Genomic DNA, 61,125 nt, shown 5'->3' with positions numbered 1-61,125 from the left:
ATTACCTAAGGGGAAATTACTAAAAAGAAAAAAGTTAATTAATTATTAAAAAATACTATTTTTTAACAAATTAAAAAAAAAAACGATTTTACATGCAGAACCCGTTCGGCGTTTTTTGAAATCGCTGGACCGTCCAGCGTTTTGGCCTCTCCCACGTGTTTGTTGACCGAGATTGCGAGTATTGTGGAAAAGAAACACCTTGTTTACAATTTTGTAAAATTTCAAATCTTGTCTTCGAAACTCAAAACAATTATTAAATTGACAATCCAATACCATAGTGTTATAGATTATGGAAAAACTAAAATTGAATAAGTAAGAAAATAAAAAATGATTTTTGATCTTTATCCAAATTATAAAATGGACAGTTACTGAATTCTCATGAACTCACAATTTTAAAATTAAAATGTAATAATAAATTTTTTTTTTTTTTAATTTCATAGAATTTTGTCCTCAGTATTCTTGAGGCATCAATCATATTTTTGGATGTCAAAAGTGTGTTTAACGACCCTTAGTAAGTTTTCAAATCTTATTAAGTTAGTTAGGATAACTCCTCTTTTCCATTCACAAATATAAAAGAGCCTGGCAAATTGGAAACAGTGTGCTGTATTACTGTTCTATAGCATGGATTCTTATAAAATGAATGAGTTACCATGATTAGATAAGAAGGAGAAAAAGTGGACTTAAAAAAAAATTAAATAAAATTTGACTCGACCCTAATAAATAATTCGAATCAGAATGATTGGATTAATTTTAGTGACCACAAAATGATTAGAATACGGTGGTAATGTGTAGATCAATTCAAGTTCAGACCTGGGAGGCATACAATTAAGTTAGATCGAAAATTTTCATAAAAGTCTTGTAAAATATGCAAATGATGTTTTTGTTTTCTAATCAAAACCCATTATCTTCAATTTCCATGAAAACCTTGTTTTGTTCATATGACTTGGAGTCCAAATAAAATAAAATATTTAGGGTGAATAACAAAAATGTTATTATAAAGCACAAAGTGGTTTATAAATAATTAATTCATTTGTTGATTCTTTAATATTTTTGACTAATTCCTTGTTTTGAGAAAGAATAATTGAATGAGATTAGGATTATGGTATCACCATCATAATGTGTGGCAATACCTTGCAATCGCTCTGACTAATGTTGGTGATTAACATTACGAACACTTGTCAAACATTTCGAAATTTTATTTATTTCATGTATAATCTTGAAAAACACTTTTCTTAAGAATGTCAGCAAATAGTAGTAGTCTACATGATCAAATAGAGATTGAAAGGTCAAAGAAACCACGTAGCAAGGATTAATTGAAGATAAAATTGAAACACATGTCCCTGCATATCATCTGGTATTATTAATTACAATGATGCAAGAACAGTAGTTAGCAAGAAGTAAGTTAGGAACTAGAAGCACGATTGTGAATACATGGAAAAAAAATACTATTAGGGCAGAAACATATTATAGAAAACCTCGCAACCAAGAAATAAAAGCAAGTGACAAGGAGAACAAGAGTCACCATTGCAATATTTGACTTGAACGTTAGAATACTTGTCTTTTTTTTTTTTTTAAACTCGACATTGATATGAAAGTAGCTAACTCAATGCCAGTCTCTCAAGACTATTTTGACTAAGGAAATGTTGTGATCACATATCATGTGGCATCCAAACATCTATATAATAAAACACGACTGCAAGACCTACTTGTAATAATAAACGTCCATCAACTATAGTTTTGTAAGAGGACAAAGGTCTCATCCACTTGTAATTTTTGATCTTTCATTTTCACTCTCTCTAATTTTATTAAAATTCTATTTAACCCATTTTATTTTTTATTTTTTACCTTTTAACCTCATTTTTTTTAAGTAATATCCCTCTGACTATATTTTTATTTACTTTTACAAAAGGGTTGCTGTAGGCACATGGAACTCTAGTTATCCGCTATCACACAATTGCACAAAAAGTCACAAAATTTTAAACTTAAAAAAAAAATGATCTTATAGTTGGAATTTTAAATTTTAATTTTGAAGTTCCTTGGTAACCATCCATTTTCAAAATCTTTAATTATACTTCAAATAAAATTGATTTTTTTATTTTAAATCCGATCTACATTATAATACGAGAGATTTACCCAACAGACCCAATTGTTGCACTTTTACTACAAAAACTCCCATAGAGTTCTGATAACTCCAAGGGAACCTTGCTTTATGAAGTTCGTTACCCATCAAATCTCATTTTATTAAGTTCGTTACCCAACAAACCCTGGAGTAGGATCAATGTCATAAATTTCTAATTTTTTGTAGTTAATTTGTTGCTTAACATGCCTTGGAGTGGATTCTTACCACATTAATTTGTGGAGTTCAAAAACATGATCCGATGTACAAGTTCATAAAGGACAAAATTCTAAGAACTTAAAATAAAATATTTGAAAAATATATATAATTTTCACTGTTAAATTTTAATTTAAAATAAAAATATATATAATATTTTGAACCTTGGAGTGGGATTCACGTCATAAATTTATAATTTTTTGTAATTAATTTGTCACTTAACATGTCTTGGAGTGGATACTAACCACATTAATTTGTGGAGTTCAAAAACATGATCCGACGTACAAGTTCATAAAGGATAAAATTCTAAGAACTTAAAATAAAATATTTGAAATATATATATAATTTTCACTGTTAAATTTTAATTTAAAATAAAAATATATATAATGTTTTGAACCCTGGAGTGGGATTCATGTCACAAATTTATAATTTTTTGTTGTTAATTTGTCACTTAACATGTCTTGGAGTGGATACTACCCACATTAATTTGTGGAGTTCAAAAACATGATGTGATGTATAAGTTCAGAAATGACAAAATTCCAAGAATTTAAAAAAAAAATAATAATAATAATAATTTTTATCGTTAAATTTTAATTTTAAATTTGAGAGTTCATGACATCCATTTTCAACATCTACTATCAATATCAAAAAGATTTTTTTTTGTTGTATAATATGAGTTTTTACATGCGATCTAGAAGTATGTGTCATTGGATTACTAATTTGATTATCCACGTGAGTCCAATGACTCTTAGTAAGATTTGAAATCTTACTTAAAAATTCACGACTGATTCATAAAGTAAGATTTGTGTAAGTAACAAATTTGATAAAATAAAGAGTTTCTCTAATAAAATTGGAACAAATAAATCAGCCCCGATAAATCGCTCTTACAAAATATATTTGTGACGTTCGTTTTTACGAATCCAAAAATCCATCTGACCCAAATGACTTAGGGTATGTTTGATTGCACGTGGAAAATAGGGTGGAAAATCAATTTCCATGGAAAATGACATTTTTCAAATGTTTGATTGCACATGGAAATAGAAATTCATTTTCCACCCCATTCAAAAAGTCCACTAAATCATGAATTTCACTTTCCCACTCATATGGGTGGGAAAATGAAATCCACCCATATTTTCCATCCTCAATTCTTCCCTACCACCACCACCACTACAACCACCACCACCACCATTACACTAACCTCGTCGTTATCGTCATCGCCGTCATCACCATCGTCGCCGCCGTCGACTCCATTGCCGACCACCTTCTCTCTCTTTCATCTTCTTTTTCTTCTTCTCCATCCCTCACCTCCCCCGCCACCACCACCACCACGTTCTCCCCTCATCTTCCTCACTTACCTCCGTCGTCGTCACCGTCGCCGCCGTCACCACCTTCGTTGCTACCGTCGCCACATCCTCCCCCCTCCCTCTTTCTCGTCAACTTCTTCTTCCTCTCCCTCTCCTCTCATCTTCTTCCTTCTTCTCCTCTTCTTCTTTTTTTCATGATTTTATCAAAGTGAAATCAAACAATGAAATTTGATTTTCCAACCCTACCTATTTTTCACAACTAATTTTTCGTGAATTTCAAATTCCATAGAAAGTGACTTTCCATACAATCAAACATACCCTTAATTGATTTAAAATCTTACTAGGTTTTGAGTAGGTCAAGTTGGTGGTGGGACCCATGTTCCAGCGAACTCGTTTCAGCTTGGTACTTGTTATTAGGGGTGCAACTTAATTCGGTTCAAACCGAGAACCGAACCAATCCAAGAATTTTGGATTGGGTTGGTTCGGTTTTACGTAAATGCGGTTCGGTTTCGGGTTAAAAAAAATAAGAACCGATGAATCCGGTTCGATTTTCGGTTCGTGGTTGATAAATAACCGAACCAAACCGAAACCGATTCTATTTATAAAAATAAAATGTTTTTTTTTTTATTTTTTCAAAACGAAACCCTCGTTTCACTCTTCGTCTCTCTCTTTCTCTCGTCTCTGCAACCCTCCACGTCTCTGCAACCACTACTGCAACCCTCATCGTCTCTCACTTTGTCTCTCTCTCTCGTCTATACGGCTGCCACCGACTCCAACCTGCGGCTGCCTCTCTCTCTTTCTCGCGACGTCTCTGCGGCTGCAACAGTGCGACCTGCGACCTACGACTGGCTGCCACCGACTGCAACCTGCGGCTGCAACTGGCTGCCACCGGCTCATCCCTCTCTCTCTCTCTCTCTGCGGCCAGCGACATACGACCTGCGATTTTTATTTGAAATGTGATCGAACAGATGATGCTCAAGTGTTTGATAGAATGCCTGAAAGAAATGTCATGTGTTGGACTTCTATAATTGCTGGTTACACGTAGTCAGGTTAGTATTTCTAACCCATGGAACCGAACCAAATCAAACCGAATTCAAGTCGGTTTGGGTTGATTCGGTTTTAGACTAATTTGGTTTGGTTCTGGTTCATATATAATGGAACCGACCAAGATCGGTTCGATTCTGATTTTACTCTAAACCGAACCAACCCGAACCGAGTTGCACCCCTAGTTGTTATGTATGCGAACATGCGTTTCACACTTACACTACCGTCGTGTTACACACGTCAACACGTGTATACCACACACTAAAGCAGGTCTCACTTTAAAGCATCCATTGCACGTGGCAGTACTAGTGTGCCGTTTGGGTGAAGGTTGAGTGGCACGATACGTAATTAAATTGAATATGAGGGGATTTTAGAACACTGGGGAAAACTGTGGAACCAAACCAAAGGGCAGATGAGACGATGGGCGGAGACGTGACAATGGTCGCCGTGTTCAATCCTTACCTAACACAGAGGAGTTGCTGTCAGCTAACATTGGATGTTAAACCAGATTATCATGCCTATATTAAAAATAAGAGAGCTGCTATTGGCACCCAATCTTTTATTTATTACACCCTAATAAAAATAAAGAAACTAAGTGAATGACATTGATTCATTAAAATTGGGGTGTGAATAGAAGTTCTCTCATTTTTTTTATTAGATTACCATTTTTTTGAGGTTTAGGATTTTATATGAACCTAATCAAAATTGCAAACAACTACTGAAATTCCTTTAATGAGTGTTATAATGTTGAGATTGTAAGTCAAGTCGAACCTTTGTAATGTTTGAAGTGTGGGTTTTAAACTTTAATAAGTGAATCTCCAAATCGTGCACTGAATATGTCACAATTCTGATTTCAATACAAGGTTCATTTTAATTCTCAAAACCTGTATGCGGTGCATTGTTCACATTTTACGCGTCTAAGAACTCGTAATTTTATTTTTGATGTTGTGTATCTTTTTAAAAAATATAAAATTTATTTGCAAAGTAAAATGAAATTAGGATTATTCGACGAGACCAAACTGTCCAAAATTATCTCATTCAGGCTAATCCAAACTCAACCCAATTTTAGAAGATCAAGCTCTGGTTGAGATCGGATTAGTGATCTTAGGCCCGGTGGTCAAGTTCAGTTGAGTTCGATTTGAGGGTTCTATTACTTGGGTTGAGCTTGAGTTTTAACCTCCAACCTGCCTAGGTTGCAACCCCATGATACATTGATGAGGGTTGAGAGAAAGGAAGTGTTTTGATTTGATGCAATAGAGAGGAGATACCTCCGGATTCAATTAACGGGAAATGATCGTAGTGTTGCTTATACATAGGGGATCGAAATATTGGTTTTTGTTATTAAAAAAAAAAAACTGGCATTTATTATAATAGACATCAGCATTTACAATAATCGATCTCTAAAGTAATTTTTTCAAAACTAATTTTTGTAAACACCGTTGTTTAAACTTTTACAGTTTTACCTCTTTCAAGAGAATTTAAACGTCTGTCTTTATAAAAATTGACCTCTATTATTTTTTAATTTGCGTGGTCTATTTGTTTTCCATGTAATATTGACTAAATAAACATTTAGAATGAAACTAAATTATTTACCATATATCCTTTAAAAAATAATGGGATGACGGCCGGTTTAATCTCATATCTACAGTGGGAAAAAACTTTGAAGCAGACAGGCCCCTTCAAAATTTTGAAGAAACCCTTTCTATTGGATTATACATGGCATTTTCAAGAGGTAATCCAAATGTTGGTGAAAATGTTGGGTGTAAAAAATTCAAAATGCCACGTGTCTTGTAACGAAGGGGTTCCTTCAAGATTTTGAAGCAACAGACTCGATATTGGTACTTGTGGTCTTCACCAACTCACCAAATTAGCACATTTGAACTCTACGCTTGATTTATCCTAATAAAGTAAATACAATAAAATGATCATTTATTTATTTTTTTAAAGAATAATGCTGAAGTGATCTCAAGCTGGCACCTCATATCATACTTCATGGCATCGTTAGATGCTGTCCATCACTCTAGCATGACTCTTTTTAAAAAATATTTTTTATGAAGTCTGATTTTTTACGAACTTAGATTAATAAGAAAGATAAGGATTAAGAAAAAAATAAACAACAAAGAATGGAAAAAACAAGATGCATCACACTCAGATAAATTTTACGTGATTCCCCTAAAATCAAGGTATGTTTAAGGATCACATCGATTCTACTACGAAGATAAAACTCGCAATTAAAGATTAAACCCTTTTCACCAAATAAAGAAATATATATCCCAATAAACGAAACTAGGGTTTTACATACTATCACTTTGTCAAATGATGAACTATACTCCTTCTTGACCGCAAACCATAATAATAACTACAAACTAAAATTCGAAGCCCATATGTACTACTACAAACAAAATGTTATGTCCTAACTTATAAAATTAATTAACAAAATTTAATGTGACAAAACTATTGCATATTGTACCATCTAATGCGACATTATTCTTGTCATTAGTAGTAATAATATTTTTGTTTCCTTTTCCTTTTTTTTATTACAAAAGCATGATGGGCTTAGCATGGTTGATAACATTATAGTTTTTAACAATCAAACTAAATATTGATTAAAAACAAAGGAATATTTAAAATAAATACATTACCACTCAAGTTTACAACCTCCTTACTTTGCCCAAGTATGTATGTTACATCATTACCCTCATAAATTGAGAGATTAGGAAGTACTAGCATGACTATTTTAAACAATTTAGGATTCAGGTAAGACTTCAACAATTTAGTTGGTATGAATTTTGATTTTGACATGCCCACAAATCTTGCAAGAGCTTTCCCTAAAAACTCCAATTAATACCCATTATCCTGTAGAAATCCTCCTGTGTTTTTATGGTGAATTGCCAATCCAATATTAAATACATGGTGATTGGGCTCCGTAGAAGAGTTCAATCAACATTAATACTAAGGAAAACGTGTTTTTCATATTGTACATCCTAAAATTCAAATTCTTCACCTTGTACTTCTATCCGATTAGTGAAGCCAAGATGTTCCATCTTATTTGAGTCATTTTCTAAGTTTTTTTTGTTAGAAATCCTCTTGTTCTGGATACGATGCATTGTTATAAAGTGTGATGTGAGCACCATATTATCTCATAAAGATTGGGATTTGTATATATAGCTACATTAGATATAAACTCATGTTGGACTAACTTTAAAATTGACATTGATTAACACTTTCCTGATTAGGAGGTGCACAAGGAATCATGTATGCTTTTCACCTGTATCTTGATGAAAAGCATATATGATTTCGTACAAACATCCACATCAGTAAAGTGTGAATCGATGTTATTTTTAAAGTTTTTTTTTTCAGTATTTCCCTTAAATAGGCGAATGACTTTGAAGAGTTTTTTCGATGAATTTATAGTCAGCCTCGTGCATTAGCTGCCAGACCAGGCTTAGTGCCACTTTATTGGCTCTGAAAAATCTACAAAAATTTTCAAAATTCTCAGAGTATCCCCAATCCTGAGTTTCTAAACCACCACCACCCCACCCCACTCCCCTCCCCTCCTCTAACACACACACACACACACACACACAAAGTAAGGCTTCTCTAGTTTAGTCACCCTCCCAGCCTTACGAAGGCTTACTGGTCGCACATGGATATACATGTTAGCTAATAACACCAAATCCCTCTAAATTTCATGGTCTATATATCATATTATATGATTATATAAACAGCCACCGAACTCCAAAATTTAAATTGAAATCCAACTGTGAAAAATTGTCCCATTTTTCACCTTTAACATTCTTAAAATTTTGTGATCTACGACCCCTATCACATCCAAACATATTTTTTGGATGCCACGAAAAGGTATCTCTGGGAGCATAAGTTTACTCCAAAATCAAATACAAACGTCCAGTCAAAAGTGTTATTTCATTCCATTCACATGTAATATGTCAAGCAAAAGTACAAGAGTCAAGCCAGCTATCCATAAAATTCATCTGAGTATAGTTTAATACCAAAAAAAAAAAAAAAAAAGAAGATACAAAAATGGTCGTTGTCTTAAGGCTTTTGTGGCATCCGTGACCTCAGCTCATCATTCTCTCGTTGCACCTGAGCCATCTTTGCCTCCTACATTACGCAGAGACATTGTAAGCCCAAGCATAAAAAGAAAATGAGAAAAAAGAAAGAATCTAAGAGTACAAGTACTTACCCACTCCCCTCGCTCTCCTTGGTGCTGCAAAGGAAAACAGGAAGCGAGTTCAGATAATATAACAGAAACAATTAAGCTAGTATGCATGAGGTAACTGACTCATCCTTACCTCAAAATAATGGCGTTGGTACATCCTCTTCATGGAAAAGGTGAGCTCAGCCAATTTCCTATAGTTGTTGATTGGCACCTAAAAGTGAGGAAAGCAATCAGACAAATACTCGTAAGAGTAATAAATAAAAGAGAATGGTTGACGCACTTACGTTCTCCACCCCCGGAAAGACTAGCTCTGGCATGTCTGGGGCATGTGGGATTGGTACCATCTCCACTGTACCGTCCCTCCTTGAGAAAGGAATCCTCCACTCAGTAATATCTCCCAAGAGCTCGCTATATGATTTGGGCTCGTCTCCTGTAACCTGGAAGGGAAGACCAAAATTAGGTCACCATGAGAAAAAGTGACAGGACCAAGAAAGCCACATCACATACCTAGGACTACTCATCCGCTCGAAAGAAACATCAGCTCCTGTGCCTTGTAGGCATGAGCAGAGAAAGCCGCAATCCACTCACCACATTAGCCTTGGTAGAAATCGAACTACAAGAGAAAAAAAGTCCTTTTTTCTACAAAACAAATACCTAAAACAGTAGTCCACCCTTTTCTGTCTGAGAGGGGAACCAACAACTGGACATTCTATTGTTTTGTTTTTCACTTACAAGGATCTTCTTGGCGCTTCCAGAGAAGATTACTCAAGATTGAAATAAGATACCAAAGTCTCCATTACGTTATACAAGAACAATCTGGGGTCTAATTCCTAAACCTGTAATCACTATCACCAGAGTAAAATCTTCAGCTAAGTCAACTGATGCAAAACAAATAAATCAACAAAATAACTCACTACCAGTCCAACCTTTGTGACCACATTCCCACCCATTTCAGGAATTCTGCATCTCATGCCCATCCATCACAATCCAATCCATTAACATTCTCCATGTTTTTTCACAATTACAGATCTATTATTTTGAGCCTGAACCTTCCCATCCCTTTGTCTTGTTTGTCTTCGTAACTCTCAACCTTCCATAACAAGAAATAGTATTCCACTTAGGCCTAATGCTTCCTTTGTCATCACCAACCATCTTCTCCTTCTTCTTGTCTCCTCTCCATCCAATCCATTGCCAAAGGTCACGGAAGTCACCTCAGCCCCTTAACCTTAACCACCAGGTATTTCCTCCTCATTAATTTGACTACATCTCCTCTGACCAACATAGACCTACAGTTCAGATGAGCAATGCAGCTCACAAAAGGCTTTTCCAGGCACAACCATGGCTGAGCATCACCAATTACTGCCACTCTCCCATCTTGTGCATCGTAATTCTATAGAAACATCTGACATGGATGTAATCTTCGTGCTAACACGTTTTACCATTAGACCAATGCTTCCTTTGTCACCACTCATCACCAACCATCTTCTCTCCTTTTCCTTCCCTTTTAATTCAACTACATCTCCTCCTAAGGACATGGAGCTTACAGTTCAGATAACCAATGCTGCTCACAAAAGGCTTTGCCAAGCACATCCATGTTGTGTAAATGTCTTCTATTTTGTTTGGGGTTCGCTGAGTTGCGAGGGTGCAGGGGGTGTAATATTTTCTTAAGGGTTTTCTATTTTGTGGAGAGAGACATTTTCTCTGCTCCCGATTTTCGCTAGAGATTTCTAGGGCTGTAAAACTTGAAAGAAAATAGTGATTGGATTTTTTATCTGATCCGTGGACATAGGCACACTGCCGAATCACGTAAATCCTTGTGTTTTGTGTGAGATTTTCAGTTTTCTTTGCTAATTCGTTTTTCGCAATCCATAGCTAAGCAAAACCAATCATTCCCACTGTCCTATCTTGTGCATCTCAATTTTATAGAAACAGCTGATGAGGATGTAATCTTTTGCTAGATATTTTGCCAATTCTAGAAATCCAGTCTTAAATCACAAAGAACAAGAACTTGATTACCAATCAACAATTTCAAAATGACTCGTAAAATAGGGGTTTTGAACTAAGGGTATGTTTGATTGCACATGGAAAATAGGGTGGAAAATCAATTTCCATGGAAAATGACATTTTTCAAGTGTTTGATTGCACATGGAAATGGAATTCATTTTCCACCCCATTCAAAAAGTCCACTAAATCATGGATTTCACTTTCCCACCCATATGGGTGGGAAAATGAAATCCACCCATATTTTCCATCATCAATTCTTCCCTACCACCACCACCACCACTACCACCACCACCATCACCATTACACTAACCTCGTCGTCGTCGTCGTCACCATCGCCGTCGCCATCGGCTCCGTCTCCGACCACCTTCTATCTCTTTTCTTCTTTTTCTTCTTCTCCTTCTTCTCCATCCCTCACCTCATCCACCACCACTACCACCACGTTCTCCCCCCATCTTCCTCACTTACCTCCGTCGCCACCGTCACCGTCGTCGTTGTCGTGGCCGCCACCGCCGTCGTCGTCACCGCCACCGTTGCCGCCGTCGTGGCAGCCACCATTGTCGCCACATCCTCCCCCCTCCCTCTTCCTCGTCATCTTCTTCTTCCTCTCCCCCTCCTATCATCTTCTTCCTCCTTCTCCTCTTCTTCTTTTTTCTCATATTTTTTCATGATTTTATCCATGTGAAATCAAACAATGGAATTTGATTTTCCAACCCTACCTATTTTCCACAACTAATTTTCCATGGATTTCAAATTCCATGGAAAGTGACTTTCCATGCAATCAAACATACCCTAAGGGAGTTCAATTGGTACTGGAGCAGATAATTGTAGGAAACGAAAAAAGAAAGGCATAATTAGAAAAATTACAGATTTGAAAAACTCACCAAAGATCTTATCTTTGAGATTCCATTCACCTCTCCATATCCAGACTCCTTCCTATTTTTCCAAGAATTTCTCTGACTTTCGTCGAATTCAAACAACGATTTACTTAAATTTGCATGTTTTTCAACTCTATTTTTCCCAATTTCGCCAGTATTACTCTTATTCCCTTCGTCACCAGATCTCTCGACACCACATCGAACTTTAGGTTTACGTCCTCTTTTCTTCTGAGTTCTAACCATCCTTCCTTCGTCGCACACGTCGTCATCATCATCTTCTTCTTCTTTTTCTTCATCAAGATTCTTCCTTCTCTTGAAACCATCTTCAGCTCTCAAACGAAGGATCTCTTCGTCCGCGATTTTTCCAGAAATTTTCATCTGTTCTGCTCTTTTTTTCTGCTTAATCCTCTGGTTTTGTAGTTCTCTCTGCAACTGATGCTTTTCGCATAAAGATCTTCCTGGCATCGCCATCTCATTGCACCGCCATGGAGACCTTCCCGTACGCTTGCAACGCTGATCCGAACTGGAATCCATCATAAAGTTTAACAAAAACCTGCAAATCTGTCCAAATTTATCGAAAATCAACTCAATTTTTTGTGAAAACTACCTCATTTTGGGGATTAGAAGCTGGAAAGTCAAGATTTTTTAGGAAAATTTTCTAGGTAGTAAAGGAGAATCCAGAAAATCCAATCTTTTTAGTACGAATTTAAAAGAGAACTTAAAAATACAAATACAAATCGTCAGTTCCGATGTCGTAACCCGTGGCAGGTGGCGATAATTATTACGAAAAAAGAAGAAGAATGGACGACTGAGATTGGATTAAAAAGGACATTTTAGGTTTCTTAGTTAGTGAATCTTTAAGATTAGGACATTTTAAGAGAGCTGTTATTACCACACCAAAATTTACTAATACCACAACAATTTCTATGTAAATAATAATTGAATACAGTAAATGTGGCGTTAGTAAAAGGTGCCGTGGCAATAGTAACTCTCTATTTTAACTGAAGAGAGCGTCAATACTCGGCACATGTAGCAGGGACTAAGAATCATATATCGTTTCCTCGGGATACACATTGTACAAAACCCACCACCTATAAAATAGGTGATATTAGGTTTACCCCCTTGCAAAAATGCAAGATTAGGCTTATCCCTTGACTTTTTTTTTCTTTCTTTTTTCAAAATACTCTTTAAATTAATAAACCAAAACTAGAAAAATATTAAAATTTCACCGTTAAATTATAGAGAAAACGCAACATTGACTCATGGTCAAGGGGAGTAAACCTAATCTTGAATTTTACAAGAGGGTAAATTTAATATCACCAATTTTACAAAGGGTATTTTTAAAATATCATATAATATTCATATCAGAGTGTTTTGTTTGGATTTTAGAATTGTTCGTAATCCAATGCTTCTTTGGGCCGTTATCTTTTGGCATCTCCAATGGACTCTCAAATTATGAATTGCCTCCCATAAATGGTCTTTAATTCATGTGCTTATGAACTCTAAAAAATTGAATATGTTATATTTGACATTGTTTTTAAAATGAGTCGTGCTAGAGTAACCTCAAGTTGGAATCTCATGTCACACTTCTTGACATGAAAGTAGATATGAATCATAAATACTTTTTCACTTGTAAAGAATCTATGGTTTCCATACACTTTTCATGTCAAAGAAGTGTGCTATGAGGTTTCAACCTAAGGTCACTTCAACGTTGTTATTTTAAAATATCTCAAACTAGTTAAAATGTCTTTTGGGGTGGGAAAAAAATTATTTCAAATTATAATTTTACCAAATTGTCATCCAAAACATAATAATGATTTTTTTTTTTTTAGACAAAGCATGTGAGAGGTAAGTGTCAAACATGATCTTTTTTTCACTTTATTATTTCAAAAAAAAAAATTTGAAAAAGACATTTACAACATTGCCATTGGAGATGCACTTGTTTTTCACTTGACTTTTTCATAATCAAAAATAAAAAGGCAGGTTTTTATTTATTTTAAAAACAATTTAAAAAAAATTAATAATTAATAAAAAGAAAGATAAAAATGTTTACTTAAGAACTTGTTATTTAGCATGCAAAGATAGGACTCCGACTTTGAAGTGGCTAGGACACTTCAAAAGTTTAGAGGAACCCTCCTTGTAACATGACATGTAGTTTTTGTGTGTATTTCATACCCCTAATTTTCTTGAATATTTAAGATACCTTCTTGAAGGTGATCTAAAGGAGAGAGTTCCACCGAAGTTTTGAAGTAGGGTAAGCCCTTCAAAGTTCAAAGTTTTCTTCAAAATGTAAGAATAGATTAAAAAGTTTCCAACTCACTAATTTGGGCCTACTTAGAGAGTAACAATGTCTAATTTATCTATGAAAAATAATAAATAAAAATAACAAGTTTACTAATTTATAATCATTTTTTCAAAGAGGACGGGAATTGGACCCATCTAATTTGATGAAAAGATAAAACAAATGGTTCCCAATGATTTCGAAAAGTGTATGATTTTTATTTTATTTTAATAAACTAAAAATCAGCCCGATGAGCTTGACACATGCACATTAGGGTTAGGTTTGACTGTTCGAGCTTAGTCGACTTATGTCTGATAGAGGTATAGGGTAGGTCTAAGCTACAATCTGCTTCCTTAGGGTTCAACCAAGTCTGACCAAAATCCACCCATAGCCATTCTAATTTGGAATACTTATGAAGCGAGAGTTATAACTTTTTTATTAAATAAGAGTTCATAGTTCGCCATTGAGTTCAATATAAGAAAATAAATGATGGTCATGATAACATGATAATGATGACGGCGATTATTATGATTCAATTATATATTGTTTATAGAAATCCAACTCGACTTCTACCAAACATCTTTTATTCCCAAATAATACATAGAGAAATCATATATTTATATTTGTTTATTTTGATCTAGTTCTTACTTTTACTTTATTATTATTATTATTATTTGCTTTCTTATTGAATCTCTTTGAAGCTAAGCAAACTTGTATATTTCACATAAGCAGGGACGGAGACAGCGAGGCGTAATGATGGATACTAATGAGAGATTATTAATGATACACGTGTCATTTATAGCAAGGATTGTGGGTTGGGCTGTCCACAGGGCTTTGCACAATAGATGGCCCATCTTCAGACAGGTTATGAAAAGGCTTATTGATGCAGGCCTATGGGTTTTGGTGAATATTTGAGATACCTCTGCACAGACAGTTACCCTTGACTATGGGAATTTGTGGGAGAGTAATAGAATGACCAAAATAGCCTTACCTTTAGTTTCTTGAAGAAAAAAAAAAAAAAAAACCCATATTTGAGATATCCTTGTATTTTCAACTAAGGACAATACCTCATTTGCCCTCACTCCCTCACCTCCCTCCAATTTTTTGAAGATGACATTGCTCCTTGACTTGGGACTTCAATCATAGACTAATTGAAAATGACCTAAATACCCTTTTCTTCAACCTCACTACAAGAAAATCCTAGCTTTGCCCTTGATCATGATAATACATCTTCCAAAAATAAGACATGGTTGTTAAATTTTGTATTTATTGGGATCATATGTTTTTTTCCATGAGTTATTGGATCCTGACCCATTCTTTCATATTTTAAATAATAGATTACATTTTTATCCAACATGATTTTGACAAATTAAACCGAGGGATGGAGATTAGGGTTGATAGTGGGGGAAAAGTATTTAAGTGGTAGAAATCGATCGATGAGGAATCATGGGATTTGGCAAGAGGTTGAAGATTAAGGTATTTCAGGCATTTTTGTTTATTTATCAGAGTGGAGTATCGTCAAGGGGGTTTGTCATGAAATAAGAAAGGAAGGGGTATCTCAAATATTCACCAAAAATTGCATGGCTATGCCTAAATTTTCCTATATTACTCTTCTATTAGATTTTTATATTTTCACATCTAAACTTGAAATATTAAGGATCCCTACCGGTACGGTTGTATCTCAAAACTAACTTAGAGCACTATTTATTAAATAAATGAAACAAAATATTATTTTTTTAATTTCATCTTCAAAATGGTTCCATGGTCTAGTGGTTAGGACACTGGAGTCTGAATCCAGTAACCCGAGTTCAAGTCTCGGTGGAACCTTTGTTCTCTTAATTAAACATTTTGTTAGAGCATAAATTTAAATATTCTATATCTTTTGTTGTTAATGTCCTAAAAAAAAAATTCTATTTAAAGAAATAACTCATAATTTCTTGTTCAATTAGAGGGATCCATTTGTTTTAAAATTTTGCGAGTTTGCGAGTCTGACTTGGCTTGGATGACCTGACCTTGGGCATGGAATGTTCGACCACCCAAGTCGGGTTGTTTGGGATAATTCATTCCTCATTAATACTAGGTAATTTAGTATTGATAAAGGTTTATATAAAAAATAATTGGCATGTGACAGAACTTAAAATTGACAATTATTTATCCTAAAAATTTATTTCAAAATTTTATAGGCCTAAAATTATAAGTAAATTTAAAGAATAAGAAGACTAACTAAAATAATCATTTTTGTTATTAATATTAATTTTTAACAAAAGAAAAATATTTTAATTTTTAATATAATCATTGTATGAGAATATAGAATTACACTTAAACAAAAACATTAATAACAAAATAATTATTTATTTAAAGAAAAATAATCACACGTTATTTTTTATATATAAATAAACAAAAGAATACATATTGAAGTACTTTTAAATTATAATCATATTAAGTTTGGGTTTGGACAAATTGGGTTGGCCAATGCTTATGCCTGAACTCAACCCGATTTGAGTCTAGCATTTTTTTGTTGTCGTCCGACCCGAGGTTGAACCCAAGCTAACTATGTCTAGACCTGACCCAATGTTGGGTTCAAGTTTAACCTGCCCAAGTTGCAGCCCTATTATGAATTGGGGTTCACATTGGCTTGCCAGATCTTTGAAAAACCTCAAATAAGTAAATCGGCTTTAAACCGGTTGGATTTAATCCCAAAAATAAATTTCATGTTCTAACAGAAGGGATTAAATCTCAAATAGGTTAGGATTTAATCCCAAAAAATTAAATTGCAACTCGGTAAGATTCTACCGTATCCACCTAAAAGGACTTGGTAGGAATTTTCTGATTGACAAATTCGTTACTGTTTTAGCAAATGAAGCTTTGCTAAATTTTTTTCCACTACCGAGATTTTCTAACTACTACAACATTAGGAGTTGATGTTTCCAAGATCAATCCTAACCTATTTTAGAAGTTCTAAGGGTATTGCTTCTTGTACCATGAAATCCTAATTGAAACTTATGTAGGTTCAAAGAAGAAGGAAAATGAGAAAGTGAGAGATTCGAATGACAGAGAAGAAGAAGAAGGAGGAGGAGGAGAAGGATTCTGAAAGGGAAATTGAGATTCGGTGGGAATGGTGGGTGAAAACAGTGAAGTGGGTGAACGAGCAAAAAAGTGGGTGTAGATAGCCGTTGTTTAATCCTATCACATGTAGTATAGGACCACTTAGCTAAGCGGTAAGACCTTGGGTTCAAACCTAGTGAACCCTTTTAATGCTAACCACTAACCCACCAAAATAGTAAAAAAGTAAATAAATAAATAAATAAAATTTAGGAACGTGGGGTGGCCCATCCATCATTTTTTTCGTTTTCTTCGATTCTTTTGAGGTTAGAGATACCTCAGAACACCTTTGGATATTAAAAAAAAAAAAAAAAAAAAAAAAAAAAGGAAAAAAAGAACAACATTCTAACCTCCTTTTTCTGTTCAAAGTGTCCATAAAGCAAATAATGAAATCTAGCTTCTTTTAAACAGTAAAAGTTAGTTAACCATCTACATATAACTTGGGTTTGACCCAACCAATTAAATCAGGACCCTATAATTGATGGACTACATCATCATCGTAAACCGGACCTTACAATCGAAATGATTGGACAATCGTAATAGCTAATCCGAAAGTGGCCCACCTATCAATTGGCAGTGTTAGTGTTATATTTACACACTTCAAGGTAACTAAATTCATCTTAACAGAAGAAAAATTGAATCCAAAACTGCACTACCTTTCATGAAAATCCTTTAAACCCAATGCCTGTCGTGGTCCCGATATGGATCCCAGCTTGCCAACCTCAAAAGAATTCTGATACCCATAGGACCACACACATGACACACCTGAAAAAAGTTCACAAGAGAACAGATGGGGTCCAATTCTAGGATTTGAGGAATTGAGATGAGTGATTCAAAGAGAAGAATCTAACTAATTCCAAGGCCACGGATCAGGTTCGGTGGAACGGGTCCATACTAGCTTTAGACCTGTCCCTTTCATTCAGACCACACGAAGCGTTCCAAACATCCATGAAAAGAGATAGAAGGGCATTTGACATGGTCCCATATATTTCTTGGGAGTCATTATGGACCTTAAAAGGGACAAAATGGCTGTGGAGGATGTGAGGTGATGATTAAACTAGATCTTAGTTGAGATCCTAATATTAGAAATCTGGATCTGCAGCCAGCGTCGATTGTTTTTAAAGGTGTGTGAGATTTACATCTCGAGATACGGGACAAGGTTTACTAAACACTCAAGAGGCATGAGGAAGAAACATAAAAACATCTGAAGAGTGGGTGAATCATACAAGGTGTACGAAATGCTCGAATTGAGGTGTGAATGAGGCATATGATATTATTCAGAACGAAATGAATATTAAGAAAACAGGGGCAATCAAACCAAGAAACAAATCGAAAAAAAAATAAAAAAACAAAAAAAACAAACACAAATCACACACAGGGAGTTCCCTCAAGATTGAGGTACGCCCACAGATCACACTGATTCTACCATGAAGAGAAAACTCACAATTACGGATTACACTCTTTCACCAAAAAGAGAAATACATACCCTAGGAAAACATAACTAGGGTTTTACATAATACTAGTGAAATTATGATAATACCCTTAGATCGATCGACGTCTCCTATTTGTTCAATGATGAATAGTACTCCTTGCTGACCAGTACCATCAGGCTCCACAAACAATAATAATAAGAACTTTTAAAAAAAATTATGAAATAAGGAAAATGATAGTTGGGCAAAAATGAATGGAGGAATGTGCTTAACTCAGCCGACCTCAAATTTTTGGGATAAGGCATTGTTAATGATTATGTTTCACAATGTTGCCATTCTCCCAACTCCCGAGATGCTTCAATAGTTCGATACTTGAACAAATCCAAGAGTTCCAACCTACCAAATGGAATCAACTTCACCAAATCCATTAATCTACCCAACCTTCCTTCTCCCCCTAATTTCACATTTCGAAAGGTCCTAGGCAATTAAAAATAGTAAATACAAACAATCTTCTCAGGAACAAATTTGAAGACAAACAAACAAACAAAAGAACCGCAGATTAACTAAAGAAACATTGAAAACCAACCTCCTAAGCTTATACTCAATAAACAGTATCAGAGAGATGGTTAACTTACAGTTGGCGAGGATATGTATATTTGTATATCTCCGAAGAAACAACTGCACCACTCGGTCAATCTATGTGTGTAATATTCTAAATTCTGCCTATCATCCAAGTTCAGTATAGTCATCTGCAATATATATCGGTAAAAAGCCTCCAACGATTCTCCAATCTATGAATTAAATGTAAGAAACTATATGGGATCTTTCTTGATACCTAAAGAACCAAGGACAACGGCTACAACGTGCTGGATTCCCGAGAAAATGCAGCGATCAACTTGTCCTTCGTCAGCTGCTCGGATCCTTCAGACTTGACCACGAATGTGTGCAACACAGTATCATTGCTTGCAGAGATCTTTGACTCCACCATAGTGATCTTTGCCTCTTTGAATGCTTGGATGACTCTTGATACGGGGTGAGTCTCCAATGAGCAACTCACCCGTACAATAACCTCATCGTGAACCGCTTGAACGTCGATGTCTGGGTCACGATTTCTATTCTCTGCAGCCGAATTGGACTCGGAAACTACTACATCTTTTGATAGATTCCCAAACTTCTCTCTCTCAGACTCCATATCCTTGAGTTTCTTCTGAAGCTCAGTGATGTAAGTGATAGCATCTCCCAACAAGGACGCTTTATCCATTTTGGAGATGTTAGGCACGACAGCTCTCAATGCATAAAACCTCTGATTAAGCTTCTCTCGGCGCTGCCGCTCTGCCTCAACATGGTTGAGTGGCTCATCTCTTCCATTTGCGGGCTTCCGACCTCGTTTTCTTGGCCTCCGCTCATCAGTAAGGCCCATCTGGCCTTCCTTGCAAGATGCGTCAATGTCAGAGTTCTCCAATTCAACATTACTAGGCCCGGTAACCATGGGAGCCCTTGAAGTTGCTCCACCACTGAAATCAATCTGCCTTGGTGTCTGCTTCGTTGGCTGAAATTGATTCATCCGAGGCTCCTCCCCAACCTGGTTATATTGAGAACCATAAACCTCGGTATTTAACCCGAGTTTTACATTATGGATATGGGGCCAATTCATACTATGAAGACCCTTTCGAGTGTTTGGAAAGTGAAGCCTATTCCCATTAGAGTAGTTGTCCCATGACAAGTCCTCCACCTTGACGATAACGGGCTTCTCATTAGGCTTATTAGAGTAACCTTGGTTCATATTGTGCCCGAAAAACTTGGGATATTCGCCATTTTCATCTTTCTTCTCATTCATTAGAGGTACAAATGCTATCGGCTTCACCGGGATGGGTGAGGCATCAGTGGAGAATGTGGACCTTATGGTCTGCAACAGCTCTAGATTCTCGGGTATCAATCTCACGGATCCTAATTCAACCACACCGGAAGAGGTGGGGACGAGAACAATAGTTTGAACCCCGGCGGACCTTGCAAGGAACGATCGAACACAGTATTCGGATGGCGATTTCAAGGTGTCTTTGAACCATAAGTATTTCCCTAATTGCAAAGCCTTACCAGGGGCACCTTCGCCCCTTGGGAATGAAAAGTACATCGATGCAAGGAAGAACATTTCCATATCTGTGACTCTGTCCAACCCAAGTGCATAATTCTCCTCTTCGGATCCCCCGAAGAACATGTGGAGCTTCTCAAGCACTTTCTTCCTCATCTTCTGCAAGGTTTCGTCTTCGAATCGAAGATTTAGCAATTGGGTTACTTCAGATTCTTCTCCTTTTGGTTCTCTACAACACCCATCTCCCCAACCAAGAACAAAATTTCCAATCTTAGACCTTGAAATCTGCCAAAAGATTGCATAATTCCAACTAAAATTCGAAGAATTTGGCATCTCGACGAGCTCCAAGAGCTTGTTTTGGAGGTTTTCATCGTTCTGCACGGCCGATAACAAGCCTTCCGAAGAATCGGTGATCTTCATCAAGTAATCGAAAGCTTGAGCACCCAAAACTGCCATAACCATGGATTTATCCACGTCATTACAAAACCCACCATCCATTCCCAACTCAATCTTCATCTCCAACTCAACAAAAGAGCCAAAACAGAGAACCCCACTAAATACAACCTTAAAATTTCAAATTCAAATCAACCAAAACCCAAACCCCAGATGAAATTTATTTAAGAAAAACACTTTAATCAATCCTACCCATCAACAAAAATCTAACCCAGATCTTAAAACCAATATATTTACCCAAAATCCACCCCCCCCAAAAAAAAAACAACAAAAATAAAAAATCTTACATTTTTGTGTAGGGTTCCTCTGTTCCTCTCCCTTCTCTCATGCCCATTGTTTCAAATCTTACAAGTTACAACCTTTCATTCCCAAATTATGCAAAAAAAAACCCAGAAAAAAATGAAAAAAAAAAAAAAACTCAAATTCAAAATATGACCTATGAAGAACACACACACCCTACAGAACTGGCGAGATTCAAATATCAATCATCTCTTTCAACTTTAAACAAGTCAAAATCGGGAACGAAATCTAAAATCCTCTCTCGTGCTCTTTCTTCAAGTGTTCTTTGCTTCATCTGTGGAGAGAGAGAGAGGGGGTTTATTTCTGAGTTTTCGCTCAAATTCTAACCAGATATTGAGACCATGATTGAGTTAAAATCTAACCATGGTTAGCTTTCATGGGATTGTGGCGTTGGTGTTTAAGGAAGTCGGCGAAGATTTTGCTGTTGTTTGGGTAACATTAAATAGGATTTTTTGGTTGTTTCAAGTACACATCCGATATTGCTGTTTACATTAAACGACTTGACGAAGCCAAACCGTCAAGCACTTTTTTATCTTTTCATTTTTCAAAAAGAGGACAACAACACTTCAGTTATAAATTTCTGTGAAAGTAGGGGTATTTTTGTCTTCTTATCTTCACCATGAAATAGTCATAATGGAGACCTAACATGATATACAGTGGGCCCCACGTTGTGGACAACGAGTGACATCAGGTGACAACTTTTTGGGCCCACTGTTCATTTGAGCTTTCGGTTCGTGTTTTATTGGCCGACCTAAGATTTAAATTCGGTATCATTCCCTTCCTCTAATTTTCCTAAAATAAAAGTCGTGATTCTAAAATTTTCACTCCCCCTGTACTCAGCTGAGGTGGCAGGAATATAGAATCAAATCATAGATCTTTTCTTCGGGATACACAAACAAAGAACAACGATTCTCTACTTTTACCACGTCAATCGAGTGAAAATTTTCAAGTAAAAAATCATTAGCGAATTCATAATTAATAGATATACTAACACTTGCAATACATCAAAAATTCAATCATCGATTCTCCCCACAAACAAACATAATAATGACGAGGGAGGGGATTATAACTAGTAAGCCAGTATGTCGAGAAACAATCTATGACCAATTTTCCCACCACGTGGCGTGCTCGTCACTCGCCAATGCTAATTAGGGTAGAACTTGTCTTCATTTATTCGTGTCAGATTCAAAGAGTCAACCGAACCAACATATTTAATTTATAATTTTTATTTTTTGATATGTATCAAAATATTTCACGGGCATTTCAAATCGTAATAAAATATTATTAGGCATTCATTAAAACTGAGATGATTTATAAGAAGATAATTCATTTGATGAATTGGCCATGAGAAATATTTTGGATGTGAGATATGATTGATTCTCATTGATTGATGGCCTAGATCTCTTAACACAATTGCCTTTTTCTATAGTGCCACACACTCTAAAATTCCCTTAATATTCCATTTAACCCATTTTGTCATAAAAATTACTGAATTTTGTTTCAAAATAAAAAAAAATATGCTTATTCTTCGGGAACCATTTCAGGTAGAGAAACATTTTTCTTACTTAGCTAAATTCTAAGCCTTACTAAGGGTGTTTTGCTCAAATGGGTTACCGCATCAACAATTTAGCACCACAACCCTCTGGGTTTCTTTAAAAAATTCAGATAAAAAAAAAGATTTTCCTTTGAATTTGATCCAAAATTTTGAAAATGAACGATCATTAAACTTTCACATAACTCATAAATTTAAAATTTAAATTCAATGGTGAAAAATAAAAAAATGTAGGAATTTTTTTTTCAAAGTTTATACAATTTTTCCTCTACAGTCCTGAAGGAGTGTATCTTTTTTTTTTTGACGCCACAAGATGAGCCCAAGGACTTTTAGTGACAATGAAATCTTACTAACTTAGTAAGGCTAGTCGGTCTCTTTCTTCTATCACGCTCTAGGCATGTTCGGTAACGGTGGAAATTTTACACGCTAATTAGCATGCACGTAGAAGGTTATCCTGCATGATCTACACGTGTCAGTATTAAGTATCACCTCGATATTAACGGCTACGATCAGTTAAAGCTTGTGAGAAGCACACGTGAAGCAGGGGGTGGTGGAGACGAACGTGAACGTCATTTAATGTTTTCCCCTTTAAATTCGTTAAAACGTATTTTGCATTTTGTTGATTTAGAAAGGGAATAGATTCTGTACTCCACGGAGTTGGATGGATAACTAAGCTCACGTTCTACTTTAATTGCTATGCACACACCAAAGACAATTTGCTACCAACCAACCTTACATCAAATTATGAAATTTTAAACGATTTTTCTTTCAAATGACTACGTGGTTAGGTGATTTCTACAACTAATCATCATATTCATATTTGAAAATCAAGATTTTGAGGTTAAACCAACCTAACTATCATTTAATGTGCATGAACCCCACCATTATTTCCTTTACTCGAAGAGATCTAATTCCGATATTCGTTTATCCATGATTGAATTCTAATTTTGTATCCCTATCGAAAACATAATGTGATTGTCTCATTGTTGGTCAACCTATTTTAATTTTAAAACTAATTGAAATCATAATTGATATAAGCACGAGGTGATTCATGTTAAAACGCATGATCTTGATTGTATAAACATGAGAACCAATGATTGGAATTTCTTTGTATCCCAATAACTCACATCTTTGGGATCACTCATCCTAATGATAAATTCTAGTTGTTGGATTTCTTGTTTATATGATTGGGATCATGTGTGTTTTTCATGAATTGTTGGAGCTTGACTTATGTAATACTCTTTGGGTCATTTTTTTTCGCTTTGGTTGTGTGTTTGAAATTTAGTGGCTTCTTAGTTTACTTTGTTACATATTAGAAAATTTTCATGGGATCAACGCGCATGACCTTAGTAACTAATCACATCCCAAAAGAATGTGAGGAAATCCTATGAATTCATATATATATATATATATATATATATATATATATATATATATATAGGTGGTGTTCGGAGACCCTAAAGAGAACTAAACATTGTGCCAAACATTTTTTTTCAATATATGGGTTATAAGTTTTGGTGAAATTATAAAATTTCTGTGACGAGGAGATCATTCTCACTAAAAATCAGCCTATTCTAAAATTTCTAACTCCATCAAAAGTGATTTACAAAAATCAGGCGGTCCACAATTTTTTAACTTGTAAACTAGGTTTAAAAGTTTTGGAATGAGTTAAGTTTTGGTGAAGATGATCTCTTCACCATAGAGATTATCCAAAAAAAAAAAAAAAACAAACAAACAATCCATTCTAAAACTTCTAACTCCTATCTTGAAAGATGTTTGATTCTCTTTAGACCCTCCAAAAGCTTCCATATATATAGTTCATTTTGAAACTTTTATACCCGACTTACAAGTTGAAGAATCGTGGATTGTCAGTTATTGTAAACCACTTTTGGTGTGGTAAAAAGTTTCAAAATGGGTTAATTTTTTGTGAGGGTGATCTTTTCACCATGGAGACCATCTTCACAAAAAACCAATCTAGTTCAAACGCTTTCATATATATATATATATATATGGGGAGAGATCCTCGGACATATTCAAAAATAGACTTAAAAACAATGAATTTCAAGCGTTGGATGAAATGGATTTGAACGGTTGAATTTTGTTTTAAATGAAAAAAATTACAATACACGTGTATCCCACATGAACTTTAAAGATTTTAAAATTTTTGTACATATCTCTATAAAAACAAATTTTATTTTCAAATCAACTTATCCTATCGCATCAAATCAAAACATATTTCTTTTCTAATTCCATCTTTTATCTCACTCCGGAGTTACATCAATCTTAAATCATTTTTTTCTTTTTCTTTCTTTTAGGCTTCTCTTTGCATAAATAAAGAGAGAGAGAGAGAGAAGAGGGAGAAAAAAAAAAAAAGAGAAAACGATTTAGGGTTGATGTAACTTCAAAGTAAGATAAAAGATAGAATTAGAAAAGAAATCTATTTTGATTTGATGCGATGGGTTGATTTGATTTTTTTTTTTTTTTAGGGAGGTATGTATAAAATTTTAAAAATCTTTAAAATTCACATGGGATACAATTGGTATTGCAATTTTTTTCATTTAAAACAAAATCCAATCGTTCAAATCCATTTCATCCAACATTTGAAATTCATTATTTTTAAATCTGTTTTTGTTATAACAATCTTTTTATTATTCAAACCAGCTAAAGCTAGTCGTTGATGACCCTACTCATTCTAATCTCAATGATGCCTTAGTAGGAAAATTCTAATATCTACGAGCAATGGAGATCGAAAGATAATCTCTTAGTCCAATTGAACATTTTTCATTTTTCAATCATTATTCATAATAGTCACATCGTCAAAGATATAGAGTGACAAGCGTCGAAAAAAATGATTGATCATCTATGTTATCAATCCTTTCCATGATTCCGAGCCGACAGATTTATTGAGCAATTCATTAAAAAAAAAAAGTACGGACGCTCGAGATTTTCTCATCACAACCATACGTTGGATGTTGAACGTCCAACATCGTTGTACCCTAAAGATGTCTTTCAAGGAGTATAATTTGGTTATTGCTTGTCATGTCACTTGATTAAAGCTAAACGTTTTGTCTCTTTGACAACGAATTCCAAATTCCCACCGTAATTGCTGGAGCCAGTCGTACAGAATACTTTGACTTTGTCATAATATTTGAAATTACTCTTGTAGCCCTACTACGTGTTAGTTTCTAGCTGCACATTGTGGGTTATTTTGGTCCAATCACTCATAGTTCTATATCTCGAGGCACAAAGTCAAGAGTCAACACAGCAGAGTCCGAATGTTAACGGTATGATCACGATTGATTACGACTAACAAGTGGTACGCATGACTTGGACCACCAATATCATGGGACACATTTGATCAAATCTAGTTGATCTCTTAAGTTGACCTGTGACCTAAGAATGGAACCATCTAAAGGCACGTTTCGTGAAGTCGAAACACGTGCTTTGACACACACACACCCAACTAATTTTTAGAGATTATGAGTCAAGATGAGTTGATTGGATTTCGAGGTCATTGTGCTCTTTTAACATTTATTCTGACCTATTTTGAGTGGTTTATTAGTTGGGTTCAATTATGGAAAATGCTGAAGTGACAAGCATTTCACACAGCCCTGATGTGAATGTGTGTATGTATCCATAGATGTTTTTCAAGAGATAGTAGTGAAAAAAGCATCTTCATGTGTATTTACACATTTACATTAGTACAGTGTGAAACACCGTTACTTGTAAAGTCACTCTAGCAAAAATTCTTCAATTAGGGTTTCGTTAACGTGTGTGCTAGGGCACATGTTAGAATGCAATAAATACATCTTGAAAATTGGAATATGAGGGTATTTTGGTATAAAAAAAATATTTTTTCTAAAGGCATTATAGGTTCACAATATAGGTTCGTGGCTGGTTGAATTCCACAAACATAGAATGAACTACACCACGAATGGATGAATCTGATATCTTAGATTTTACCTACTGACCAAGTCTACTCAACAACTTGACCGAGTCAATCTGGATTTGGACTGGGTCAAATTGGAAACTTAATCATGGTCAAAGACGATATTTATTTATTTATTTATTTTGAAAAAGTATAATAAATAATATACTCAAAATAAAAAAAATAAAGAATTTAGTCCCCTATGAGATAATCGATATAAGGGATACCCTTGCAAAATGCAAGATGTGGTCTACCTCCTGATCAAAAGTCAACGTCATTGACAGAATGTGAATTAGCCGTAAAACTTTTATTTATTTAACATACCAAAACACCCTCTAAGAATGAACATTACTAAAAATCCATTTTACCCAATTTTTTAATAACAAAAAAAAAATACGATAAAAATCTACACCATTCGATTAAATTAAGAGAAATCACTTTCGTTGGCTCAAATCAAATACATCTTCGCCATCGAAGTTCATCACTTAGGAGTTTTAACCAAATTGTATAGAATTTAGTTGATTCTTTATTCTTAATTATTTAAGTAAGAATCATCTCATCTATTAGTTCTCCATCCTAAATGGAAGAAAAAAGTTAGAATTTTTAGTTATGCATTGGGGAGGATAACACTTATTTTAAATATAAAGGGAGAGGGTAGTTCTAATTTTGTTTTAGTGCTATCCTCCATGGGAAAAAATTGAAAATCATAACTTTTTAACTCAATTTTATGATTAACTAAAGATTTTAGTGGTAGTATGCTAATGGAGAAAATGCGAAGAAATTGATGAACATCAACGCTGACTTTTGATCAAGCAAGGTAGACTACATCTTGCATTTTGTGAGGGAATAGTCCCTTTAAAATACCGTCTCAAGGCAATGTTTCAATCAGAAAAAAAAAAATGAGAAAGTCTAGATGGAATATTTCAAGACAATCCAAAACATTTTATGTTTTGTTCTAGTCTTGATCAAAATTAGAATATTTTGCCAATTTTACTTATTTATTTATTTATTTTTCAATTGATCTCTGGAAAAATGGACAATGACCATAAAAGGATTTTTGTCTCTTATCAGTCCATTTACTAAAACTTTTATTTCTTATCAGTCCTCGAACCCTACTCTCCACATTTCTCACAATTGAAATGTCGAAACCGTCCTAACCATTCAAATCGACTATTTTCATCCCCAAAAAATTGAATTTTTGACATCTCAGTTAAATTTCGGAGACTCCATTCCAATGAAAAAGATTTGAGAAGAAAGAAGAAGCTATTTTCAAGCATTTTGTAGATGTGTGTAAAAAAGTAGGGTTTTTTCAAAAGAATTTGCTTCTTTTTTGGATGAAATCGATAGATCAAAGATGGTTCTTTTGGTTTGAAATCATCTACACAAGTTGTAATGTCAAGTTTTTAGTTGATCTTTCCATGTATTTTAGTCAAAAAAACTTAAAAAATGAAAACGAGTGGGTTTTACCAATGTCGACCTCACCACTTTTTGTTGTCCAATTCAACATATTTATTGTCTAGTTTGGCATTTTTTAAAAAATTATTGAACTTAGCAATAAAAAATGTCAAACTAACAATAAAAAATGGTGAGCTCGACAATAAAAATGGTGAAGTTGACAATAAATAAAAGTGGTGAGCTTAACAATGTATAATTTTTCTTTTGAATCTCAGCTTCGTTCTTTATTTTTTTGTTATAAATTATCGAAATAAATAAATAAAAATACCTTAAATGTTTAAAATTAAAAGTATATCATTTACATTCGTCATTCACAATAAAAAATCATCGGAAATAATTGGAATCACCATAGGAAAATCTAAGTATGTGAAGAAGATGAAAAAATAGGTAGTTTGGGTATTTCAAAAGACATTATAAGCTAAGATGAGGTCGAGATACCATTAAGAAATAAAAAAGTTCACTAAACGAACTATAAACCAACCGCCCAAAACTTAAGGACTAATTAGAAAGAAATCCATCTCCTAAGATCTTATAAGTAATTTTTCCTTTTATTTTTCATCTCTAGTCCCATAACCTTTTGGGATGGGACTACTACTCCCCACCGTGGCAGACCCAACCCTACAAAATTTTTCCAATATGCTGTAGAGTAAGTCAGGAGGCCATTAGGTTTCAAAGTTTTATTGCAATGCTAATCCCATGAGGCTATCTCATCACATATCTTAAACATTTAGATTTATATCAATCAAGATCAATTAACTATTTTGGATTGAATTGTAATAAAATTTGTTTTATTAATACACATACATGCATTTTAACTTATGCTTATCATCCCCAACACATTTTCTGAAATTAACTTTTCAAATAAAAAAAAATATCAAACAGTATTCACTAATTTGAAAGTTGAAGTGTTAAACAAAGCGATTTATAAGACGTCTTGACATTTGGAATCAAATTCCAAGTATGAATCATACTCTAATTTCTAAAGAAAACTCTTCAGATTTTGAAATTTAATTTGGCCAATATTGGATTGTGATCTCCAAAATATAGGTGAACCCAATATGCCTTCTTAGCTAAAAAAAAGTCCATACATCACATGGTCAAAGTAATCCGATCAATTTGACATTTGGACAAAAAGAGATATACTAGGTAGGACCCAATACTCGTTTGTGTATTTTTGACCAAACAAAAGCTTCATTTCAATGCAAAAGCTGCAACATTACAAATAAGCCAAGCTAGTAGAATTGAGAACAAAGTTATTCTTGTTGGCATTCTCCCTCCATCCCTTCTCAATATCATAGCTTCATAAATAGGCCAAGCGTTCACCACCACAAAGCCACTTATGAACAACTGCACAAACATCTCATCCATGTTTCCATATTTCATCACCTTCATAACCCCCCAAGTGAAAGAAACCAAGTTAATTAATGCAACTGTTGACAATGGCACAAACAATGGTGTTTCTACTCCAAAATCAAACATCTCTTGATCATACCGCTTTTGCTGCTCGTTATCGATCACTTTGCTCGTAACCCTAAAATCAAGAGCAGACACACCGATCAGTTTAAGTGAGAATTCAACAAGTGAAAAGAGGCATGATGAAACACCTCTGATCATCCACATTCGTTGATCACTCCACCATTTCCGGAATGTGATTCCATATAAAAAATATTCGATGAGATCTAGAGAATAGGACGCTAGGAACAAGTATGCATAAAGATAAATCCATCGACTAGAGACCTGCATCAAATATTAAGATCTTTATGAAAAAAATGAAGGTAACATGAATCAATATGAGCGCATAATTATATTGCCTTACCAACATTTTTATCACATACGAAAGGATGAAATTAAACATGGAGTTTAGGGTATGGATAATCATTTTTGAGTTGAGATCCAGAACAGTGTCCTGTTCCTATAGCAACATACGGTGTTCTACGTGGCATGTGTTTATTGGAGAACAAACACATTGAGCTGCGTGCCATATAGAAAAAAGGCTTGATTAGGAGCCCAGTGTGTCTTGAACTCCACCCAAAACATGCCACGTAGACAGTGTTCCTATGCTATAGGAACTGGGCACCGTTCTGGATCGTGACTCCCCAATTTTTGGTGTGTGTTGAGTTTAGTCCCACATGGGACACAAATTACATTGTCTATCTCCATACAAGCTCCTGGGCCTCTCCACTCATTGCCAATTGGTTTTGAGTTGGACCCCCAAATTTATCAATTATCAAAGAATATCCTTATTCCACATCCACTCCCTCCCCTTGGGACAGAACAACACAGGATACTTCATCCCCTAATTGGGGGCACGACTTTTGTTGGGCTGATGCCGCTAAAGGTTGTTCTGTTTAGAGTGGGCAGGGTGGGAAAAGCTTAACAATCTTGCAAACTCCGAAATGATTGAAGCTTTTGGGGTGAAGTGAGATAGAAAAGAGAGTTGGGAGGCAAGATATACCTTAGGAAACAAATAGATGTTATATAAAAGACCAAGTTGTGGTAGAATGCCATAAGTGAGTATGGGAATAGACCACAAGGACCATAAAGAGTAGAAGCCATAGCAAAAGCCCATAAGTAGAGATCTCCTTGTGGTACCAAAGGTGAGAGGACAATACTTGGAGAAGGCAACCTCGAGAAATCCGACGAACCATCTTTTGTATTGTATCAACGTATCATTGAGAGTAATTGGAAAGTCACCGAGGAACACTGGAGTTGGTGGGTCACAAAGTGCTGAGCACCACCCTTCACATTGTAGACGATAACCCGTGAAGAAATCCTCAACCAATGTTCCATATCTAAACCCCATCTACACATAATAATGCTACTTCATCAATAATTTCATACCATGCAAGTATTTGTAATTAAAGAAAAAAGATAATGTAGACACATCCCTTCAAGTATCGACGAATATTAATATACCCCTACGGATTCAAACTGAAATACCCTCTCCTTGAACCTTATGTTTTGGTGACAAGATTGCCACAGTTTCTATGCACGAGTCGATTAATTATTTGATTTTCTCAATGCTTTATTTTTTAAATCAAGATAAGAAAGTAAATGAAGATCTTATCCTAGATAAATTTCCAATAAATAAAGAGTTGGAAAATGAAGGTTTTTGGGGTCTGAAAGATTGCATAGGAAAATGAGATGGAAAATGGTTTTCTGGCGAACATGCAATTTGCAGATGTATGATTGCACATTTTTGGGGGATTCATGTTATTGGGAAAAAGATTTTACCTTCTTTGCAGAAAAAAAAAAAAAAAAATTCTCCCACCCAACTTTGTAGGAAAATTATTTAGTTGTCAGGAAGGGAAAATCCTAATGTAAGTCTCTCAGTACATCCAAAACAAAAGCCAACTCTTTGTCTTTTTCGACATTTTCCTAGGTGCAAATGTAAAATGTGCAATCAAACACCTGCAAACATTTTCTTAGGAAATTCATTTTCTCATGACCATTTTCATAGAAAACTGATTTTTCCCAGAAAATATTTTCTCTAGAATCATACACACCCTTTGAGGAAAAATCAAGAGTAAAAAAGGATTTCCAAATAAAACAAAGTTTTACCTAAAAGATTGAAGAGAACGAAGACAACAATTTTTTGGGGGAAAAATCAAGATTTTTTATGAGATTGAGAATGTAGATGAGGGAATTTGGCTCATTGTTTGTTAGTTTCTCAAAGAAGACCATGGTTAAGGGAATATGTCTTACCTCAACCATTCACCAAATTCCCTAATGGGTATGTCTAAATTACCCAACTATTTAAAATCTAGGTACAAAATTTTCTTACCGTTAATCCCCAATTTGTGCCTTGCTCAAAACTACCTGCAGCAACTCTATGAGCTACATCAAGAGTGGGTCTTGAACTGATCGAAATTTGATCGATTGCATCGCCATTGTTGAAACCTGGAAGTCCACGTACTTCTTTCTGTGATGGGCCACCGTATAGTGCTTTTCGGCGTATAAATGAACCAGTACCGACGTAGTTGGTGACACCAAGGCCATCCAACCCAGTCGCATTTATCTTAAATGACCTTCGAAGTTCATTATTATAGATATCACTTCTATTGATCCCTTTGTAACATTGAGGAAACTGAACAAATGCGAGTTTGGGTCCCTCAACGGGGTCTAGAAGATGGCATAGCGCTAGACAAGGTGCTTGAGGGTCGTTAGAGTACATGTCGCAATCGAGGCTGAGCACTATAGGAGCATTTGTCATCATAGCCGATACACGTATCTTTCATTAATCAACATGAAATGTTTTGTTTTAGATTATTCAAAATTATATATATTTTTAGGTATTGAGAGCGGATATGAACACAGTTGAATTAAAGGGAACTTACCAATACATTAAGAGCACCCGCCTTGAAATTGTGGTGAAAAATCTTACTTTTTTCTCGAGAAAGATAAATAAGATTGGGCATGCATTGGCCCGAAGAATCGACATCTTTGTCAGTTTCCAAGAGTACCTAACAAAAGTATATATTTGTAAGAATCCTTGAAAAGCTACTTATAGAAGCTAAGATCATGTTTGGCATACCAATTAGGGGCATGGTTTCAAAACTTGTCCGAGATTGAGATGTATCGTTCGAGTTGTCTCGGTATCAGGCATGAATGAGGCGGACAAGTCTATTTTTCAAACGAGATTTAATACCCCACGTGTATTTTTTAAATTTTTGGACAAGACGTTTCAAACATATCGGAAAACTCGTCCAAGACGACTCGGTATTTAGCATGGACGAGATGCCACATCGAGTTTTAAAACCATGATTAAGGGGCGGCTTTTACTTTCTCATTCGTAAAAAACTCTTTTCGAAGTCAAAAACATGTTTTGTGGGAAACAAGCTTTTAGATTCTCACAAAAAAGGGAGAACAAGAAAAAATGTCAGAAGCCAAAGCTGTCAGAATTGATGCCACAATCCCAATTCTTGTAGAAGTGATTCCATAAGATCCGCCAAATAGGACCTATGTATAAGTTGGGTTTCATGGAATTTTCAGGTAATGAAAATTACATTAAAAAACTTCAATAATTAAATTATAACACTTTGAGCCCCTAATATTTTGATAATTGCACTTACCTCCGCATTCACCAACATGGTTAAAATTTAGGTGTTATTTTAATATTTTACCTCTTATTTTATGTTATTTTTTATTAGAAAAAACAATAATTAAAATACCCCCACGCCTAGGCATTCATTGAACTCATTTTTTCACTGGCATATTTTTGTTTATAGAAAAAAATTAACATTTTAAAAAGTACAAAATGGTCTTTGTAAAAGGAATTTAACTGTTAAGTTGACGGCAATTCGATGGAAGGGGTGTTAGGGGTGAAAATGGAATTATGCCAAGCTACACAGTGTCAAAGTGTAATTTACCCTAAATTATAAATCGTATCCCCTTCCCATGGTAGATATTATTGCCTGAAATTAAAATAAAATATTATGGTGAAATGGAAAAAATAAAAAATAAAAAATAAAAAGGAATAAACCTGAATTATTGTTGGATGATCTTGGCGACTGAATCCATCCGTCCATTTATAGAATACTTGGCGCTCTTCTTCACTTGTAATCATATTATCATCAACATGTCCTTGTTCCATCACTCTTTCAATCCTTTCTTTCATTCTCTCATATAGGATCTATCAAATAATTTAAGAGGAAAATATTCTAGAAATATAAATTGAACCAACATATAAATAGAAATATTGGAAGGACAAAACAAGTGTTAGAAAGAAAAAAAAAATTCATCCTAATAGATATTTTCTTCGGAAGATATCTACACTTCTATTTTTAAAATTTTCAAGTATCGACGTCACGTGTTTTGGGTTATAAAAACAAGAGTGCTGATATTCTAACCAGAAAGTCTTCACTCAGCCGATGTTTCCTCGGGATACACAAATGCACTCTTTTAATGGGATTTGCATTTTGTGTATTCCGATGAAACATGTCTATGGTCCCATGTCCGTAACACGTCAGTCGTGTATTGATCGAGTGCACATCTCTTATGATAAATGTACGCGGCTGGCTGACTTAGTTGATCATTTTCCTTGTGTCCCCAAAAAAAAGATATATGGTTTTGTGTTCTTGCCATGTTAGCCCCGTACAAACAGTATATGTTTTGCTCAATAAATTATTGCCAAAATGTCCTTAAAATGTTGTTTCTGGAAAAGCCCCCTATATGCATGTGTCAATATCTAGATGATCAATTACGCAAAAGCATTTCTACCAAAAATGCATCATAAGATATCATCAACAATACAAGGTGGTGGGCGGGCCCAAACTTGTCTTGAGTAAAGTAGATCGTTGATGTTGTCAAATGACCTTTCCCATTTCTGTCCTCTTCTCTCCACTTTTGCAAAAGAAAGAAAATTTTTTTTTTCCCCACTTAACAATCCAAACAAAGCAAATGAAGAGAAACTCATTTATTTTCTCTCCTTTCCTCTTCATTTCTCTCAACCCAAACAAAATGTTACGCTATGTTTGGATTGAGAGAAGTGGAGAGAAGAGAAATTCATTAACAGAAGAGAAGAGAAGGGAAGATAAATTCAATTTCTCTCCATTATGTTTGGATTGACTGGAGAGAACTCGGGACAACTTTGAAAATTTAAAATATCTTAAAAAGATCTAATAGTAGAGTTGGAATTATAAAATATTTTAAAAGAATTTATCTTCATTTCTCTCCCTTTCTCTCCACTTTTTGAGAGAAAGAGAACTCCCATTTTTATAACCTCCTCTTCACTCCAATTCTTTACGCTTCTCTCCCCACTTAAAGATCCAACTAATAGAAATAGAGAGAAACTCATTTATTTTCCCTTCTCTTCTCTCCATTTCTCTCACTCAATCTAAACACAGCTGAAACAGTTCAAAATTGGAGACTATCCCATCAGATGAAGTTGAGAGCTTCTATTGGCACCCCAACTTTTACTTATTGCACACCAATTAAAAATAAAGAAACGATTGAGAATAAGTAAAAGTCAAAGTGCCAAAAGAAACTCTCAACTTGAGCCAAGCCTTTGCACTGTGTGAAAGGGTGTTTTAATCTTTATTTGGGGGGTGATAAATAATTTAAGAAACCGAGGTGTAATAAGTAAAAATTGGGATGTCAATAGGAGCTCTCTACTTCTATGTTGCATATCAAAACGGGTTTGATCCATCTGAAGCCGATCCAATCCTTATCGGATTGGTACCAAATCGAGCCCAATCCGATCCATTGACAGCCCTTTACCAACCCCACATCTTGGACAGCCGTAGCATGTTAATAACAATAATAACAGAACTATTTACCTTAATCTTGTCCCGATCATCTCCATATGGTTTACGATCTCCACCGTTAAAAAACGCTTCAGGAGATCTCTTAGTGATCCGGTGCTCCTTACAGTAAGGTAACCAGTGCTTGGCAAACCTTGATGCTTCCATCAAAGCAAAGAGAGTCATCTGGGAACCACCATCATCAGAAACATAAGCAGATATCTTATTTGTGGGGTAATCAAACGCTAATACCGAAAGAGCGGTATTCACGGTACACAGCGGAGGTTCCTTATAAGGGTCAGCAGTACAAATAAACACATCTAAACGAGGAAGGTCATCATCATCTACGGTTCTTGATAGGTTCTCTGGATACGCAATTCTACGAATCGGACGGTATCTAAAGCCTTGAGAGGTTACCCACATGAAAGCAAGAATCAAATCAGAGAGAAACAAAGCAAGAAAGAGAGAGAAGGTTGATCGACTCATTGGACGGTTGAGATGGAGATGATGGTGATAGAGTAGAGCTAGTATGGCACACGTGTAGAGTACTATGTGCACTCGTGTGGGATTCACTCTTGGGTGGATCTCCTTCTTGTTGAGAGGGAAGGATTTTCTCTTGCTTTCACTGTTCGCCATGTTTTCTCTATTTCTTTCTATCCACAAATTTCTTATAAGTATAGATGCCAGTATGCCACAGACTTAAAAGTCTCCGAGTCGACTCGAATTGATTGTTATTTGAAAGTTGATTCGATCTTTAAACTCGTCTAAACGAACTCTACTAATTGGGGCGAAGCTAGGATTTTGCCTACGTGGGGGGACAATTTAAAAGTAGAATCTCCCGTTAAATTCTTGAAAAATTCGCAAATTTTTTATTTTTATTTTCTATGAAAGTATCATTCAACTATTTTGAATAATTTACGGATTTTAAGATGGAAAAGATTAAAAGCCATTTTTTTTTATGAGTTTTTAAAAAATTCAATTGAAAAAAAATGTTACGATAACATATTTTTATGTTGCAAAATGTAAACTTGTAAATTATGACGTGTAACACAAGTCGATTTTGAAGTGGCTATGTTTTAAAATTTTTGAAGAATTTATATTTTTACGTGATAAATGTACCTTTAATCTTAAAAAAAAAATGACATGACCTTCTATATTTATTTGAGAATACACCTTAATTTTTCAAAATGATAATTTATCCTTTGACTTTGGTCTTTTTTTAAAATCAATGGAACAATAATCTCAATGTCCTCATCGTCACCACCATCACCAATTTCATCATCACTATCACTATTAACATCACTATCATATGATCGAATTTTTGAAATGAAATGGATAATACACATATAAAGCATATGCCGCATATTTTCCATTTCTTGAATTTTATATTGGAATTTTGCAATCCAAAATCGAATATAACTTAAATTTTTCACGAATCGAATTTTTACCGTATTCCGAATTACTAACAAGGGTTGGGGCAACTTAAGAGTGGAGAAAGTGTATGTAGGCGCATCTGGGTTAGCGGAAAAAAGTAAAAAAACCAACATGGGGATAATAATGGCTGATTTTTTTTATCTATCCCTATTATGGGGGCACCCCCATTGCCCCTACTGTAAATCTATCCTTGTCTACAAATCAATGAGTGTTCTCAAAGTCGACTTGAAAATGCATCGAGAAAAGGCTTAAAGTGAGGAGCGTTGCTTTAACCTATACGATTGACTAAAACGACCTTAGTCATCAACCTCTATACAAATCTCTTAATTTTTTTCCGACAAATTTTATGTGTTAACTTTTGAGGCAAACTATTTTTAACCCATTCAATCTCATCTTTTGCTCTGCAAATCTTATGTTATTCTTGAGATTTATAGGACATACAACATAGAAGTTTTTGATTGAAGGTAAGTTCATCATAAAATTTCGTTATCTTCAAGTTGTTAATATTTAGATTAAATTATCTTTAACTTATTCAACCTTTTAATGTAATTAAAAAACGCTTGATTTTTCTATTTAAAATTTTCATCTTTGTACTTTTTCAAAAATTCAGTTCCAAACAATCAAACTTTTCTCCATTGCCCGCAGAAGCTCTTGAGAGCTAGCATCTGACCAACCCTGTCATTCGAAGGTTAAAGAATAAAGAATTGTCAAGTAATTAAGATTGAATATGAAGTAATAAGCAAGTCAAAGATGATTGATTTTGGGAGGAAATCAAAGGAGTTTCACTGAAGGATGAAAGCATTTCAATCATAAGTCGTGGGTATCAAATGCGTGTAATACATATAATGGTTTGGTTAGATGCCCAATGCCTTAAATTCTAATCAAAATGAGTCACGTAGACTCCATCCCCATTCTATGGGAGCAGAGATACCTTAGGGCAATTCCAACACGACCTATCCCACGATCCATTTTGGGAGGTGTGATTTTCCCTGCCCAAAATGGGTAGCTCCACAAGACTTTTGGAAAAAAATAAAATCCCAATTAATTGAAAAATATTAGAATTTCAGACTGTTTGGAATTTATGTTATATATATATATGGATAGTGATATTTGGGTCGCACGGATGCCACATGAATATCCAAAATGGCTGTTCATAAGCCCCTGGTTTCCCATAATAGAGATGGAGATGGGTATCTCTGCTACAATGATTCTTACCTTACCTTGACCGTTGGATCATTTACATTAATTTGTCCCAAAAGAGAAAGCTTCAAGATCCAATATTACAATTTCTTGTTCGTATAAAATTGAAATGATGTTTATGTGGCACCCTTTAGTAGGAGTTTAAAACATCGTAGGCTCCTATCTAAGCCGTAGTCCAATGCGTTTATACTCCAATCAAAAGAAAACCTATGTCTAGGGGTATGTCATCTCTCATCAATTTTAAAACATGGCTTTCTCAAATATGGATCTTGTTAGGGTGTGTACTAAGAGCACACGTTAAAGTTCAATAAATACACTTTAGAAATTGGAATCACGAGGGTATTTCAAGAAAAAGAAAATTTTTAAAGAGTATTTTCGATACATTATCCAATTTTCAAAGTGTAGCTATTGCACGTTAAGGTATGCTCTTAGCGACACGTTAACAAAATTCCTCAAATATTGTCCAAAACGTGGAGGAGGTCAATTTTACCTATGAAGCAACCTATTTTTATCAAATGGACAGATCAGAATCGATGATCAATGATTCTGTGAAATTTCCAATGTTTATGGAGATCATCAATCACCAATCAATTATTTCGGAAATCTAAGCGGGACAACAGGTCCACAGCAAGTTGAAAACTTGAAATTATCACACATCGTAGATCATCATATCTCGTACTATAATGAGAGAATGATTAATATTTTAATGTAAATTTATGTGAAATAAATTTTAAATTACAAATTATCTTTTAGATAGATATATTAATGCATTTGAAATAGTTTATTTATGATTATGGAAATTAAAATAGCAGTTCTATTTAATAAAATTTGCTTGGATTTTGAAGAATCTTTAAAAAAGACACATAAGACACTTGTGCTTAGAGAAGGAGGTGGTACTAAATTATTAAAAAAGGGCCGGGGTTCATGTGCCTCATGCGAAAACACATCATCTCAACTATGTAAATATAAAATCCAACGATTGGGTTTATACTTATCCAAATAACACAAATCTCGATGATACTTAGTTTGAATATAAATCTCAACCATTGGATTTTTGTTTACATGGTTGGGGTCATGTCTTTTCTTCCATGAGTTATTCTTCGTAAGTCAATGAACCCCAATCCTTTAAAACAAAAAAAACAAAAAAACAAAAAAAAATATTAAAACCATATTTAGCCTTACTCCATTAAATATGGTTTGGGTCATGGATGTCAATGGCATTTTGGTTCCTAAGGTACTTAGAACCATATTTATTCTACTTTCTTTCATTTTTTTTAAATATTTATTTTGGAATTTGTCGATTTCTACTTCGATTGTAAAATAAGTAGAATCGGAACTGGAAGCATTCAAGAAACACAGATACACATCGGTTCTAGCTCTCAAGAATCAGACCGGAAAAAAATATTTCAAATTATTAAAATAAAAAATTCCTTCAACAAAATTAACATATTATGTACAAAATATCGATTTGATTATAATTTATTCCACTAAAACTACGAGTTAATAAAAAAATTCAAAAAATTAAAAGTCATCTTTTTTTTACAAGTAATAAAGTTTTAAAAGAGACGATCCATTTTAAACTCTAATACATTATTTATGAGCAAAATTGAAGAACTTAATATAATACGAATTAATTTAAAAATGTAGGAAAATCTTAAATCATGCATGTTAAAATTAAGAAGGTAACTAGGGCATGAGTTAAAGTGCAATTAATACATGTTGGAAATTAGAATCCAAGGGTATTTTGGTAAAATAAATAAATTTGTTAAGAGCATTTTTTTAGTATAAAATCTAATTTTCAAAGTGTATTTATTGCACTTTAACATGTGCCCTTAGGGCACGCGCTAACAAGACCCATTATTTTTTTTGTTTCTTCATACTTCTTTTTTCATTAATTTTTTTTTTCTTCCAAGCAGAATTTTATGATATTGGCAATCCAAAGAAGCCAACCAAACTGGATCGACCTAAGTTTGGTTTTAGTTTGATTTGGTTACATTGACATTTGGATTCGGTTCCACCTTTGGAGTTGACTTATATGGTATGGTTTCGATTTGACCCCAAATCGAATCAAACCAAACCAAACCAAATCAAGTTGCACAACTAATTTACATACTTTCGCACGTTTGATCATATTGAGACTTGATCGATCAATAACCAATCTAATAAGATATAAGATATTGGTAGAGTTGGCAATGGGTCGGGTGTGGGTCAGATGAAGTTATTTTCATATCCTTATCCAACTCTATATCCTGTTATCCATATTTGATTTTTTACCAGTTTATTCCAAGGGATATCGATATCTGGTTATTTATCCATTTTTTTAAACGATGTGACTTTTTAAATTATTTTCATATATTTATTTCAAATTAATTTTACTTTTTCTAGTGTAAGAATTCAACTTGAATCAACCATACCTCAAAATTGCATTGCAAGATGCTCTAATCAAATGAACTATAGATCATGCTCCTTTATAACATATATATCGATATAAATTTATCCCGTGTTCTAAAATTAACATTTCAAATTAAAAAAATATCAAACCGTAGTCACTAATTTGAAAGTTGAAGTGTTAAACAAAGAGATTTATAAGTATCAAATTCCAAGTATGAATCATACAATCACGGGTTAGTTGCAAGTGAGTTTGCTCCCCCCAAGTCACACCTTTGAATCTATATATGCCTCTTTACATAAAAGTGGTTATATTTAACTATTGAACATGTGCTAGAGTCGTTGGTACGTGCAGCTCACAAAAGGATAAATAAAAAAAGAAGAAGTATGAATCATACTCTGATTAAAGCTCTTCAGATTTTTGAAATTTAATTTGGCCAATATTGGATTGTGATCTCCAAAATATAGGTGAACCCAATATGCCTTCTTAGCTAAAAAAAAGAAGTCCATACATCACATGGTCAAAGTAATCCGAACAATTTGACATTTGGACAAAAAGAGATATACTAGGTAGGACCCAATACTCATTTGGGTATTTTTGACCAAACAAAAGCTTCATTTCAATGCAAAAGCTGCAACATTACAAATAAGCCAAGCTAGTAGAATTGAGAACAAAGTTATTCTTGTAGGCATTCTCCCTCCATCCCTTCTCAATATCATAGCTTCATAAATAGGCCAAGCGTTCACCACCACAAAGCCACTTATGAACAACTGCACAAACATCTCATCCATGTTTCCGTATTTCATCACCTTCATAACCCCCCAAGTGAAAGAAACCAAGTTAATTAATGCAACTGTTGACAACGGCACAAACAATGGTGTTTCTACCCCAAAATCAAACATCTCTTGATCATACCGCTTTTGCTGCTCGTTATCGATCACTTTGCTCGTAACGTTAAAATCAAGAGCAGACACACCTATTAGTTTAAGTGAGAATTCAACAAGTGCAAACGGGTATGATGAGACACCTCTGATCATCCACATTCGTTGATCGCTCCACCATTTCTGGAATGTGATTCCATATAAAAGATATTCGATGAGATCTAGAGAATAGGACGCTAGGAACAAGTATGCATAAAGATAAATCCATCGACTAGAGACCTGCATCAAATATTATGATCTTTATGAAAACAATGAAAGTTACATGAATTAATATGAGAGCTTCATTATATTTTCACACCAACATTTTTATCACACACAAAATGATGAAATTAAACACGGTGTTTAGGGTATGGCTAATCATTTTCTTCCTCCCCTTCCTAACCCAATTTTGAGTGTCCTGTTCTTATAGCAACATACGGGTGTCTATGTGGCATGTGTTTATTGGAGAACAAACACATTGAGCTGTGTGCCATATAGAAAAACAGCTTGATTAGGAACCCATTGTGTCTTGAACTCCTACAAAAACATGCCACATAGACAGTGTTCCTATGCTATTGGAACTGGGCGCTGTTCTGCATCCTGACACCCCAATTTTTGGTGTGTCTAAGTGTTGAGTTTAGTCCCACATCAGACACAAATTGCCTTGTCTATCTCCTTATAAGCTCGTGGGCCTCTCCACTCATTGCCAATTGGTTTTGAGTTGGACCCCCAAAGAATATCCTTATTCATAGTGTAACAATTTATATAATAGATCATGAAAAATGATAATAAAATTTGAGAAGGTAATTGAGCATGATGTTCACATAAAAACAAGGATTAGTTGAAAACCTTAAAACCTCAAAAACAACCCCTGCCATAGTGCCATGACAATATTAAGGGGATCGTTCCCCGTAATTATTTTTTAAAGTCATGCCATGGTTTTGAAACATATAAATATTATGGGGATCATTCCCCATAATAGACAATCATTTTGAAGGTTTTGAACAAGCTCCACATCCACTCCCTCCCCTTGGAACAGAACAACACGGGGTACTTCGTCTCCCAATTGGGGGCATGACTTTTGTTGGGCCGAAGCCGCTAAAGTGGGTAGGGTGGGAAAAGCTAAACAACCTCGCAAACCCCAAAAGGATTGAAACTTTTGGGGTGAAGTGAGATAGAAAAGAGAGTTGGGAGGCAAGATATACCTTGGGAAACAAATAGATGTTGTATAAAAGTCCAAGTTGTGGTAGAATGCCATAAGTGAGTATGGGAATAGACCACAAGGACCATAAAGAGTAGAAGCCATAGCAAAAGCCCATAAGTAGAGATCTCCTTGTGGTACCAAAAGTGAGAGGACAATACTTGGAGAAGGCAACCTCGAGAAATCCGACCAACCATCTTTTGAATTGTATCAACGAATCGTTGAGAGTAATTGGAAAGTCACCGAGGAACACTGGAGTTGGTGGGTCACAAAATGCCGAGCACCACCCTTCACATTGTAGAAGATAACCCGTGAAGAAATCCTCAACCAATGTTCCATATCTAAATCCCATCTACACAGAAGAATGCTACTTCATCAATAATTTCATACCATGCAAGTATTTGTAATTAAAGAAAAAACATAATGTAGACACATCCCTTTGAGTATCGATGAATATTAATATACCCCTACAGATTCAAACCGATATACCCTCTCCTTCAACCTTATGTTTTGGTGACAAGATTGCCACAGTTTCTATGCACGAGTCGATTAATTATTTGATTTTCTCAATTCTTTGCTTTTTAAATCAAGATAAGAAAGTAAATGAAGTTCTTATCCTAGATAAATTTCCAATAAATAAAGAGTTGGAAAATGAAGGTTTTTGGGGTCTGAAAGATTGCATGGGAAAATGAGATGGAAAATGGTTTTCCGGTGAAAATGCGATTTGCAGATGTACGATTGCACATTTTGGGGGGATTCATGTTCTTGGGAAAAAGATTTTACCTTCTTTGCAGAAAAAAAAAATTCTCCCACCCAACTTTGTAGGAAAATTATTTAGTTGTCAGGGAGGGAAAATCCTAATGTAAGTCTCTCTATACATCCAAAACAAAAGCCAACTCTCTGTCCTTTTTTGACATTTTCCTAGGTGCAAATGTAAAATGTGTAATCAAACACCTGCAAACATTTTCTTAGGAAATTCATTTTCTCATGACCATTTTCATGGAAAACTGATTTTTTCCAGACAATATTTTCTCTAGAACCATACACACCCTTTGAGGAAAAATCAAGAGATTTTGAGTGTAAATAAGGATTTCCAAATAAAACAAAGTTTTACCTAAAAGATTGAAGAGAACGAAGACAACAAATTTTTGGGGAAAAAATCAAGATTTTTGCTGAGATTGAGAATGTAGATGAGGGAATTTGGCTCATTGTTTGTTAGTCTATCAAAGAAGACCATGGTCAAGAAAATATGTCATACCTCAACTATTCACCAAATTACCAAATGGGTATGTCTAAATTACCCAAATATTTAAAATCTAGGTACAAAATTTTCTTACCGTTAATCCCCAATTTGTGCCTTGCTCGAAACTACATGCAGCAACTCTATGAGCTACATCAAGAGTGGGTCTTGAACTAATCGAAATTTGATCGATTGCATCGCCATTGTTGAAACCTGGAAGTCCACGTACTTCTTTCTGTGATGGGCCACCATATAGTGCTTTTCGGCTTATAAATGAACCAGTACCGACATAGTTGGTGACACCAAGGCCATCCAACCCGGTCGCATTTATATTAGATGACCTTCTTACTTCATTATTATAGATATCACTTCTATTGATCCCTTTGTAACATTGAGGAAACTGAACGAATGCGAGTTTGGGTCCCTCAACGGGGTCTAGAAGATGGCATAGCGCTAGATAAGGCGCTTGAGGGTCGTTAGAGTACATGTCGCAATCGAGGCTGAGCACTATAGGAGCATTTGTCATCATAGCCGATACACGTATCTTTCATTGATCAACATGAAATGTTTTGTTTTAGATTATTCAAAATTATATATATTTTTAGGTATTGAAAGAGGATACGAACACACTTGAATTAAAGGGAACTTACCAATACATTAAGAGCACCCGCCTTGAAATTGTGGTGAAAAATCTTACTTTTTTCTCGAGAAAGATAAATAAGATTGGGCATGCATTGGCCCGAAGAATCCACATCTTTTTCAGTTTCCAAGAGTACCTAACAAAAATATATATTTGTAAGAATCCATGAAAAACTACTTATAAAAGCTAAGATCTTGTTTCCATACCAATTAAGGGCATGATTTCAAAACTCGTCTGAGACCGAGTCATATCATCCGAGTCATCTTGGTATTAGGTATGAACGAGACGGATAGACAAGTCAAATTTTCAAATGAGATTTAATACCTCACATGTATTTTTTTAAATTTTGGACGAGACGAGATGCCAAACCGAGTTTTAAAACCATGATTAAGGGGCAGCTTTTAGTTTCTCATTCGTAAAAAGCTCTTTTCGAATTCAAAAACTTGTTGCCCAAAAACATGTTTCGTGGGCAACAAGTTTTTAGATTCCGACAAAAGGGAGAACCAAAAAAAAAAAATGTCAGAAGCCAAAGCTACTAGAATTGATGCCATAATCCCAATTTTTATAGAAGTGATTCCATAATATAAAAAAAAACTTAAGTTGAAAGCAAGGATCCGCCAAATAGGACCTATGATGTATAAGTTGGGTCTCATGGAATTCAACCCGTTTCACGTTATTTCTTTTTCAGGTAATGAAAATTACATTTAAAAACTTCAATAATTAAATTATAGCACTTTGACCCACTAATATTTTTATAATTGCACTTACCTCCGCATTCACTATTTTAATATTTTATGTTATTTTTTATTAGAAAAACAAATTTTAAAACAATTAACTTAGGGTATGTTTGATTGCATGGAAAGTGACTTTCCATGGAATTTGAAATCCATGGAAAAATAGTGGTAGAAAATAGGTAGGGTTGGAAAATCAAATTCCATTGTTTGATTTTACTTGGATAAAATCATGGAAAAAATATGAGAAAAAAAAAAGGAGATGAGGAAAAGGAGGAAGAAGATGAGAGGAGGGGGAGGGGAGGATGTGGCGGCGATGGCGACGGCAACAATGGTAAGTGAGGAAGAAGAAGAAAAAACGTGCTAGTTATGGTGGTGGTGGCGGCGACGGCGGAGGTAAGTGAGAAAGAAGATGATGAAGAAGGTGAGGAGAGAACGTCGTGGTGGTGGTGGCAGCGGAGGTGTGAGAGAGAGAGAGAGAGAGAAGGTGGCCGGAGATGGTGTTGCAGCAACGGTGACGGTGACGATGACAACGGCGACGAGGAGGAGGAGGTTAGTGTGATGGTGGTGGTGGTAAGGAAGAAGAAAATATGAGTGGAGAAGAATTGGAGATGGAAAATATGGGTGGATTTCACTTTCCCACCTATATAGGTGGGAAAGTGAAATCCATGTTTGGTGGACTTTTTGATTGGGGTGAAAAATGAATTTCCATTTTCATGTGCAATCAAACACTTGAAAAATGTCATTTTCCATGGAAATTGATTTTCCACCCTATTTTCCATGTACAATCAAACATAGCCTTACTGTTATGTTGATCGCAATTTGATGGAAGGGGTGTTAGTCAACCCCTTAGATAACTACAAGGGTTGTACATGTAATTATCAAAATATTAGGGGTCAAAATGAAATTATGCCAAACTACAGGGTGTCAATTTACCCTAAATTATGAAACGTATCCCCTTCCCTTAGGTAGATATTATTGCCAGAAATTAAAATAAAACATTATGGTGAAATGGAAAAAATAAAAAATAAAAAGGAATAAACCTGAATTATTGTTGGATGATCTTGGCGACTGAATCCATCCGTCCATTTATAGAATACTTGGCGCTCTTCTTCACTTGTAATCATATTATCATCAACATGTCCTTGTTCCATTACTCTTTCAATCCTTTCTTTCATTCTCTCGTATAGAATCTATAAAATAATTTAAGAGGAAAATTTTCTAGAAATATAAATTGAACCAACATATAAATAGAAATATTGGAAGGACAAACAAGTGTTAGAAAATAAAAAATTCATCCTAATAGATATTTTCTTCAGAAGATATCTATACTTTTATTTTTAAAATTTTCAAGTATAGATTTATTTCTTGGTCATAACACGAATCTAAAATCGATGTCACGTGTTTTGGGTTATAAAAACAAGAGTGATGATATTCTAACTAGAAAGTCTTCACTCGGCGATGTTTCCTCGGGATACACAAGTGCACATATTTTATGGAGATATGCATATGTGTATCGCGAGTAACACGTCAGCCCGAGTATTGGTCGAGTGAAGACTTTCTAGTTAGAAAATCATTATTCTAAGAACAATCCTCCCATGATCAGAATAAAAAATCAGTGTTTTTGAACTAAACTAAAGTGGCACTTTTTGTCCTTGGTTATGCGATATTTTTGTATCATAACTGATTTCTAGAATTATTGTGTATATAATATGAATAATTTAGGTAACATTTGAGAAGTGTGTGGAGATTGTTTTCCTTGCTTTTGGGATCGAAATCACAGTTTGATAATGAGTTGGCTTTCCCTTTATTGCCAAATGTAGAAGCTGAAAATGGGATGAAGTGAGAAATTGTCCAGACTCTTGCTTCCAACGTTTCGTTTAAGGGCTTTTTGAAGGATATGCTCTCATTATTTTTGTTCAATGACTAAAATACCCTTCAAAATATTTCTACGATATTAACTCGAAGATAAAAATAAAATAATGATAAATTGATGCGGCAAAACATACGTAGCATGTATGCGGCTGGCTAACGTAGTTGATTTTTTTCCTTGTGTATCCCGAAAAATAGATATATGGTTTTGTGCCATTGTATCACGGTCGTATTCTTTCGAAGTGAGGTCGTATGACGCTTGGGGGTACTAATCCACAAGCAAGTCTGTAAAAATTTCTCACACACACAAAATGTAATTAACAACACAAGAGAACGAGGTCAACAAGAAGCAAAGCCTGGAGACAATTTTATTGATATAGTATGCAAATTATACGGAGTAACACGTTATAAAAATAAATATGTGTGTTACAAGCAACTAGTGATTTAAGATATGCAGAACTCCACATAGCTTGAAGTCAACGTGGGTGTAGGAAGGTTATTTAAGCAACTATATCAACAAAGTTGTCTCGTGTTGCCCCCGTTCTCTTATATTGCTAGCTACATCTTGTATGTGTGAGATAATTTTGATAGACTTGCTTGTGGATTAGTACCTCAAACGCCGCACGACCTCACTTCGAAAGAACACGGCCGTGACATCTTGCCACGTTAGTCCCGTACAAATAGTGTATGTTTTGCTCAATAAATCATTATCAAAAATGTCCCTAAAAGGTAGTTTATGAAAAAGCCCCTTATATGCATGTGTCAAATCAGATGATCAATTACGCAAAAACATTTCTACCGAAAATGCATCATAAGATACCATCAACAATACATGGTGGTGGGCCCAAACTTATCTTGAGTAAAGTAGATCGTTGATGTTGTCAAACAAACTTTCCTTGTGTCAATTCAATCTCACATTACTCAAATAATTAGATAGATACTTAAGGGATGGGAAAAATCATTCTTTTTTCCTTTTTATCTAACACCATCTATCCATGTCTTCTTTGAATCCAAAACTAGTAAAAGGGAAAAAAGCAAGAAAGATGAAGAAGAGTTCAACTTTCTTTTTGAAGAAGAGACTTTGAAGAACAAGATTTTAACGTTGTATTTGAATTGAGAGAAACGGAGAGAAGAGGAGAGAAGAAAAAAAAAAAGATAAATTTTCTTTATTTCCAAAAGTGGAGACAAGAGGACAGAAATAGAAATAAATCATTTTAAAATATTATATACTTCTAACTTTTTCCCTTGATCTCTTTTAAGATATTTTAAAATTTCCAAGTTGTCTCAAGTTTTCGTCAATCTAAACATGGTGGAGAGAAATTGAGTTTCTCTTCTTTTCTCTTAAGGTTACGTTTGGATTTAGAGAAATGGAGAGAAGAGAAACTCATTAAGAGAAGAGAAATTTAATTTCTCTCCATCATGTTTGGATTGACAAGGAAATAATTTGGGATAACTTTGAAATTTTAAAATATCTTAGAAGACATCTAAGTGCAGAGTTAGAATTATAAAATATTTAAAAAGGATTTCTCTCCATTTCTCTATTCTTTTCCACTTTTGAAGAGAAAGAAAACTTACATTTTTTTCTATTCTCTTCTCTCCCATTCTTTTCTCTTCTCTCCCTCACTTAATAATCCAAATAAGAGAAATGGAGAGAAACTCATTTATTTTCTCTTCTCTTCTCTCCATTTCTCTCTCTCAATCCAAACACAGCTGAAACAGTTCAAAATTTGAGACTATTCGATGAGATAAAGTTGAGAGCTTCTATTGGCACCCCAACTTTTACTTATTGCACACCAATTAAAAATAAATAAATGATTGAGAATACGTAAAAGTTGGGGTGCCAATAAAAACTCTCAACTTGACCCAAACCTTTCCACTGTGTGAAGAGTGTGTTAATCTTTAATTGTGATGTGATAAATAATTTAAGAAACTGAGCTGTAATAAGTAAAAATTGGGATGTCAATAGGAGATCTCTACTTCTATTTTGTATATCAAAACAGGCTTGACCCATCTGAACCCGATCCAATCCTTATCGGATTGGTACCAAATCGAACCCAATCCGATTCATTGACAGCCGTATGCCAACCCCACATCTTTGGACAGCCGTAGCATGTTAATAACAATAATAACAAAACAATGAAATCAGAGTCAAAGAGAGAGAGAGAGAGTTATTTACCTTAATCTTGTCCCGATCATCTCCATATGGTTTACGATCTCCACCGTTAAAAAACGCTTCAGGAGATCTCTTAGTGATCCGGTGCTCCTTACAGTAAGGTAACCAGTCCTTGGCAAACCTTGATGCTTCCATCAAAGCAAAGAGAGTCATCTGGGAACCACCATCATCAGAAACATAAGCAGATATCTTATTTGTGGGGTAATCAAACGCTAATACCGAAAGAGCGGTATTCACGGTACACAGCGGAGGTTCCTTATAAGGGTCAGCAGTACAAATAAACACATCTAAACGAGGAAGGTCATCATCATCTACGGTTCTTGATAGGTTCTCTGGATACGCAATTCTACGAATCGGACGGTATCTAAAGCCTTGAGAGGTTACCCACATGAAAGCAAGAATCAAATCAGAGAGAAACAAAGCAAGAAAGAGAGAGAAGGTTGATCGACTCATTGGACGGTTGAGATGGAGATGATGGTGATAGAGTAGAGCTAGTATGGCACACGTGTAGAGTACTATGTGCACTCGTGTGGGATTCACTCTTGGGTGGATCTCCTTCTTGTTGAGAGGGAAGGATTTTCTCTTGCTTTCACTGTTGGCCATCTTTTCACTCTTTCTTTCTATTCTATCCACAAAATTTCCTTTCAAGTATATAGATGCCACAGATTTAATAGTCTCCGCGTCGACTCGAGTTCATTGTATTTGAGAGTTGATTCGATCTTTAAACTCGTCTAAACGAACTCTAGCTAGGAATTTTCCCACGTGGGGCCAATTTAAAAGTGGAAGAAATTTTGTCGGGCCTTTGATAGCAATCTCGCGTTTAATCATAGAAGAATTGGCGAATTTTTTGTTTTTTGTTTTTTCCAATATGAAAGTATTATTCTTTTAAATTATTGAAGTATTTTGAATAATTCACAGATTTTAAGCTTGAAAATAATATAAAAACATTTTGTTTTACGAATTTTATGACTTTTACAAATTTTTAAAAAACTCAATGGAAAAAAATTGCTCCTCTAACATATTATATGTTGTAAAGTGTAAATTTATAAGTTGTGACATATAACACAAGTCAACTTTAAAACAGTCATGTTTTAAAATTTTGGAAAAATCCATATTTTTATATGATAAATATAAATTTTATCTTTAAAAAAAATAATGACATGACTCTCTATATTTATTTGAGAATATATTTTAATTTTTCAAATTAATGATTTGTCTCTTGATTTTAATCTTCTTTAAAATATCAATGGAATAATAATTTCAATGTTTTCATAATCACTAATTTCATCATTACCATCACTATCATATGATCAAGTTTTTTATTTTCAAATTTTTGAAATGAAAAAGATAATACACATTGAAAAAGAAAAATCGCAGTTAATTGAAAAATATTAAAATTTCAGATTATTTGGAATTTATGTTGAATTATATATATTAAAATGTTAATGGATAGTGATATTTGGGCAGCACAATTAGAATAGATGCCGCATGAATATTCAAAGTGGCCATTCATAAGCCCATGGTTACCCATTAATGGAGATGGAGAGGGATATTGTACGATCATTTACATTGGTCCCCAAAAAGAAAGTCTCAAGATCCAATATTACAGTTCTCATTTGTATAAAATCGAAATGATGTTTATGTGGCACCCTTTCATAGGCTCCCATCCAAGCCGTAGCCCAATGCGTTTATACTCCAATCAAAATGTGTCATGTAGAACCTATTCCTATCTATAGGAAGAGGACACCATTATGGATTGCGAATCTAAAAGAAAACCTATGTCAAGCGATATGTCATCTCTCGTCAACTTTAAAACATGGTTATCTCAAATATGGGTCTTGTTAAGGCGTGTATTAAGAGCACATGTTAAAATTCAATAAATACACTTTAAAAATTGGAATCACGAGGGTATTTCAAAAATAAGAAAATTTGTAAAGGGTATTTTTGGTACATAATCCAATTTTCAAAGTGTAGTTATTGCACTTTAACGTATGCTCTTAGTGACACGTTAACGAAATTCCTCAAATATTGTCCAAAACGTAGAGGAGGTCAATTTTAACTGCGAAGCAAATTACTTTTATCAAATGGACAGATCAGATTCGAAGATCAATGCTCCTGTCAAGCAGGATGTATTGGTACTTGGTGCAGGAAGTGTAATTTCCAGTGTTTATGGAGATCATCAATCACCAATCAATTATTTCAGAAATCTAAGCGGGACAACAGGTCCACAGCAAGTTGAAAACTTGAAATTATCGCACATAGTAGATCATCATATCTCGTACTATAATAAGAGAATGATGAATATTTTAATGTAAATTTATGTTAAATAAATTTTAAATTACAAATTATCTTTTAGATAGATATATTAATGCATTTGAAATAGTTTATTTATGATTATAGAAATTTAAATAGTAGTTTTATTTAATAAAATTCTCTTGAAAAATAATAAAATTTGATAGGATTTTGAAGAATCTTTACCTAACCACACCCATATAGCATGTGCCCCCTCCCTAATCTTTGTCGTTGTAATAATTAATTTTTTTCACAAAATTATTAATAAATTATTTAGTTACTATCTTATCATGGACTCACTTTTCATGATTAAAATATTATGAAAAATAATAATTTCACATAAGACACATGTGTACTTAGACAAGGAGGTGGTACTAAATTATTAAAAAAAAAAAGGGATCGGGTTGAAGTGTCTCGTGAGAAAACACATGATCTCAATTGTGTAAATATAAAAATCAACCATTAGATTTATACTTATCCCAATAACACAAATCTCGATGATACTTAATTTGTTTACATGATTGGGATCATGTTTTTTCTTCCATGAGTTATTCTTCATAAATCAATGGATCCCAATCCTTAAAAAAAATCTTTTTTTTTTTAAATCATATTTAGCCTTGCTCCATTAAATATGATTGGGTTAGGGATGTCAATGACATTTTAGTTCCTTAGGTAATTAGAATTATATTAATTTTTTTTTTAATATATATTTTGAAATTTGTCGATTTCAACTTCGACTCTAAAATAAGTGGAATCGAAATTGGAAGCATCAAGAAACACAGATACACATCAATTCTAATTCTCAAGAATCAGATGGGAAAACAAAATATTTCAAATTGTAAATTGTAAACCGGAAATTGTTTAAAAGAGTGTCATGATGTTATGTAATGTTGAGATTATAATTTGAGCCAAACATTTGTGATGAATAGTGTGTTTTTATCTTTAATTGGTGTGTGAAATGGTTTAAAAGATGGGGTGTGATAAGTAAAAGTTACGGTGCCAGTAGTATGTCTTCCTTATTTTTTATCTTCAATTTTTTTTTTCCTAGTAAGATAAAAATTCCCTCACAATTGGAACCCTAGGTTCTTGAAAAGGATCGAAATTCATCGATTTCGATTCGTTTTTTTCCCTCTTAAACCCCCTCAGATCTCAAGAATGGAGTGATAGACCGAATTGCTGAGCTTGCCAATGCACTCTTCGCTAAAAAAATAGCGCCTGATTTCATCTCTTCGATTGAATTTCATCTAAATCAATCGATTCTTAAGGAAACTAACCGTCTTCTGAATCATATATTCGATTCTTTGCTGGTTTCTTCGCTAATCCGTCTCGATTTCGGTTCACAGAAGTGCGAATGATCTTGTTTTCCGGACAATTAATGTTCTTTCTTATCGAAACTACGCAAGATTTTTCTATGTGAATCGTTGTGCATCAGAATCGATCGGTTTTTGAAGAAGATTTCAGTCTTGATTTCTTATTCTCCGTTATTTTGAATATGGATCGATGCCAATAGTGAAGAATGGCAGATTCTAGTTGTTTCTTGATCTTTGAAGTTTGATTCCGCCTTTTCTTTCGATCAATCAATGACTTCTGATCCGAATTTGATCCATTACGGCTGTATTTCCAAAGGAACTACGATCCTTGCAGAGTTCAGCTCTGGAGATCGAATTCTGGAAATCCAAGCCTTGGAATGTCTCGAAAAGATTCCTCCTTTCCATGCTACGTTCTCACACACCATTAGAAATATGATCTACAACATCTTGATAGATAATTCTTTCATCTATTTCGCCATCCTCGATGAATCCTTCGGTAAACCTCAAGGCTTTCAGTTCCTCCGCCTTGTTAAAGATGCATTCATGAATACTTTGAAAATGGATTCTATCAAAGAATCGGATAATCTGACTTTTCATTGCTTCCATGAAGAATTCAGTCCGATTTTTAACCGTTTGATGATTTCATCCAACAGACTCAGGGCATTGAGACCTCCTGATGTATTGAGGAGAGATTCTCAAAATGGTAGTCTTGATTCAAAATCGGGCAAGTACTTGAAGAAGAAGAAATTGTCGGATGAGATGAACGACAGAGTTAAGGATATCCCAATTGAAAATGAAGTTGATGTATTGAATGATGTTAATCTAAGACGGGACTTTTCAATGTCGTTGCAAAAGAACGGATTTTATATGGAAAATGGAGGATGTCAACATGCTAAGAAAATGTGGAGGCAACAAGTATGGAAAGTATTGGTAATAGATTTTGTGGTGTGTTGTGTTCTGCTTGGGGTATGGTTATTGGTATGTCAAGGTTTTGAATGCATTGCCAGTTAAATTCCTTTGGTTTTTGAATGATTTGAAATAGATATTAACTGTAAATTGCCACCCCCACGATGAAGTCGCTTGTGAAGATATAGCAATGCTTTAGGCAACACCACCAATTCACAATTGTAGATGTACTTGATTTTGATAACTTGTCACATCTGTTCTTATATCTTGTATGGATTGTGTGTGTGAATTTCATGATCACTCTTATGTTTTTTAATACAGTTCTTTCTTGGATAATGTCTATTTGCATCTGACTTGTTTACTTATTCTTGTTTCCCTCTTAATGTGTTTGGTTGATTTACTTGATTAACGTTATTTTTTTTGTTGGTATACGAAGGATCCTTTCAGTGTCCTATCAATTACGATTTTTTTTTACCTAGAAAGCATATGTTTAGTAAGTATGATCTGTGCCATCTTTAACTTTGTTTCTCTTTATGTGCTTGTTTGGTCGACTAGCTTTAGTTTTTTCAATTGTTAGTGCATGAAAGACGAAAAGGGATTATATTCGTAGGATGTTTTATGGAGTTGAATATCGGGCACATGTTCGTAGATTGAGCGCAAAAGAGATGAGGATGCTGATATTGATGAGGGGAAAGACCAAGAAAAGTAGAATTAGAAATGAACACATTTGTGAAAATGTCAGAGTTGCCACAATTGGCGATGATAATCGAAAGTCAGTTGAGATGGGTTGGTTATCTGTAATGAAGACCGATAATTTTCAGGGTTAGAAAGAAAATGCTAGTTGAAGGTTCTAAAATAAGAAGTGGAAAACCATAAAGGAAGTGGTTTAAGGCAGTGAGAGTGGAAATGAACACAGTCCATTAATAGAAGACATGGCTTAGACAAAATTGAATGAAGAAATGAGGTTTGTTCAGCCAACCCCAAATTTTTGGGATAAGATTTGGTGATGATGATCTTGGAATGGCATAAGATGACTCCAACTTTTCTGTTTACGCCCTTCCTCCATTTTGTTTTAGTCGACAATTTACCATACAAATTCTTACGGTTTCAAGCATCATTGATGGCATTCAATCAATTTTCCCAAATCTTTTTTCTTCCTCTCATTTCTCATTTTATATTTGTATATGTATATATATTTATATTGCTTGCCACAATTATTGGGATTAAGCAGTATAACAAATAACAATGATATGTGTTTGATTTCCAAAATATTGATCAACATGTCACATTTTGAGAAACCGGATTATGACGGCTTGCTTTGTGACCATAAATAGGACGAGTCAACTGTTCCAATCTGCTAACATAATGACCAGGAAAGAACAATATGTTATAATATAGATATTCTTCTATTTTTGACCTTTGCTCTGGATGATGTTGAATGGAAGGGCCTCCTTCTCTCTTAAAGAATGATCATGACCCCAGCTCGGACCTACTGTCACGATTCTCTCTTATTTGGAAAGATACAGCGAGATACATTCTGCTCAAATCCTTACTAAGTTGGTATTCCATATTTTATCTTATTTTCTTGTCTGTCTAGTTATAGAGGAGACATTCGTCATTGAAATGGAAAGTTTTATCCCAGCTTGACTGGGGAGATTAGTTCAATGGGATTTGGGTCCTGCCAATAAATTTGCTAAATAGATTCCAAGCAAACCATGAATTGCATGTTAGTATCTTGTTTCTATTTTTTGGTAGATAAAGGGTTAGCAGACACAATGATTTCCAAAGGTGTTTGAGGCTCGCCTCAGAGCAAGGCTATCATAAAATTCCTTGGGGTTTTGAGGAAAACTCATTTCCTCCAAAGGCATAACCCTTTCTTAAAGAAGTGTTGAAAAGGCTTATCCCCACTTTTTTTGGGTTGAGAGAAGTGGAGAGAAGAGAACCCATTAGGGATGCACGCACTTTTTTAGTGTCTTTTAATTAGGATATACGCCTTATGGGGATATGTTGTATTTATTTTTCTCCTCTCTATTTTATAGCACTATTATTTAATAGGGTTTACAATTATAAAATTGCTCTTGTTATAACATTCATCTTACATATGATATCTAGCTCTTCTTTTTCTACTAGGTTTTAGGTTTTGTTTCGTACCTATTATTATTTTTCTCTTTGTGCTGAACCTACACCTCTCCTTCTAGTTTTACAGTGGTGCTGGTTTTTTTTTCTTTAGTTAGTGTGGTTATCAGTTATCATACTCCAAGTGTTGCTTTTTCTGTGAGAGATTAAAATTTAGTAAGTCGGAGAGTAAGAAACTACAGACGTGGTACAATAAAAATTTGGTTTTAATGAATTTGGTATTGAAAATTGTGAAATTGTGAATTGTCTTTGTTTTATTTTCAGATTTGTTACCGAATTTTCTCTTTTATTATTACTATTTATTTATTTATTTATATGATTAACTATTTATCTATTTAAAATTGCCTTGAGACTTATGCCTCGATACTCTAGCTAGTGAAATGTCTTTTGTCATGCCTTATATCCAATTTTTGTTATAAAGATATCAGGACTATTTGCCATGTTATTGCAAAGGTAAGGCTATGTCTTAGATTTATGTCTTGATTATGTCATTAAAGTACTTATCCATATTGGACTATTGAAGCCTTGTCCCAAAGATTTGGGGTTGGCGAAACGAATCCTATTCCTCCAATCAATTCTATCTGAAGTTTGATATCCGCTTTCACCATCTAAGTTCACATTCTTTCGGCCTTCCTTTTGCTCTTTTAGAATCTTCTATGTGGTTATGTGGTCAGCCTTCATTGAACATGCCCAAATCATCTTGATCAAGTTTCTGGTCGAGTTACCCCTACATTTTCTCATGTCCAGTTGGTCCCGTTGGAAAAATAGTCTTGAAGCAATTGAATTGCATTTTTTTTTTTGTTTACTTTTGAATTCAAGTCATTTTTATCAGTCAATGGTTCATGAAGATATCCAACAACGTATATATTTATTGATTGAGCTATTAGTTGTGATGATTGTTAGTGTTGCATGAAGTACTAAACTATGAAGATTAACAGAAGGGGATATGACACATCATTAAAATAATTACTCCCGTCGATGATTAGTAATCTAGAATCCAAAATTTACCTTGCACGTCAATGATGTTCAAAGTTCGAAAAATATCCATTCGGTTCGACTCCAAATTTCCACGATAAAGCTTTGATTTTGATGATGCTGATGATGAAAAATTACATTGTTGGATTGTACCTAGAAAATTTTCACTTTGGAGGTATGCATGAAAAAAAAAATAACATTTGAACGTTGGAGTGGAAAATCACTTTGAGGAGGTAAGTGAATTTCCAGGGAAAATGGGCAATTATACACCTGAAAAATCGTATTTTCTAGGAAACATCATTTTTTGTTTTTTGTTTTTCAACCAATTTTGTGCAATCATGCAGACTCTGCTAACTAGTTTGTGTTCACTCTATTTTCATATTCTTGCCTGAGGGCTCATTAGATAGCATTTTGGATTATTAAGTTGTTTATTTAATTATTTTGTTTTAACCTAAAAAATTAGTACTATAAAATAAAATAAAATAAAAATCTCTTCGGTTCTAACATTATTAGCTATATAAAAATTTAACCTAAAATAATGAATTTGACAAACCGTTTATATTTTTCAATTTCAAGCCACTATTTTATGATATTAAGAATGCTAGAATGGATTAAAATTTTATGAGAATAAATGTTTAAATATGGATAATTCAATGTACAACTGAATTAAATTAATTACTTAGGGTATATGCCTGATTGCGGCTGGAAAATAAATGACAAAAATAATAATTTTCCTTGGAAAATATGATTTTTTTTTAGGTGTATGATGGTCCATTTTACCTAGAATTTATTTTCTCATCCAAAGCAATTTTCCACCCTGGAAGTTAAAATGTTTTCCACCAGACCCCTGGGAAAATGTTTCGTTCTCAAGCTTACGTCTTCCCTCAAAACTAAAAACCAACTCTCTTTTTGACATTTTCCTAAGCGCAATCAAACAATGGAATTTATTTTCCCCCAAAATTCACTTTCACATAGCCTTTTTTATGAGGAATTCGTATTTTCTTGAAATTAATTCCTTAATTTATACAATCCTTAAATTCTTAAAATTTTAATTTATATCGTGAGTATGAAGAATCTTTTGTATGATTGAACAATCCAAACAAGATACTATTGACCTCGCTGGTGGGAATACAATTTAGGGCTGCAACTTGGGCGGGTTGGACAGTGACCAATCTGACCTTGGGCATGAAACCCAAGCCCAACCCAAGTCGGGTTGGCCCATTTCTAATTAATATTAGATAATTTGTTAATGCTAAAGACTTATATTAAGATAAATGGTATGTAAAAAATTATAAATTTACAATTATTTAACTTAAAAATATATTTCAAAATTCACAAACATAAAACTATAAGTAAATGTTAAGAAAAAGATGATAATGACTAACTAAAATTGGAAATGTGAAATGTGAATGAGAATGATTCATATTAAGTTTGGATTTGGGCAAATCGGACAACCCAATGTCTATGCCCAAATCGGTAAAAAAAATTACCCAAACCCGGACCCGAATCCTAATTAACCGTGCTCAAACGTGACCTTGAAGCCTTTGGGTTTGGTCTGCGTTGTAGCCCCGCTACGAATGTTTGATGAGAGCTCCTTCCCGTGAGTCCATGCGCATGTCATTAGAGTCAGAAATTTGCTATATGCTAAACACGAATTGCTTGATGGTGCCGAACAGGACCCATATATATATATATATGAATTAGGATCCGTATACACATAAAGTTATTCATAAAACTACAACGTGTTTTGTCTTATATGGGTAAAAATGTTTGGAATGGACTGATTTTTCTTGAGGACGATCTCTATGGTGAGGAGATCATCCTTGCCAAAAATCAACCTATTATGAAACTTCTAACCCCATGTTTACAAGTTGAAAATTTTTATACCGTCCAATTTTTGTAAATCACTTTTGATGGGGTTAGAAGTTTTGGAATGGGATGATTTTTTGCAAGGATGATCCCCTCACCATAGAGATCATCCTCACAAAAAATCAGCCTATTCCGAATCTTTTTAATCATATAAGACAAAAATGTTGTAGCTTTATGTGTCTACGGAACCCCACCCTATATACATATATAAAAAAGAGAGATGGTTGGGATGTTGGGATAAGTTGGTCCAATTAAGAATAGAACAAAGCAATTTCATGAGGAGAATATCAAACATTTGCTGCTATAGAAACAGCGAATTCTTACACTGATGACGTGTCACACTTTGGAATTATATGTTCCAAAAAGATTTTTTTTTTTTTTTAAAAATCCGATATACAGCTAATCATTTGTTCCACTAATTAGCATTGGAACCTTAGCAAAAGTATTAGAAAAAATGATAGCTTTTTTCACACGCTTGTAATCACTTTGATATATTATGGTAATGGTAAGATGACAATCATCAATTCTAATCCAACTCAATTATTCCCTAATCCCATATATAAATATGAAATAAATAAACCTAAAGTTTTTCATTTGCTTATTTTCTTATATACCCACTCTAGTCTACCCTACGGTTGTTGCGAAGGGAAAGTTTCTGAACGGATAAAGTACGCATCTTGATGCTAGGATTGATCTAATACTAATCTCGAGATGTTGATTGACACCTTTCCTAAGGATAATCTAAATATGTATTCGAGATTTATATCAGATCTATCTATCGTGTCATAAACATGATCAAGAAGTAAAAATGTATAAATGCTCATAATTAATGAAATTGCCTTATTTTGATTATTATTATTATAGATTGGACAATTGTATTTCTAAATGGATGAGAATTGATTGCTATAAATATTTAAAAAAAATATACATATGTAAAAAAATTGGGATAAGAGCAACTCCAACCAATCTTTAAATCTCTAACAACCCCTCTAAATCACTATTTACAATTATAAATTTAGAGATGATGGGGAATTTTAGAGTATATCTCTAAATCATTATTCATTTTTTTAAATACCAATCTTATCCTTATTTTTTTTTACATAAATGTTATTTTGACTTTCATCTTTTCATAAAATATGTTTTAAATTCTTTCCATTTAATCCTAGATTTAGAGGGGTGACAGGTTGGAGTTCAAATTGGTTCAGAAGAGAGCGTCTCCATTGAGGTGTAGACGCCAAATTTACAATGAACACCAAGAATAAATCTCTTTTTGTCTCTACGTTATTTTACTTTTTTATACTTTGGTGTGATTGATCCAACATGAGTCGACCCAAAAATAAATGTTTGTTAGAGGAATCCAAGAGAATGCTTGGTATTTGTATTCTAATCAGATTTGATAACATTTGCATCAGTTACGGGTCGATAGTTGACCATCTGATATATATAAAATATATTAAAGAATAATTTACCAAAACGGTAGAGTTTTCGAAAACTCTACTTTAGAAAACTTACCTTAAAGAATATTAAAACTTACTTTAGAAAACTAGTCAAGTCTCAAAAACTAAGTGAAGTGAAGTTGAGTTGGGTTAGGTACAGGAGCGGATCCTTTGTAGCTTATTTCTTCTGTAACGTTGTTGAACCATTCAGAGAGTGCCACATCACAAAGTTAATGAAAAGATAATCACCACTGTTTAAAATTGGAGGTTCAAAGTCGAGGATTAGGATCAGATCTAAACCATTGGTGAAAGAGAGTTGTGGTGTTATTTTTTTTTCTATAAGAAAACAAAGCTACAAAGGATTTGCTCTATTACATACGTATATTTTATAGCGTTTTGTATAAGAAAAATGTTGGAATGACACAAACAGAGACACAAGGGTGATAAAAATGATGTGGTGGTGCGCATATAACCGTAGATGGTTTTTTATTTGTATCTTACAAAAAAGCATCTACGATAATATCCATGACACCACATCATTTTATCATCTATGTGTCTTCGTTTGTGTCTTCTAGCTCGACTCTTTATATAAATATTTTAGGGTGAATTATCTTATTTATAGGGATAGTTATATAAAAATATCTTATTTTTGTATAAATTATTAACAAAACCAATAAAAATGTGTTTTTTTTGGTAAATAAGTTGTTTTTCAATCATTTCAGATTAGTATCTCATGGGAGAACAAGGTCAAACGGTAGATACCGTTAGGTTTCTGAAGGAGAAATGCTATTAACACGCCAACTTTTACTTATGTAAAGTAAGGACTGGAAT

At 34.3% G+C, this 61,125-nt stretch overlaps 5 protein-coding genes and 1 non-coding gene across 7 annotated transcripts; 2 read left to right on the top strand and 4 right to left on the bottom strand.

Annotated features, from left to right (window-relative positions):
* Positions 1–8,585: 8,585 nt before the first annotated feature.
* Positions 8,586–12,532, bottom strand: LOC147407916 (uncharacterized). The gene is made up of 5 exons (XM_086436695.1): positions 11,746–12,532; positions 9,145–9,297; positions 8,994–9,071; positions 8,885–8,908; positions 8,586–8,802 (listed from the first exon to the last, which is right to left on the bottom strand). The coding sequence occupies exons 1-5, from the start codon at positions 12,274–12,276 to the stop codon at positions 8,734–8,736; spliced, it is 855 nt and encodes a 284-aa protein (XP_086292821.1). The 5' UTR covers positions 12,277–12,532; the 3' UTR covers positions 8,586–8,733.
* Positions 12,533–15,775: 3,243 nt separating this feature from the next.
* Positions 15,776–15,847, top strand: TRNAQ-CUG (transfer RNA glutamine (anticodon CUG)). Its single transcript has one exon. It is a non-coding gene; the product is annotated as a tRNA-Gln (tRNA).
* Positions 15,848–17,470: 1,623 nt separating this feature from the next.
* Positions 17,471–21,846, bottom strand: LOC147407914 (transcription factor MTB1-like). 2 transcript variants are annotated; one of them, XR_015176929.1, is made up of 3 exons: positions 19,388–21,846; positions 19,188–19,301; positions 17,471–19,029 (listed from the first exon to the last, which is right to left on the bottom strand). XR_015176929.1 is itself a non-coding variant. In XM_086436693.1 (2 exons), the coding sequence occupies exon 1, from the start codon at positions 21,155–21,157 to the stop codon at positions 19,409–19,411; it is 1,749 nt and encodes a 582-aa protein (XP_086292819.1). In that variant the 5' UTR covers positions 21,158–21,846; the 3' UTR covers positions 17,471–19,301; positions 19,388–19,408. The 2 variants fall into 2 exon arrangements, 1 of the variants encoding a protein (XP_086292819.1); XM_086436693.1 differs by having other exon boundaries at positions 17,471–19,301.
* Positions 21,847–29,373: 7,527 nt separating this feature from the next.
* LOC147407913 (cellulose synthase-like protein G3) lies at positions 29,374–36,243 on the bottom strand. Its single transcript, XM_086436692.1, has 6 exons — positions 35,607–36,243; positions 33,812–33,961; positions 32,667–32,792; positions 32,114–32,560; positions 30,785–31,132; positions 29,374–30,066 (listed from the first exon to the last, which is right to left on the bottom strand). The coding sequence occupies exons 1-6, from the start codon at positions 36,204–36,206 to the stop codon at positions 29,521–29,523; spliced, it is 2,217 nt and encodes a 738-aa protein (XP_086292818.1). The 5' UTR covers positions 36,207–36,243; the 3' UTR covers positions 29,374–29,520.
* Positions 36,244–40,959: 4,716 nt separating this feature from the next.
* Positions 40,960–50,043, bottom strand: LOC147407912 (cellulose synthase-like protein G3). Its single transcript, XM_086436691.1, has 6 exons — positions 49,374–50,043; positions 46,369–46,518; positions 44,605–44,730; positions 44,052–44,498; positions 42,719–43,066; positions 40,960–41,753 (listed from the first exon to the last, which is right to left on the bottom strand). The coding sequence occupies exons 1-6, from the start codon at positions 49,971–49,973 to the stop codon at positions 41,208–41,210; spliced, it is 2,217 nt and encodes a 738-aa protein (XP_086292817.1). The 5' UTR covers positions 49,974–50,043; the 3' UTR covers positions 40,960–41,207.
* A 2,640-nt stretch (positions 50,044–52,683) lies between these two features.
* LOC147407911 (phytolongin Phyl2.2-like) lies at positions 52,684–54,228 on the top strand. Its single transcript, XM_086436690.1, has one exon. The coding sequence runs from the start codon at positions 53,243–53,245 to the stop codon at positions 53,981–53,983; it is 741 nt and encodes a 246-aa protein (XP_086292816.1). The 5' UTR covers positions 52,684–53,242; the 3' UTR covers positions 53,984–54,228.
* Positions 54,229–61,125: the final 6,897 nt, after the last annotated feature.

The sequence above is a fragment of the Akebia trifoliata genome, chromosome 3, assembly GCF_017979445.1.
Source record: "Akebia trifoliata isolate Shusen 1 chromosome 3, ASM1797944v1, whole genome shotgun sequence".
NCBI lineage: Eukaryota > Viridiplantae > Streptophyta > Magnoliopsida > Ranunculales > Lardizabalaceae > Akebia > Akebia trifoliata.
The sequence above is the reverse complement of the archived record's forward strand: the minus strand, read 5'-3'. Positions and strand labels throughout refer to the sequence as shown.

Excerpts from the sequence above, each read along its gene's own strand:
- LOC147407916 (XM_086436695.1), bottom strand. The coding sequence starts at position 12,276 with ATGATGGATTCCAGTTCGGATCAGCGTTGCAAGCGTACGGGAAGGTCT. Across the intron at positions 9,298-11,745 it reads TCTCAAAGATAAGATCTTTG|GTTACAGGAGACGAGCCCAA; the intron begins GTGAGTTTTTCA and ends CTTCCCTTCCAG. Across the intron at positions 8,803-8,884 it reads AAGGAGAGCGAGGGGAGTGG|GAGGCAAAGATGGCTCAGGT; the intron begins GTAAGTACTTGT and ends TGCGTAATGTAG.
- LOC147407914 (XM_086436693.1), bottom strand. The coding sequence starts at position 21,157 with ATGAAGATTGAGTTGGGAATGGATGGTGGGTTTTGTAATGACGTGGAT.
- LOC147407913 (XM_086436692.1), bottom strand. The coding sequence starts at position 36,206 with ATGGCGAACAGTGAAAGCAAGAGAAAATCCTTCCCTCTCAACAAGAAG. Across the intron at positions 33,962-35,606 it reads ATGATCGGGACAAGATTAAG|ATCCTATATGAGAGAATGAA; the intron begins GTAAATAGTTCT and ends ATTATTTGATAG. Across the intron at positions 30,067-30,784 it reads ACATCTATTTGTTTCCTAAG|GTCTCTAGTCGATGGATTTA; the intron begins GTATATCTTGCC and ends TATTTGATGCAG.
- LOC147407912 (XM_086436691.1), bottom strand. The coding sequence starts at position 49,973 with ATGGCCAACAGTGAAAGCAAGAGAAAATCCTTCCCTCTCAACAAGAAG. Across the intron at positions 44,731-46,368 it reads ATCATCCAACAATAATTCAG|GTACTCTTGGAAACTGAAAA; the intron begins GTTTATTCCTTT and ends TATTTTTGTTAG. Across the intron at positions 43,067-44,051 it reads GCACAAATTGGGGATTAACG|ATGGGATTTAGATATGGAAC; the intron begins GTAAGAAAATTT and ends TCTTCTGTGTAG.
- LOC147407911 (XM_086436690.1), top strand. The coding sequence starts at position 53,243 with ATGACTTCTGATCCGAATTTGATCCATTACGGCTGTATTTCCAAAGGA.